The following is a 72089-nucleotide window of genomic DNA, read 5'->3' on the forward strand; positions in this document are numbered from 1 at the left end:
CATATTAGATATGTTTCACGAAGATTGATTAGTGTAATATTAATATATGAAATTTAGATTTAATCTTTTTTTTGCAATCAATTTTCAGATTATAATTTCAAGATGTTAAATAGAGGGAAAAGGTCAGACAGAGGCTCGGCTTTGGTGAAGAGGTGCTGGGTGATAAAGCAGATACTGCAGAAGTGATAAGGGAGACATCTAGGAAGGTACTTGGTGTGACATCTGGAAATAGAAAGGAAGTCAAAGAGACATGGTGGTGGAATGAGGAAGTACAGGAAAGTATAAGGAGAAAGAGGTTGGCAAAACAGAACTGGGATCGACTGAGAGATGAGAAAAGTAGGCAGGAGTACAAGGAGTTACGTCAGCAGGTGAAGAGGGATGTGACTAAAGCAAAGGAAAAGACATTTAAGGAGTTGTATGAGATAAGGATTTGTACCGACTGGCCAGGCAGATGAACTGAGCTGGGAAGGATGTGCTACAAAGTAAAGCAATAAAAGATGTAGATGGAAATGTGTTGACTAGTGAGAAGAGTGTGTTGAGAAGATGGAGGGAGTATTTTGAGCAGCTGATGAATAAGGAAAATGAGAGAGAGAAGGTTGGATGATGTTGAGATGGTGAAGCAAGAAGTGGATAGGATTAGTAAAGAGGAAGTAAGAGTAGCTATTAAGAGGATGAGGAGTTGAAGCATTGAGATGTTTAGGAGAGATGGCAGTGAAGCTTTTAACAAGAATGTTTACAAGATTTTTTTACAAGCATTTACAAATGCATTACAAGCATTTCACTGCATGTTGTACCCTGTATGTATGTGTATGTGACAAATAAAATTTAATTTGATTTGATTTGATTTTGGAAGATGAGAGGATGCCTCAGGAATGGAGAAGGAGTGTGCTGGTACCGATTTTTAAGAATAAGGGAGATGTGCACACCTGCAATAACTACAGTGGAATAAAGTTGATCAGTCACACCATGAAGTTATGGGAAAGAGTAGTGGAAGCCAGGCTGAGTGTTGACCATCTGTGAGCAACAGTATGGTTTTATGCCAAGAAGAGCACTACAGGTGCAATATTGGCTTTGAGAAAGTTACTGGAGAAGAATAGAGAAGGTCAGAAGGAGTTGCATTGTGTGTTTGTGAATTTAGAGAAAGCATACAACAAGGTGCAGAAAGGAGTTGTGGTATAGTATGAGGAAGTCTGGTGTTGCAGAGAAGTATGTGAGGGTGCTGAAGGACATGTATAAGGAGAGTGTAAAAGCAGTGATGTGTGCAGTACGAATGACTGACTGGTTAAGGTGGAGGTTGGATTGCATCAAGGATCAGCATTGAGCCCTTTCCTGTTTGCAGTGGTGATGGACAGGTTGACAGACAAGGTCAGACATTAGTCTCCATAGACTATGATGTTTGAGAATGATATTGTGATTTGTGTTGAGAGTAGGGATCAGGTTGAGAAGAGCCTGGAAAGTTGGAGGTACTGTAGGTGTGAATGAGAGTAAGGGCAGTGGAATGGTGCGGTTGCAAGGAAAAGAGGTGGTGAAGTTGGATGAGTTTAAGTACCTCCTGTCAACTGTGCAAAGTAATGGAAAGTGTGTTAGAGAAGTGAAGAAAAGAGTACAGGCAGGGTGGAGTGGGTGGAGAAGAGTGGAAGGAGTGATTTGTGATAGTAGGGTATCTACAAGAGCAAGGGAGTGAGAACGTGTTGACAAGAGTGAAAGGGAAAGTTTATAGGACTGTGGTGAGACCTGCTATGTTGTATGGTTTAGAGAAAGTGGCATTGAGTAAAAGACAGGAGGTGGAGCTGGAGGTAGCAGAGTTAAAGATGCTGAGATATCCATTGAGAGTTATGAGGATAAACAGGATTAGAAATTAGTTTATAATGTAGGATGTTTCGGAGACAAAGTGAGAGAGACCAGATTGAGATGGTTTGGAGGGACATGGGGTATATCAGTAGGAAAATGCTGAGGATGGACCCACCAGGAAGAAGGTAAAGATGAAGGCCAAGGAGGAGGTTTATGGATGTGATGAGGGAAGACATGCAGGTAGTCTGCTGTGGCGACTCCTAATGGGAGCAGTTGAAAGAAGAAGATTTCAAGATATTTTCTTGTACCAATAAAATTTGTTTTTAAATTATATGCATTATATGCATTTTTGTTGTTTGACAGTAGTGTAAAATGGCATATAGTAGTGGAATATTTTAGCAAATATGTAAACTTATAGCAAATACAAACAGTGGCAGCTTCCATTTCTTTTTTGTTAGAATTTTATATTCATTAGGAATAAACCTACAGGTACTAATTTCATTTAAAATGTATATTTGTAATCTTTTTATTTCTGAAAAGCTGCTTTGACACAAGACTTTGTTAAAAGAGATATATAAATAGTCTGACTAAATGAATATTGAATTGAATTGTATGTAAATTTTCGTTTTTATTATATATTTATTTAATGAATATTTATTAAATGAAATTCAAAACAATAGCTGCAGGAGTTTGTTGTTGTCAGTTCAAAAGCTTACGTTATTTTTATAACGTATATTATTTTATTTTAATTTCTTTAACTGTGACTCTTGTATTATGTGTTAAATAACTGCGCCTCGAGCCTTTTTTTTATTGTTTGAACCTTATAATACTTTTGTCCTTCTTGATTTTATATATCTTACTCAATACAATAAACATTCATATCGGTGTCCCTGAAACAATTATTTTCTGCATACTGGGAACAAGGCGGATGGGCGGAGATTACAAACCGGAAGTGAACCACTTGAGCAGGCGGAAGGCTCGCGTGCAGATCGTTTCGGGGCTCTGCAGGTAGTAGTTTATTTTGACAGCATGGGCCGAAAAGTGACATTGGCGACGTGCTCCCTGAATCAATGGGCTTTGGATTTTGATGGCAATTTACAAAGAATACTGAGGAGTAAGTTTTCTTTTGTTTTGTAACTTGTGCGTAGAAATGGAGGATTTATTGCAGAAGTTTTGTAGGCAAGAGAAGCGTTTTTGGATTTGGTTGATCTGTTTTGTTTGTATTTCACTCCATATAACAGGTATTGAAGTTGCCAAATCCAAAGGCGCCAAGTACAGACTGGGACCAGAGCTGGAAATCTGGTAAATACTACATTATCCCTCTATATTCTGCATTGTGAATCATCAGAAGGTGTAGATTAATCTTTTCTTCCTAACAACAGCTCCAAGATTTATATTAATGCAATTGCTCTAATATGTTGATCTTTATATAAATGTTTTGCATAAATTGTTTTAAATGCTGTTTAAAAGTATAGAAGGAGTCTCCAGTTCTAGAGTGATGTAACAGTCAGAGGTAAAGCTGTTTGTAAAGTTTATAACATGTCAAATTGCAAGTAATATGGACTGTCCATAGCTGTCTATATTGTCTATAATTCATAAAAGAAAGAAATGTATTACTCATATATGACAATCAGCTCAGGGTGGTAACAGTTATTACATTTTTCATCAAATGCCATTGTACCACTCTGTTGTTTATTATTGTTAGCTTTTTCATCACAGCACAGCCCATCGTTTGTGAGATCTGACTTAATCCACTTAATTTTTCCACCTTTGTCTGGATGAGAATTTCATTTATTTTTGAAAGCAACTTTTTTGTCACATTCATATCAGGGCTCAGACTGAATCAGTGGCTGTGTCCTGTTTTGCTTTTTTTGTTTATTGATATGTGTATGATTTATTTTGTTGATTAGTTTGAGTGCATGTAATTTTCTGGGAACATTATATTCTTTGTATTATGCAATTATTTAGCATTCAAGACCTAATAAAGCTACATACACACATGCATTGACTTGCAGTGACGAAGCAAACAGGTGCAAATAAGGATGAATACATTAGAACGAACGTGGCCTGTTTACCGGTGGTACTGAAGACGCATGTAAATCAGTATATTATGTTGCGTTCAAAAGTGGATTGCTAGTTGCACCACAAACTGATAATAGATACTAAGGAAACAAGTAGTAGGGATGCCTTCATAATGTATGAATTTATAATCTGTTTATTTTTATAAAGCTGCTTTGTTTTGTCTATTGTTAAAACTATACAGATAAAATTGTATGAAATTTCATTTAATGTAGAATAACTATTTGCTACAGATTTGCTGGGAGTTTCATGGGTTAAATTTGGGTTTTGGGTAGTCTTTACCAGTACAAGCCTTATGTGTAACTCCAGACTAAATGTAAAAATAAAAACTAAAAAAACTGTGCTTTTCTATTATAAGTGGGTACGGGTGCGCCGATCACTTCTATGAATCTGACACGCTTCTGCACTGCTTCCAAGTCCTTAAAGTGCTTCTGGAGTCCCCTGAGACACATGATATAATCTGCGATGTTGGCATGTGAGTGTTGAAATGATTAACATTAAATATGACCTTATTGTGTTTAGTTATAAATTTAAATAATTTGCTATTCATTTTAACTTGGTGTCCCTCCCCCTCCCCCACCCCATACAGGCCGGTTATGCATCACAACGTGCGTTATAACTGCAGAGTCCTGTTCCTGAACAAGTCAGTCTTTGGTATTGACAAATCAAATAAGTACAAGTCGTGATTGTGCCAGCACCTATTATACATAGTTTTGACTTGAACATGTGGAAACATGTCAGTACTGGCTTGGGTTAATGTGAAATTTACTTTTGCTTTTTGCTACAGGAAGATTTTACTGGTTCGGCCTAAAATGCTTTTAGCAAATTATGGCAACAATAGGGAATTCCGCTGGTTTTCTCCGTGGAGTAAGCCCAGGTACAGTATTGTGCACAAATCTTTCAGAATTACTACAGCATTTTGTGGAAGGAAAACTTCACCCTGAAACATATATAAATAAAAATGTTAATATGGAAAAGATTGGTGATGTGATGCCTAGTGATCTTATAGTTTGTGTTTGTCAACAAACTTAAACAATAAACCTGATTCTGTCTTCACAAGGGGGGGATTTTGTTCATTCTAATCAAAGTAATGTATAATAGGAATAAAATACTAATCTAAATCGAACGGAATAACGATCAAATTTGATGTTAGCGTTCAAAGAGCAAGCGCATCTTTTCTCAATCATTCACAGTTATCATTTTCAACTACATTTTTTTGTTGTTGCATTTTCGAGCAATGTTAAATTAGTGTAGATGTTTGTGCATATGATTTAAAATATCCAGAACTCAGTGCAGCATATGATTCTTGGCCTGGCTTGTAAGCAATCTCTAAAAGATGTAGATGATAAGGTAAAAGTTCTGTAGGTAGCGATAAATTGAGGGTTAAATCCCAATAAATTATGCATAATTATAATACTGTGGGTAATAATATAATAATATAACAAAGTATAACTTGGAAGATATTAAAGATGGTAATTATAAAGAGTAATATATAGATTGTTCTGGGTGGATTTTTCTTTTTTTTTCTTTTAATCGAACTTAAAAAAAAAAAAATGAACAATGATGCTGTGCTTTTTCTTTACAGATATGTTGAGGAATACTTTTTGCCAAGAATGATCCAGGATGTGACGGGACAGGTAAAACACTCCAGTCCACCCATGACATGTCTCAACAAAGAAACACTTTATAGGACGAGAAATCCTTACACAAATGTTTTTAAATCTCTGTTCGGGAACAAATTTGTCTCCACACCCTTACTTCAAGTATCAAATGAACACCAAAATTATGACTTTAAATTTACAGCTTCTTTTAAAGTAGTGGCTTCACATGTATCATTGCTTTTACTCCATTTTTAAATCGAATTGATTAGATTTGCTTCTAATAATCATTTTGTTTAGGTGACAGTTCCATTTGGTGATGCAGTCCTATCTACTAAGGACACGTGTATAGGGAGTGAAATCTGTGCTGAACTGTGGAACCCCAGAAGGTACTGCACTATAAATCCACTCAGTGGTTGAGATGGGCTACCCAAGACTGCTTTTCTGAATTTGAAGTCACAATTCATACAAAATAAATAAAATGATCCCCACTATGTTTTTCCCACTCAAATGTTTAGCTTAAATCAGACTTTTGCTTAAAATTTTAAAACAATCTTACATGAATTATTATTATAATCATTATTATTATTATTGTTATTATTTACATTACACACTCCTGCAATCTTAACAGGTGAACACATAATTAACTGTATAGCTCACAATTGGACACCAGCTTATTACAGTATGCATATTTTTATTGATTAATTTAACTGTATTTACAGTTTCAACTGATTCTTTAACTGACTTACTTAAAATATTGACTTGAGCTTTTAATTCTTTGTAACAATTTAGGAAATAATCTGGTGAAAGTAAATTTTTGTTGCTCATACCAATGCAATTTTAAACAAACAACTAAGTTTGTCTAGACCAAGGGTCTGCAACTTTTGCAACTACAAGAGCCATTTTGCTCCCTTTCTCTCCAAATAAAATTTGCCTGGAGCCACAAAACATTTTTGATCTTTAAATTAATACCACAATTTGATGTTTTATGATGTAAGGTAGTTGCCTAGTTGCACCACTAGGTGGCAATAGTGTGATTTCTATTGCATTTGGATGACAGAAATGTATATTTTTACCCTGGCAAGAAATAATAATTATAATAATTTAACCTTTATTCGTCCCACAGTGGGGAAATTTCTAGTTTTTTCGCATATCCCAACTCATCTGGAAGCTGGGGTCAGAGCGCAGGGTCAGCCATGGTACGGCGCCCCTGGAGCTGATAGGGTTAAGTGCCTTGCTCAAGGGCTCAACAGTGGTAGCTTGGCTGTGCTGGGGTTCGAACCGCTGACCTTGTGATCAGTAACCCAGAGCCTTAACCACTGGACTACCACTCGAGTAGGAGTATAGGAGTGAATAGGAGTGTTGCCTGGCTATGAGAGAGTGGCATAGCAGCATAGATGCCTTGATATCTTCATTAGCAATTCTTTCCTATATCCTATATGCCTTTCTGCGCTTTATTATCTTCTGAGTTGCCAAATAAACTAGCAACTGTTCTTTGGAGTCATTATCCACTGTATGCAACAAAGTTTCATTTAAATGTGCTATAAAAATAAATTGACATTGAAGTTAAAGTTGAAGTATGAAGCTAAATTTAATCTGCTCAGCTTTCTGCAGCAGAACTGCAGCATCTCCAGCTGGGTAGTTCTCTTGGTAGTTCTCCAACAAAATGCTTTGTTAGGAAATGTCGTGTGACGTTTGTTGTTTAGCCATTTCTCATCACATATCAAGCATGCAGACAGGACAGCATCGTTGGCAGTCAAAACTAATAAATATGTCCACACAGAATTAAACTTTGTTTTCATCTGAGATTGTTTTTTTTTTTAGATAGAGAGTAAGTGACATATGGTTTGATCGACAGAATATCAAATCTTAAATATCTGTTACCTTGAATGCCAAGATCAGGGTTGTTCTCTTTGAAACACTTTTCACTGTATAACAAAAAAGGAAATAAATATAAAAAATTTTTTTTCATTTACGCCATTTTGTAAAGTCTGCAGGGAGCCACAGCATGGGGCCTGAAGAGGCGTGAGCCCCGGTCTAGATTGTAATTATGCTGTGCGACTGCGTCACAACTCCACTTAAAATGAATTGACCAGTCCACATGAACATATTGATAAAGACCAATTCATTCAATATTCCCCAATAACAAACAGACTATGTTCAATGCACAATTTACCTTTTTGAACTCTTTTTATAATGACCTAATTTATGTGACCTTTTTTCAGTCCTCATGTGGACATGGGTTTGGACGGCATTGAGATCTTTACAAACTCGTCCGCCAGCTACCATGAGCTACGCAAGGCTGACCAGAGGGTGAACTTGGTCAAGTCAGCCACCACAAAGGTCAGTTACACACATTTACAAATATTCCTGTCACAGGATTGAGAAACTTTTGCCTGAGACAAAAATAGACACGCTTTTTTTCCCATTGACCATTAGTCGTCTCTGCCTCAACAAAAAATAGACATTCTCACAAAATGCTATTACACTGAACAATAGTCATCTCAGTAAGTGAAAACATCCAGAATATAGTAAGCCAACAGTAAACCAAATAAAAGCACGTTAAACCTTTTTTCGGTTATTATTATTGAATTTGAAGCTTGTAGTTTTCTTATTCTCTTGGTAGACAGTTTTGTCTTCTTAGAAATAAACGTTTAAAATGGGCAGAATTCTTTGCCAATAGAACAAGACTATTTTAAGCTTCAAAATTGATTTCATTTTATATTGGTAAATACCAGATGCATTGATCTATATTAAACATATTGCCACTTGCGTTTTCTGGAATGTAATTAAGCTATAAAAAGCCGTAGTATAAAATGTTCCATGCGATATGATTACTGCCATTAATAATAAAGATTTCCAGTGATGTTTTACAGCAGCCATTATGTAAGCACAAATCTATCCCTATATTCTATATATAATTTCTTTCTTTTTATTCTATTTTATGCCACAGCCAACTTGTTAGATACCATTTAATTTCACTGCATGTCATATGTGTATGGTTATGTATGTGACAAATAGAATTTGCATTTGAAAATTTTAAAAACATTATAATAAAGATGCCGTTAAATATCAGAATTAAAATGAAAGAAAATGCAATTAAGTAAAGATTTGATTTGTATACATTTCTAACAAATAAAATGTAATATATTGAAGGCATGCTAGTTCCTTTTATTGCTGTCATTACAGCAGCCATCTCTCTATATGTCTTTCTAAAAGGGGAAAAAAACGTAGAAATCACTACGCCTTCATGGAGGAAAACTTGACACTGACACTGGACACTCCTTAACATTAATGTATTATTATGTAAATATTGAATAAACATCTCCTTACAGAAAGGTTGCATGAGAGTGACAATTATTTTATTTTTTATTACTAACCTGTGATCGAGTTTTTATGTTAGAAACGACAACGCATTATAACAAGCTGCCGTTACTGAAAGCTATCAATCTACTGACCATTTAGATTTGCTTATTCAGCAGTACTGTAAATTTGATTTGGAAAATGTACTCTTCAAAGTGTGCTTTTTATCGTTGACTGTATTTGTTGCAGAGTGGAGGGATCTATCTGTTTGCGAATCAGAAAGGCTGCGATGGAGATCGTTTGTACTATGACGGCTGTGCTATGATTGCTATAAATGGAGACATTGTGGCCCAAGGGACACAGTTCTCTCTTGACGATGTGGTAACTTTTAAAAAAAAATCCTTTTATGTTTTTGTTTAAAGGATTAGTTTGTTCTTTAAAAAATTTTATATTTTCTCTTGGTCTATTGGTCTATTTTGGGAACACATCAGTGCACTAAACATTTACGCACAAATTTTGTAACCTCATTCTTTTTGCTTTTGGCTTTTTTGGTAAAGAAGTTAAATGTACTTCTAGTTTAAGGACATTTAAGGAAAGATGATACACCTGATACCAAATTATACATTTCAAGGTGCAGGTACAGCATGCCTTGCAACACTCATGGATTATGAAGCAGTTGAGGCAGATTTGGAAATTGTATGCTTTTTTAAAAAGAATAAAAAAAAAAGCAAAACATTCTTCAGCTTTCTCAAAATATGGCAGTAAGAGCATTTACTTTTGGCCTATAGCCCTCTATTTATTTTTTATTTATTCTTGCCCTTCATAGGAAATAGTTTGGGCACTTCTGGTCTATAAAGACCAAAAGTAAGGAATAAAAAACAGTTAGGGATGTGTTTTAATTAATAGAGTAAGCAATGACTAGATGATGATTTTACCCTATATCATGCTGAAGGTGAAAATGTTCTAATAAATATAGTAGTCAGCTAGTATGTCAAGTATTCTTTTGTTTCTTTTATATCATACTAATGTTTGTATTTATTAAAGAACAATGTTATATTTTTGTGAGAATTTTTAGTGTGTTTAATGCCGCATCTGTATTTTACGGAGCATCCACGCAACATCTGCATTTGTTCCTGTTATTATATCTCCTTACAGAAAGTGTCACCATATCTAAAGCTATATGATTAAATGCTTCTTTTCTTCAACAATAACATATTAGAACAAGTTTGTTATTGTTTAATTAGTTCCACTGATTCACACCCCATAAATGCTATTTTATGTATACAGTTCTGTACTGTAGGGACATTTTACTTCATTTTATAATTAATAATGATATTTAGCTTAATTTTGCGAGGGACCGGGAAAATCAGCGAAACAAATTAGTTATGTGGCAAATCCAATTCCGCGATAAACCGGGGGGCACGAGATTCGAACCGCGATGAACGGGGATTACTGTATTTGCTTATATTTTCATTCAAATTGAAGTTCTTAAACCAGACAACAGAGGGCATTACACATTACAAAATCCTCATTTAAGTGCTAATTATGAATATTGTTCATTATTAGACATATTACTACAACTGCTTAGTGTGTTTCAGCCCTAATGTTAATACAAAACATAAGCTATTAGATGTTTTCTTCATCTCTTTGTACTCATTACAGGAGGTACTCACAGCTACTCTTGACATCGAGGACGTGCGCAGCTATAGAGGAGAGAGATGTCACCCACACATGGTAAGACGCTGGTGGAGACATTGTTGAAAAGTTTGCACTTCACTAACAAATTCTTAGTTATAGCTGCTGTTGTATTCTTATTCTTTCCCCCCACTGCAGGACTACGAACACAAACCATACGAAAGGATCAAGGTCGATTTTTCATTGTCCGACTGCAAAGACACCTTCCTGCCCACGCACCAGGCAGTAGACTGGGTGTTCCACACTCCTCAGGAGGAGATTAGGTGTGTCACACCTTTAGAAAATGTAATGTTAAATCGTTCAAGTAAGGAGAAGACGTGATTACAGCACAGAATATATCCATAAACCATTTGGCATGCATAAACATGAATGTTCTTGTTCTGAGTTTCCTCAAGGTGCAAAACATATATGGACTAAAGTTTAGACATCCCAGAACACACAAAACTTGTTTAGATTTCACAAATGATCAGAAATAATTAATTTTTAATTTTGGAGCAGCTTTCAGATTAGGCCTGAAAACTGTAAGTGTCTTTGCAGATAATTAATGAACTTTTAGTTCTGTACAAACATTTTGTAGGTTTTTCTCATGTTTTTACAATTTTTTCTCGGTATAGAGTTATTAACTTCCTTTTATATATATATATATATATATATATATATATATATATATATATATATATATATATATATATATATATATTATAATTATTATTATTAATTCCCCTTCAGTCTTGGTCCTGCATGCTGGCTATGGGACTATTTGAGAAGAAGTGGTCAGGTGAGAAACCTTTGCTGTTTCTGTGTGTGAAAGAGAGAGAGAGAGAGAGAGAGAGAGAGAGAGAAAGCGAAAGAGAAAGGTGAGTCATTTATCATCTTATTTCCTGTCTGTGGGCTTTAGGCTGGCTTCCTGCTACCTCTCAGTGGTGGGGTTGACAGTGCTTCCTCAGCCTGCATTGTCTACTCCATGTGTGTACTCATCTGTCAGGCAGTAAAAGATGGCAGTAAGTCTTAAACACATGTTAAATGTTACACACATGCAGATTCTAACATAGACCAAATGAGTGCAGCTTAATTCTGCAGTGGAACTACTACTAAGATTTAATTGTTATTGTATTTAAAGCATTTTTTAAGCCATTATAGGTTTTTCAGTATCCTCTTTATCTTTGTTCAAAGGGATTCTTTCCTTGGAACACCAGGTTTAAAACAAGAATACATTCTAATATGACACCAGTCCATCACAAGGCAACATGTGAACACATGTAACATCTTCCTAGCACAAAAAGTTCATGGTGGAGGTGGAAGGAAACTAGAAAACCCGAAGTGAACCCACTATTATGTAAAGAACACTTGAAACTCCACACTGGAGTTCAGAATTAAAATTAACACACACACACACACACACACACACACACTGCTTTTTTTTTTTTTTGTGAAACAAAGACACTTGTACACGTGTATTTTATAATTTTACAATTTACAAGAAACTATTCAAGAAATAAAAATTTAAACCAGGGGGTATGCTGTAACAAGCCAACAATTTGAGACAAGCAAGCTAAAAGATATTGAGTTTTAAAAAGGGCTAAAAATATTGTATTATCTTAAGCATATAATGTGTGTAACCGTGGAAAGTTGTGTATATATAGCAATTAGAATGGGTAAAGATTAGGATTTACCATTTATACTCATTAAACCACAAAAAGGAGAAAGGGAGAAAGACTAACACACTTTCATTATTTATACTAACGATGCATAAGAAGTAGCTGAATTAGTCTTAGTCACATCATTCTTCCAGATGATCAGGTGTTGGAGGATGTTAAGCGTCTGGTGAGTGATTCCTCCTACAGGCCTGAAGATCCACGAGAGTTGTGTGGACGCCTTTTCACCACCTGCTACATGGGCAGTGAAAATTCTTCAGAGGACACTCAAAACCGAGCAAAAGAGTTGGCTGCTCAAATCGGCAGGTCAGACTTTGTTGTTTTACAGGCAACACAGTTGTAAAATTCTGTTCAAGAATTTGAAAGGGAGAAGACTATATATGAGTTTGTAGGGTTGCCAAAACTTTGCACAAATATTGCACTAAAATTCTAGCTCAAAAAATGTTTATAATAATGATGCTCTATTGACAGTATTTTAAGAGTTTTTAACAAATCATCTAATGTTCACTTCACTACTGTTACCTACTCTAGTACTCATTACATCATGATTTCCTTAGTTTCAAAAATGTAGACGGACTGTAATTTAAAACCCGCCATCGTGTTTATATATTTTATATATAATATTTTGTATATTTTATGTTATACTTTGTAAAATGTTGAATTTATTTTTTTTCTGGTAGCAATCATCTGAAAATCAACATTGACATGGCAGTGAAAGGCATGCTGGGAATCTTCTCTATGGTCACAGGCAAGTGGCCTACTTTTCGAGCAAATGGAGGAAGCAGTAGAGAGAATCTGGCACTGCAGAATGTACAGGTATGGACCTTTTTATGTGAATTCAAAATCATAATTTAAATATCTGTTTAAGTACATACCTATAAAGTCCTAAAGCTGTGTCATTACCTTTACATTCTGATTCTGATTAAATGTAGCATAAGGTTCTTGCGATGCCGGGGGGCTTTGTAAATGATCAACCACAAATGTTAAGATGGTCAATAGAGGATCTCCAGAATAGTTGCTGAGGGTTGAAGAGTTGCTAATTTAAATCCAACACAGCATGTTGGCATTTAATCATGAACTTATTGTTTTACTACATTAAATGCTTTGTGTGTTGTACTCCAAATTACTGGAATAATTTGACAAATCTCTGTCATTTGTCATTGATTGATTTTTGCTATAATATTACATCTGTCATGCTAGGTAAATATAATGATGGTTAAGGTGAAATATGGCCTGATATAGATGTTGCATAGCAGTTTATTAGCTGAATTAAAACAACAGTAAATGTAAAAAGTAAACTGTACCTCTTTTTCTTTGTTCACATATTATGCAATGTTTATATTAGCCTTAAAAAGTTTTAGTGCATCATTAAAGCTTGATCACATTGCATTTGTTCTTGCAAAACTGTGCTGATTGCTTTTTTTCTGATGAAAATGTTTGCATGCAGTGTAACACAACCTAACCACAGTGTTCACACTTAGGATGGACCGTTTGACACTATTTAGCTCAGTGATTTGGGTGGCCAAACTGAGTTTCTTCATTTGTGAAAACACAGCACATTTTGTGCAACAGTATGGCTAACATATGTCATCTGTCTTGTTCTCTTTGCTGTGAGAAAAAATGTAAGAGACAGTGCTTGCTTACTGTATGTGTTTCCATTTAATATTAATCATTGCTTAATGGCTACAGCGATGATGAAAATATCAATTACTGCTCAAATTTGATAAAACGTGATTAATGCAACGTGTATTTTTGTTTGACCATTTTTATTAAAAAAAATCAATTAATAAATATAAAAAAGGCTAAATTAAAATCTTCAATGCAACACACCTATTCACGACGTCTTTTCTTTACACAGATCTAAAAACATTTAATAAACTAAAATAAATATTTTTTTAAATCACTAAACATTTAGCAAGTTTCAAATCAAGCATCAAAAGCAGTCATGATGCACCCATATCCAGCAATTAAAACTATTTGTGTGGTTTGTTTATTTTATTTATATATATATATATATATATATATATATATATATATATATATATATATATATATATATATATATATATACACACACACACTGGAGATAAAAATTAGAGAACAATTTATAAACAATTGAACAATTCTCAAATAATGTCATCTTCACTGCTCAACAGTTGAAGGAGTTTTTGTCCTGTCTATACCATGCTACCAGAACACCTTTTCCACAAATTAACTAAGGCATTTAAAAAAAAACATCATTTTGCAGAAAACGCACTGATCAAAATTAGAGAACAAAAATGACTGTAGCATGGAAAAAGATTACAACAAAATTTTCTGAAGGTTACAACAGTCAGCAATTAGTAGGAAGTGTACAGGCCTCTGCTCTGAATGACTTCAGCACATCTGTGGCCACAGGACAGCACTAGTCTCTCACACTGCTCTGGTGTGATTTTGGTCCACTCTTCTGCCAGTCTCCTCCACAGTTCGGTGACTGTAGTGGGTTTCTTGGCCATAACTTTGTCACCAAGGATTTTCCAGAGGTCCTCTGTTGGGTTGAGATCAGGACTCTGAGCAGGCCATGTCATTATTTCAATGTTTTCAGTTTCAAGGAACTGCGTTACCCGTTTTGCTGTGTGACATGGAGCGTTGTCCTGCATGAACACTGCGGGCTGATTGGGTGATGAACGTAGGGAAGGAACCATATGTTGTTGAAAAAGGTTCTGATAAACATTTGCATTCACTCTGCCATGTAGCTGTATAAGAGGCCCAACTCCTGCTGCAGAAAACATGCCCCAAACCATGACACTTCCTCCTCCACTTTTCACTGACTTCTTTACACACTTTGGGTTCAGTCTTTCTCCAGTTTGTCGCCGAACATAATGTTTCCCCAAATAAATTAAACTTGCTTTCATCACTGAAGTGAACTTTGGAGCAGTTCTCCTCTGTCCACACAACATGCTCCTCAGCAAAGCTTAGTCTAACCTTTTGATTCTTTCTGCTAATGAGAGGTTTTGTCACTGCAGAGTGGGCTTTCAGTCCAAATGCTCTTAAACGTCGAGATACTGTATGACGAGACAGATCCTTACCATGTTCAGCGCTGAATTGGTGATCTCTGAGTAAAAGCTAGGTGAGATTTTGATACAGCATTAAACCGCGGCTCGAGTACATTCATCAGCTGACGAAATCCTTCACACTCATTCATGCTGCACGGTTGCGTATCTTTTGCTATAAAAATCCCCAGTGCTTTAGTTATGGCTATTGCCCTGTTGAACTTCTCACTGAGAGGTTGTTTAAATGCTGCGGACAGTAGAAGTTGTTTCCTAACCGGCTCTCTCCTGTTTGTGCTGTTTGTATCGACACAATGGCGTGATGTCTTCTCAAATGAACTGTCACATTAGAAGTGTTGCCATTAGCATATTAAATGCATTTTGCACAATGCTTGCACACAGTTGCAGTTCTATCTACTGTTTTATTTCCATCGTCATCGTAAGTAACATGAAATCCAAAATGTTCCCACACACCGGATTTGAAAGGCGCATCCGCCCAACTCCGGGCAGCCTTCATTATCTCCTCCACTTGCCATTTCTGCAGCACTCCTTACTCAACTTTTACTGTCTATATGTATGTTCACGCGAAACTGTCTGAGGCGAAACTGAGCCCGGGGCTACATTGCGCATGCGTCGAACCGTGCGATGCACACACGAACCGAACCGAGACGAGCGAACCGAACGGTTCGGGTGTTTTTCCATGTACCGTGCCACCCCTAATATATATATACACATACATACATACATACATACATATACTGGAGATCAAAATATAGAACAATTCATAAACAATTGAACAATTTTTAAAATAATGTCATCTTCACTGCTCAACAGTTGAAGGAGTTTTTGTCCTGTCTATACCATGCTACCAGAACACCTTTTCCACAAATTAACTAAGGCATTTAAAAGTCAAGTCAAGTCAAGTTTATTTGTATAGTGCTTTTTACAACAGACATTGTCTCAAAGCAGCTTTACAGAAATCAACCGTCAGGGTGAATGGTGTGCATTTATCCCTGATGAGCAGCCATGGCGCCTGTGGCAAGAAAAACTCCCTTAGATGTTATGAGGAAGAAACCTTGAGAGGAACCAGGCTCAAAAGGGGAACCCATCTTCATTTGGGTGACATTAAGAGTTTGATCATAAATCTTTCAACAATACAGAACACTGGAGAGTGAGAACTAACATGAGCACTGGAGTATAAGATTATAAGTAAATGTTCTTTCTACAGTCTTTGGTATAAAAGTAGGAGCTACTGAGCTCAACATTTGTGATCATCACAGATCCAGCATCAGCTTCTCCATGCCAGAGCCTTTAAACACTCCAGGCGGTCCAATGTCAAACTCCACACATGCAGTGGGATCCAATTGGCACTGGTACGTCTCTAGATGGTTCAGGATGTTTGCGCGTTTGGCATCTACTTCTTTAAAGTCCATAATCTTCATGAGGTGGGACGTGACTGGAGCTGGCCAAACCTCAGGAAGCCTCGGGATGGGTAGAGAAAGAGAAGCAGTGGAGAGGAAGTAGCGTAGCTGCTGTTCATGTTATTAACAGCACAAGTTGATTATGTGCATGTGATCAGATGTTCTGGAGCACAAGGTTATGATGTGATGTGTGTTATGTGTTTGCTAAAAAGATATGTTTTTTAATCTGCACTTAAACTGGGTGAGTGTGTCTGAGCCCCGAACACTGTCAGGAAGACTATTCCAGAGTTTAGGAGCTAAATGTGAAAATGCTCTACCACCTTTAGTGGACTTTGCTATTCTAGGATCTACTAGAAGCCCAGAGTTTTGAGATCTCAGGGAGCGTGACGGATTGTAGCGTGTTAAAAGACTGGAGAGATACATGGGAGCCAAACCATTTAGTGCTTTATAAGTGAGTAGCAGTAGTTTGTAGTCTATTCGAAACTTAACCAGAAGCCAATGTAGGGACGATAAGATTGGGGTTATGTGGTCATATTTTCTTGACTTAGCAAGAACTCTTGCTGCCGCATTCTGAACTAACTGAAGCTTGTTTATTAATGATGCAGGACATCCACCTAGTAATGCATTACAGTAGTTTATTCTGGAGGTCATGAAACCATGGACGAGCTTCTCTGCATCAGATATAGACAACATATTTCTTAGCTTAGAAATATTTCTAAGGTGAAAGAAGGCTGTTTTTGTAACTTGGTTGATATGATTTTTGAAAGACAAGTTGCTGTCTAAAATAACTCCCAGGTCTTTTACTGTTTTACTAGTGGTTACAGAACATCCGTCTAAATGCAGGTTGAGATGCTGGTGCTTCTGTATACTAGTTTTTGGGCCGATGAGCAAAATCTCCGTCTTATCAGAATTTAAAATTAGAAAGTTATGGGTCATCCAACCTCTTATTTCCTTAACACACTCAGTTATCTGAGTTAATTGAGCTATATCACCTGGTTTAGATGAGATATATATAGTTGGGTATCATCAGCATAACAATGGAAGCTAATTCCATGCCTTCTAATAATATTTCCTAAGGGAAGCATGTATATTGTGAAGAGCAGGGGTCCTAGAACTGAACCTTGTGGCACGCCATAGTTTACTTGCATTAGCCTGGATAGCTCTCCATTTAAATCTACGAAATGGTAACGATCGGACAGGTAGGATTTAAACCAGCTTAATGCCTGTCCCTGAATGCCAATGTAATTCTGTAAGCGATCTAGGAGAAGATCATGATCTATAATGTCGAACACAGCACTAAGATCTAGTAAAACTAACAGCGAGATGAAGCCTTGGTCTGAAGCTAAAAACAGGTCATTAGTGATTTTAACTAGGGCAGTTTCTGTGCTATGATGGGGCCTAAATGTAAAAAGGACAGAAAAATCTTGGTAAGAATATGTGTACCGTTACACCCCTTACATATTTATATAAATAGCTTGTACCAGAGCTTCCTACAATTTTTATAATGTATAGATAAAATTTGTTATTCATTACAGGAGGTTTATTTAGGATGTTAGGCTTTGTAACATGTCATGCTGCTTTTTTTTTTTTTTTTTTATATATATACCAGAAGTGATACCAGGAACTGACTTAACTAACATTAAAAGAAACTATAAACAGATATAATTCATGAGCTGTCAATCAAAGCTGTCATACGTCTCCACTAATTTAATGGTACCTTTGGTATCACACTAGAACACACCATCCTGGCTTTTTCTGTAATTCTTTTCATATTTGAGTGCACGTGTTTGTATTTCCCAGGCCCGTGTACGGATGATTTTGGCCTACCTTTTTGCCCAGCTATATCTGTGGGCTCGAGGGAAACCTGGAGGTCTGCTGGTGCTTGGCTCAGCCAATGTGGATGAGAGGTTTGACTCACAGAAGCTGCAAATTCACATTTTCAGCAATGAGTAATGAATCAGGACTAAATAAAACATTTTTTCCCTTTTGTAGTTTGACTGGCTACTTCACTAAATATGACTGTTCCAGTGCTGATATAAACCCCATCGGAGGTATTAGTAAGACCGATCTGAAGAGCTTCCTGCTTTACTGTGCTGACCACTTTAAGCTCTCAGCTCTTAAAAGGTGTGTGAATGTCCAGTGCATGTATACAGTTCCATATTTCCCCTTCCTGATTTCTTCTATTTTTGCATATTTCTTAGAGACAGTTGTTTCATATCCTTAACGAACATCAAAAGCAAAATCAGCCATGAAACTATATCTGTGTGCTGATTGGTTTTCTTGACGCAGGCAAGTTTATATTTGGACTAAACTTGCCAGGAGCCATCATGTATATTTCTCTTCCACTTTACACCGCCCAGCACCACCTTATAGATCTGCTACAGGGATTACTCATTCCATCTTTTGCAGCATGGTGCTTAACATCTCTGTTTGAAATAGCTTAAAAGAGCAGTCTTCAGACTCGCTCAATAGCAGCAGCGTAGCAGAAATAGTCCAACAAACCAATCTTCTTCTTTTGGCTGCTCCCATTAGGGGTCAACACCGAGGATTATGAATCTCCATACCCCCCTGTCCTCTACATCTGCCTCTTTCAAACCAACTACCTGCATGTCTTCCCTCACCACATTCATAAACCTCCTCGTTGGTCTTCTTCTTTTCCTCCTTCCTGGTGGCTCCATCCTCAGCATTCTTTTACCGATATACCCCATGTCCCTCCTCTGCACATGTCCAAACCATCTCAATCGTGGCTCCCTCACTTTGTCTCCAAAACATCCTACATTCACTGTCCCTCAAATAAACTCGTTTCTAATCCTGTCGATCCTCGTCACTCCCAACGAAAACCTTAACATCTTTTAGCTCTGCTACCTTCAGCTCCACCTCCTGTCTTTTACTCAATGCCACTGTCTCTAAACAATACAACATTGCAGGTCTCACCACAGTCCTATTAACTTTCACTTTTGCAGATACCCTTCTATCACAAATGACTCCTGCTATCACTCTTCTTCACCCACTCCACCCTGCCTGCACTCTTTTCTTCACTTCTCTAACACACTCTCCATTACTTTTCACTGTTGATCCCAGGTACCTAAACCCCTCCACCTTCTCCACCTCTCCTCCCTGCAACCTCACCACTCCACTGCCCTTCCTCTCATTCACACACATGTACTCTGTCTTACTCCTCCTGACTTTCATTCGCCTTCTCTTAACCTGCTCCCTACTCTCACCACAAATCACAATATCTTCCGCAGACATCATAATCCACGGAGACTCCTGTCTGACCTCGTCCATCAACCTGTCTATCACCATTGCAAACAGGAAAGGGCTCAGAGCCAATCCTTGATGCAATTCAACCTCCACCTTGAACCAGTCTGTCGTTCCTACTGCACACTTCAATTCTGTCTCACTGTCCTCATACATGTCCTGCACCACCTTCACATACTTCTCTGACACATCAGACTTCATCATACAATACCACAACTCCTCTCTTGGCACCCTGTCATACACTTTCTCTAAATCCACAAACACACAATGCAACTCCTTCTGACCTTCTCTATACTTCTCCATCAACATTCTCAAAGCAAATATTGCACCGGTAATTCTCTTCCTCAGCATGAAACCATAATGTTGCTCACAGATAGTCACCTCTTCTCTCAGCCTGGCTTCCACTACTCCTTCCCATAACTTCATGGTGTGACTGATCAACTTTATTCCCCTGTAGTTACTGCAGGTCTGCACATCTCCCTTATTTTCATTATTTTACACGATATGCATATCCTTTTACCTTCAGCATGTTTCCTTATGTTCTGCTTTTCCTGCAATACATTCTAAATGAAATACATTCTAAATGGAAAAACCATTTGGTAGGACAAATATGCAAAAGTAGAGGCATCAATTTTTCCCAGTACCTTACACAACAGCAAATGCATAATGATCTACAAGTTTTCATTGCGTATGAAATTCCAAGAAGTGCAAACTACCTCTAGCGATCACGTTTATGTGGCATTTCTTTGTTGTTTACCTGCTTAAACCAGTTGGACCAGGTGTGTTGCAGCAAATCAAGCTAAAAAAATATGCAGCGGGTGATCTGGATTTTGCATTATAAATGAAAGTGACATCATCTGCAGCAGCATTTTTATTATTTGTACTGTTCTTCTGTCCTGCAGCATTGTGGCTGCTCCTCCCACAGCAGAGCTCGAACCTTTGATCAATGGCCAGGTGTCTCAGACTGATGAGGTATGAATGAGTCACTCTGAGAAAGATTTTGAGAAAAATGGACATACACAAATACAACAGCCTTTGAGAAGAAAAGCGAGTGATTACCAAAATTATTGCCACCCTTCATGAAAATAAAGGACAATAAATGATACATTGAGCTTGGCCTCATGATTATGTATAAATAGTTTTATTTTAATGCAATCATTTCTCAAGGATTTGTTAAATAACAATTTAGGGGTCTAATGTTCAACCATTGTCCTGACAGATCCACACTTGAAGAACAATTATTGACCGAGTATTAATTTGTATATCATAACTAACTTGTTCATAGTGATGGAAGTTGCATGCATGCAACATTTATATTTATAGCATGGAGAAATAGGAAGCAGTCAAAAGCAATTATAAAGTTCATAGAGACTGTGAGCAAAAAAAAGAAATATTCACTTTAAATAAATTGAAGAGTGCCAATAATTGTACCATATATGTTTTCAGTGAATTATTTTTTTTCAAAAGGGGCTTGAGTAATTGGCAAATGAAAAAATATATATTGTGTGTATATATAGTGTTCATATTATGCACAAAATGTTTGCCTATTTGCCTTTGTTATTGGTTTAATTTGCATGTTTTTCCAATGGTTCACCAGTATCCAGACCTCAGTCTCTATCTGTAGGTCTTGTTTATCGTCTCCATATTAGCATTTTGGTGAGCTCAATTATATAGTGAAGTTTATTTCTATAGTGCTTTTCACAACAGACATTGTCTCAAAGCAGCTTTACAGAATTTTAAAAGTTAAGATAAAAGGTGTATTTATCCCTGATAAGCACACAGTCACAGTCGCCATGGCAAGGAAAAACTATATATATACCGTATTTTCCGGACTATTAAACGCACCCAAATATAAGCCGCACCCACTAAATTTGACAAAGATTTTTGTTTTGAACATAAATAAGCCGCACCTGTCTATAAGCCGAAACTAATGAACATGGCTTGTATCTAAACAGTAGCCTACCAAGAAAGTCATTGTTCACTGTCTTCCTTCTTACTTTTACAACAATTTCTCTCGGGAGTGTTTCTTTTGGCATCGTCATGCCAAAAGAAAAAGATTCATAAAAATCACTATTGGTGAAGCTTTTCTCCCGATGCCGTGCAGCTCAGAACACAGGTGAAGTGCGTTTTTTCATGCCCGGTTGTTTTCAGCGTGACTAATGATTTGCATTTCCTGTTGACAGTCCGAGTGAGCGGCAGGTCAAACGTCAGAGGAACCTCATCCATATTAATGATGTGGTGCGGCCCGATTCAGTGGGAGCGAATCTGATTTAATATAAAGAGTTTTATTGGTTCACCTGAACCCATTCGGCAATTTCATTGGTCTAATGTTATGGGGCTCAGTTTTTTGGCTTGAAGCTTGTGAAACCGGGAAAAACCCAGGAAAAAATCCATATATTAGCCGCTTGTTTAAGCCGCGGAGTTCAAAGCGTGGGAAAAAAGTAGTGGCTTATAGTCCGGAAAATACGGTAAACAGTTCCTCATATGGCTGAACACAATCTTTCTCTCTTTCTCAGGCCGATATGGGGTTGACCTATTCGGAGCTCTCAGTGATCGGGAAGCTTAGGAAGCTCTCAAAGTGTGGCCCGTACAGCATGTTCTGCAAGCTCATTCACTCCTGGAGAGAAAACTGTTCCCCTTTACAGGTCAGCTCTGCCCTCTACTTAATCGTTAGTAGGAGAGAACGACTTTTTTAATACTGAAACAATCAGAGACATTAGTGGGGCCACACACCAAAGTTGTTTAGGGCCCTTATTGTTCTGCCCTCTCTACTTGACTTCTTCTGGCAAGGGTCTGCATGGCAGTCCATTGAAGTGTCTTGTATAAAGTTGTGAACCAACATCAGGTCAAATTTAGGCCTGATTTAGAATTACTTTTATGGTCATAACCTTTTGAAAACCACACCATAGTGTCAAATGAATGGCTGAGAATATGACTTTCTTATAATAATCTTATATAGCTGTGACAAAGGTTTATTGATGAAAGCAGCATGTTCAGGGACCATCTAGTTTTACTTTTTCAAATAAACAGACTAATATAACAGCTTGTAAATTTGTGCAAAACAAACAAACAGTCAAAAAATAAAAGTTGGCTGACTTAGCTAACGATCTGCCAGACCAGTTCCAGTTACAATGAAATAAAACTTTGACATTACACATTACGTTATAATAACATGCCACTTATATTGGGTATTTTTGTCAGTGATGGTCCATTCTTATTTTCAAACTCTGGTTAATTAGGTGGCTACAAAAATAAAGCATTTCTTCAGGATGTACTCAGTCAACAGGCACAAGATGACTACCGTGACTCCGTCATACCACGCTGAGAGCTACGGCCCGGACGACAACCGCTTTGATCTCCGTCCCTTCCTCTACAACACACACTGGTCTTGGCAGTTCCGCTGCATTGACCATGAGGTTTGGCTTGCGAGCATTTTGTCTCCTGTACACTTTTTTGCTTTGTTTAAAGATTTTGTTATTTTTTTTATATTGATATTCTAAGCCACAATCTCTCTCTTATTTTTATTTTTTTTACAGATTTCTTTAATGGAGGCTGGCTATGCAGAATTCATATAAGATCTGTATCAAACGGTGTTCTTCACAATAATTGTTTAAAGATTCTGAACATACTTCTAATTCATTGTTGAAAAATATCCTGTTGAATGCATTATGGAGTAGATTTTGATTAGTGCTCATATACAGTATATTATTTACAGTATGCATATATATTACTCATATATATATATATATATATATATATATATATATATATATATATATATATATATATATATTATATACTCTTAACTTTTTATAATTTTTTTTAGCTGGCTTACGTTTTACAATTTATCTTAGTTTGGCAGTCGTATGCAGTGTTTTTTTTTTTTTTTTTTAAACAGTTAAGTTGGGCCGTCACTTTTTGCCTTTGTACTGTGAGAAGGGTTTAAATAAAAAAATTAAAATGTAGCACTGAAAAATTGCTTTGCTACAAAAGGTTCTATTAATAAAACAATAGAAATATTGCTCTCCAGCTTTGTGTAGTCACCCAGTTGACTTTTTCCATAACAGCATACCTTTAGTTTCACTTAATTAGTAAAGAAGTAATGATCTAATTAACTGCAGTTTAGAAATTAATGTATGATTTAAATATTTATCTTAATTTGAAGCAAGGATATGAACATTTGAATATGAACATGTACATTATGTTCAGTATGGAATAAATTCTTTCCTTAGCTACATTGTGTAGCTCCAGTGCATAATAACAATAATAAACTTCATAACCAAGTAACAAATTCATTAATGTTATAGCGTATAAAGCAGACAGACAACTTATTTATTTACTTTTATGACTGCTTTATCCTCTGGAGAAAAAGGCAGCTGACTGTAAAGGAAGCTTTTATTTCCAGATCTGAGTTGTCTTTCCCATATGACGAATTCATATTCATACAGAGATACTGACTCAGTACAAAGATGCTGAATCAGGAGCCTCATCTATGTGAAAGCCCATGCTTTGACATGAGTATCGTACATTAATATGGTAAAGAATTTTGTAGCTAAAGAAAGTTGTAGTGGAAAAATTACATATATTTGACTCAAATTTATCATTTTTGTAAATTGAACTATCTGACTCCAACTTATAAGTCTGTTTCCAAATGATCAACATTTAGTTTAAATGTAATGCACACCCAAATTTATAATACATATAAAATAAAGCTTATCACTAGAATGAAACAAAAATAGCATTCTCAGACACTTCTATTTATTTCTAAGAATGCACTTTATAAAAATGTTACTCGACAAGCTCAATGGTGTATGTTATACATTCAAGCCATAGACTTTATACTAGTTTCCAGGCAGACTTGGTGCTTAGGAGTCAGTTAAACACATTTATACAATGCAAGAAAACATGCAACAGGTTAAATGTTTAAGGATATCCCCCACAGAATCTATAAATTCTACCAGAACTTGTCAGTTAATGATAATAATAATAATAATAATAATAATATCTAAAAGAAATATAACAATAAACATCCCATTGTTAATATATAGTGTAATATCAGTATTGGGCATTTAAAATAATATCGGTATAGATTTTTAACTCATGAGATTACTTTAAGGTTCCTGTTCTGTTATTGATTAGTTAATCAAATGGGAACCAGGCCCATGCTGTGTAAGACTGGACAAGATTAAAAAAGAAACAATGGGTGACCACAGGTTCTAACATAACAGAACAAAAGAATGTGATAAGTTGTTAAGGAGAACAATGAAGCCAAAGATGATCAAAGGGGTCTCATCTGAGGGTGAGACCACAAATGACCCTAATATATGTCTGTGTGTGAGACAGTGAGCATGTCAACCACTTATACTTTGTCTGAAGGTTTCACAAATCAGAATATTTATGGTCATATTCTGTAAACGCCATGTACCATGTCTTTGTACTAGTGAAATCACTGCTCAACAACGGTCAGTTCAACAATGGCCCACAATAAACAATGACACCGAGCATGCACATGAATATACTGATAAGTGAGTATTAAATGTTTTATTTTTAAGTTTATAGTTTCTGCCATATTCTTCATAGCCTTTATGATGCAATTAAATTGCTTATCACTATTATTTGAATCTGTTTCCCCAAAAAAGGTATATGTTTCAATTTATGCTTTTAAAAGGAAATAAAAAGAATTATCCCAGACATGAATACTGAAGTGTAAAACTATATATGGTAATTAATTTAGACCCATTTGCTGTAAAATTAAGCTAGCTAAACTGGTCTAACATTGTGGACAAGCCTGTATAAATGGCTATGCTACTCTTATGTTTGCATTTCAAAGATGATATGTTGATTAATCTCCTTTAACAGTTTCTGTAAGTATTATTTAACAATGCTATTACTGATGTAACTTAGAGGAATGTGTATGGCAGATATTTCACATGAAAATGTGTAATAGATGATATTTATAAGTTTTCTTTGAGGAAAAGAGACATGTTTTTTTGTATTTCCAGTGTCAGCTTTGTAACAATAAAAGGAAAATTCCAACTCGGATCGGATGAGTTTTATATAGGAAGCTGGGGTAATAAAAATTAAAAAAAAGATCTGATCTGTGATATTAATCTTCTAATTTATTTAATAGGACTTGTGCAGAATAAAGCATATTTTAACTTCTATAAAATGGCATGTAAATATAACCCGAACTAATTCACCCAAATTGACTTTGTGAATTGTAGTTTGGGGACGTATTCAGGATGGGTGTGTTGTGTTTGCTCTATTTTTTATTTATAACTGCTGTAAAGTAAGTGGTACCAGGAATGCAAAACTCTAAACAAAAAAGGATAAAGCACATTTTGCTTAACTGATAAATAAATACAAATTTTGTATTTTATTTTGTCATATAGCCACGCCCTTGTCCTATGTATTCATTTGGTGTATTGGTGTTCATGTATTTAATGGTGTTCGACTAAATGTCTAAGGCCATATTGATTAGTTTGTGGTAGTGTCAGGGCTCACAGCTTATCCTCATAGCAGTCAGTCTTGTCCACAAATTTTGATTGGTAACAAATAAAGCTGAGATGAAATTAAATAAAATAAAAACTAACCATTAACATATAACGCTAGTATTCATTTTTGAATATTCATTCATTCATTCATCAATTTTAATATGATTTAAAAAAAAGAGGAACTTACATGGCAGATATTTCACATGAAAATATGTGTCATTGTTGATATGGAGAAGTTTTATGTGAGGTAAGAATATATGTATTTTGCATTACCAGTGTCAGGGCTTACTAACAGCTTTGTAACAAAAGTAAAATATAAATTCGGATTGGATTAGTTTTATGCAGGAATAAAAGTCGACAAATACCATTTGATCTGTGGTATTAATATTATCAGTTATTTTGCTGGACAGGTGTAGGTTACAAGGTATTTAATCATCTATATTATCCTCACCATATCCTCAGAATTGTTTTTAAAACGTACATCAGATTTATTTTATTCTCATTTGGGCTACCATGTGTATTTGTTGCTACTTTTAATGTTATTTTCTTATATAATAATAATATATAATAATATTATAAATTGATTGTTTTTAGAAAGACATTTACTTATTTAGCTGAATTAGGCATATATATATATATATATATATATATATAAAATAAACATACTATTTTTACACTACTAAACAGTCCGGGGCCAAATTGCTTTTAGTTTCAGGTCACGTTTTTTGTCGCGATATTGCTCTCGATAGCGCACGCGCTCGGGATGTTCGCTGTATAAAAAGCTGGCGCAGTTGATATTCAGTCAGAGGATGCTGAGGAGCGGCAATTTTCTAAAGAAAAGTAACAAGGTTTCCCCACTTGTTCGCGAAAACTTTTATTGCATTACGAGTTAAACAAAAGCAAAACCGAATCCAGTGACACGCGAGACTATATGAATATGGGCGGGGAAGCTTAAAAACACCCGCCTTCTTGTTGTCATGAGCGGAAAGCAGTCACCCGGTCAGAGTGGCGAAACTTCTGAGGTCTGTCCTGAGGAATCCTCGGACACTTTATTCACGGTATTACACTCTTAATGTATTTCTTAACACATACTGATATTTTTAGTCGACGTAAAGTAAAGAGATTTGTCCAACATTTTCAGCAAAACCGAATGGAGACGGAGCCACTGTTATCGGAAAGCAGAAAGCGGGACTCGGAAGCCGACTCACAGTCCGAGTCGAAGGGCAAGAGTCGTCTCTCTTATTCACACAGCAGGGACTCTGTCCATATCAAGGAACGTAAGTTAATTTGAAACAATCTATTACATTGGCACTAAAATTAAAGTGTACTTAGAATCTAAATATATAAAATCTCCAGAACGAATTAATTCTACACATTATTTTTCTTAGATTTACTACTGTGATGTATTATGGCTACTAATATGGTAGTGTATATAGAAAACACAGCAATCTGCTTTGGAGATATTCTTGTTTTAATTGTGAATGAATTCGTCTAGTAAAGTAACTATTATTAAATTGTTTGAATTTGTCCAATGAAATGCCCTCAAGATGGCAAGAGGGGTTGTCAGGGTGTTTTTGCCTCTGTGTGTTACCGAATGACATTTCCTTTCCCAACTATCCCCAAATGCAATTTGTGCTGATATAGAAACTCAATCAAACTACTAACCAAACAGAATGTGATACATTGGTCAAATGCACAGGTACTGATATTCTACTGATGCAATTTTTTTTTTTTTTGTTATTTTCAAATAAATCCTTATAGAAATGCATTCCTCCGCACTTTGTGTTAAATTTTTAACAACTTTTGGGATGAGCACACACAATAAGTGTCTCGTAAGACCTTCTTGATGTCTGTCAGTATTAACGCTTCCAGTTTGTAAGGAGTAAAATGGTAAAAATGGTGACTCATGTAGTTGAGGGTGTGTGTGTTAAAACCACAGTACATTGTTAACAGCGGTGTGTAAAGTGCTGGCAGAACGTACACATGCTTTTTGCATTGGTGACAGTTTTTTAATGAATCGTTAGGGACTATGCATGTAGTGACTGTAGAGATGTGCACTTATTTTTCTTAACGCTGTTAGTGTGTGCCTTTTTGTTAAAAAAATAAAATAAACAAAAAAAAGGATGTATTTTATTTTCTCTTTTTTTGCATTAGGGAATAGATGATATTGTGCCATTTTCTTACTCTAACTGCATTTAATACACTCTGGCTTCATCAGTTATTCATCAGGTTTTTTAAGTCAGTTTCTGCCACTTGAATCCTGAGAAAATTGATTTCTTTATATTTAAATTTGTAATAAATATCAATTTATTTTCTCAAAATCAGGAGCATTTTTATGCTTAATTTTCTCAGGTGACTGTTATTTGTTAAGAAATTGCCTTCAAAGTGCACTATTTTAAATAAATGCTCCTCACAAATGCCAAACCAATACTTAGGATTTAATTTTTTTAGATTGACATCAAAGTGAGTACAACAATCAAGTCACACTATTCATTCAATTAATTGCTTTATTACTTTTATTGATAATAAATAATGCAATTTGACGACTGTCCCTTATTTTTTTAAAAGGCAGAGTAGAAGTTCAAAACAAACATGAAAAGCATTTAGTGTGCGTGAGAATGATTCTGGTATCAGTAGCTCTGAGACTTGTCTGCAGCATTCTGAGAATATTCACAAGGTTCCATGACACAGAGAAAGATTTTTACTTTGACCCAGAGAGATACACACACTCTGCAGGTAATTCACTCTGACAGCATTTTTCTGCTATATCAAAATGCGAGACTGGTGTTCTCTTCTACTTAAATAGCTGATAAATAGTCCTTAGCTCTGTGTTACTAGTCCTTAGCTCTGTGTGTTCTGTTATGTAGCTTTATGTTGTTAAATGTAGCACTCATTTTGCTGCGTACTGCGTAAGCAATATATGGTTGAAATGACAATAAAAGCTTCTTGACTTGACTTGATGCAATATGTAGGTCTTTATAGTTGGCTTCGAACATTTTGGGACTTGAAACAACATGGTGTTAGTATAGGATATTTTTTTATTTTAGGGAGAATGCTGACAGGGTTATTTCCTGTTTTCTCTTATTCCTCTGAAAGCTATTTGAGTACAAAATAAATAAGAATTCATAAACAACTACTTATAGAAGGATCAGACAGCTGATGCATTAGATTGTGATGGAAGATATATAAATGAATATTGAATTCATTATTATTGTTTTCATATACAATGGCAGTAATGACTATTACTGGCGAATCTGGCTGGTCAGAAGGGGCTGCTTTTATGTACTATAACAGTGGGTCTAACATGCTCTTCCTGCAAGGTTTATATAAAAAATATTTTATCAAAGTGTTTTCATGGGAGGGTTGGGGATCAGCACCTTGTAATAGAGGAAAACAGTAATTTTAACTTTTCTACAATTGAAAAGATAAAAAAAAAAATGAAAATAAAATTGGAAAGTTTGGAATAGTTTTGCTGTTTTGTTTAAAAAGGAGTTGTAATTTACTGCAATTGGCTATTAGAGGAAGCTGGCAGAGCTGCATGACAATATATGTGTGTGTATGTGTATATATAATATAATATACTGTGTGTGTGTGTGTGTGTGTGTGTGTGTGTGTGTGTACTTATGGGGTTTATTTTAAACCATTTACTACCAATTTCCAGTGACTGGGTAGCATTGGGCACACTGCCTGATTTGTTTTGTAGGTAATCCTGGCAGTAAGCCAGACAGATTATAATTAATTATTATACATGCATAATTCATTCATGTATTCCTACATACCAGATACAAAATAGTTTCTCTCTTTTTTTTAAACTGCACCAGGACTAAAATTGCTAAAACTGAACTAATAAATAAATTTCTAATTGAAATTAAAATCTCCAAAATGTATATAATAAGTGGTATAATATGATAAGTTAGCTTAAAATTCCCCAAACCTTACATAACACATAATTTAATAAGTTAACTTTTTTGGTCCTGTTAAAACAATACTTCTGGACAAGACACAGCATGTTAAATCTATTGGGTAACACTCACTATTACACAGAAGTCTGTGCACCATGTAGTAAAACAGTCTCACAGGCATGTGATGTACTTGGATTTAGTGCACACTGAAGCAGGGAATATAAGAACGTTATATCTTCGCACACATTTTAGCCATGGCAATATATCTGAACAGGAACACAGGAGAAAGGTTAAAGATATCAGTGGTCATGCCTAGGAGTAAAAAGGACACATAACACCTGACTGTTACTAGGTGGTGGTAAAAAAGGTGAACAGAAAATGAACATATTCTCAAATGGAGGTTAGCTGTAAACATTTGTTATTATTTCTGAATGACATCCATGTATGTGCAAACACACAGACAAACATACATCCAGGGTTGAAATCTTGCTCATTACTCAACAGTCAGGACACCTGATCATGAAGTTACTGGATTACATGACGATCAGACAATACAGTGAAATCAAATGATGGCGAAAGATATGATATAATTTGCCAGTACACTGTTGCAAACGGAAATTTGCATCAATTTTTTCTCTGCAAACTTTACCTAATGAACCGTTTATAAGTACAAGACAATCATTACATTCAAATTGACTTGTAGGTGCCATGGTTCATCAAAACACAAGGGGAATCATATGTACACGTGAATGTGTGCCAATATTGCGTATCCATTGTAAAAGAGTGCACTGCGCAGAGAACACGGCACTGTTGCAGTTCCTTAAAGTCACATAAAACAAAAGTGAATACTAGCACAATAATGTTTTTTTCCTCAGCAACATAACTAAAGTTGCCTACATTTTAATTTCTTCATATTAGTTTTGGATTAAGAAAATTATTGAAGCATAATGGAATATATTGAGTGCTATTGTGTACCAGTGCATGGTGCATGCCATGTAGAAATTAAATTTTCATATACCTTCATTGGATGCCTTTCAATCATATTTACATTTTTGATTAGTACATTTAATGTAACCACAAATACCAAATGTGCCTGACACATAAGTCTCAACATAGTTTCAAACACACAGTTAAATAGAATATACAGGTTTATTCAAATAGAATGAACCAATATCATGACGCATTGGTTCAGTTCTCAAGCATCGTCATGGAAAGAGTCAGTGACCATTTGAAAGAGGAATTATCTAATTGTGACTTTGTGACTTGTGACTTGGCTGGAGTTCGTATTAGTTTTCCTTAATAAAATATTGCGTAATTAAATCGGTTCATTCTTTTTGGACCTTTTTGGATGTTCAAAAAAATACATATAAGTTCATAGTTCTGGCGATATGGTGTATGTATATGCATGTGGAAGTCTTGGTGCCAGTGTTATTGTTAATGACTATGAAACAAGAAATGACAAAGACTACCTTTTTATATTTCATATCATTTTTTCCTTTTTTATTTATAAAATTGTGGTGAATTGTAACTTTTCAATAATCACTTTGAATCTTTATAACCTAAATATAAAGCTGTTATTCGATTTTTAATAAGAGGCAAAAGGTTTGTGCTAGGTTAATGTTCTACAGAAACATTACCCACAGGAAAAGTAGGCTGCATGTATAAATCTTATTAATATGTGTCTTGACTTTTAGCTGGATTTGCCCTTTAGTGACTTCTCTACTGGTAGTATTGCATGTCAGATGTAAATCTTGTTCTTGTGATAATTTGTCTGCACGGTGATTTGATCAAATAGTGTGGTTATGGTTTTTCAGTTTGATATGAAACAAGCAATAAGAAAGTTATGCTGTCCATTCCTCAGCTGCATTTACTTACTTTATGTTTTAAATGTATTGTAATAGGGTTTGGAAATTGTCTGGGACATGAGAGTCATGCTATGATCAGTAGCGCAGTTATCTTTGTTACTTTTTTAATGTAGCTGACTCCTCAAATTGTATTCATTTTTATGTTATATTTTTTTATTTCTGTATTTTTTTTAATAATTATTCCTTTCATTGTAAAACAACATTTTTAAAAAAAGATGCCATGCTAGAGTTTTACTGGCATAAAAAAACATCTTTTGTGAAAATTTAATATTTTTGCATAATACCACTGCTCTTTTGAATTCTCAGATATGATTGGTCAGAAATTGCGTTTATTTTTTATTTTTTTCCTGATTCCAAGGGTAATTTTATATGTAAAGCAAATCACAATGCATATCGTATGCTATTTATAAAGTATACTGTATATTGCTTTGAGAATGTTGATGGAGAAGTATAGAGAAGGTCAGAAGGAGTTGCATTGTGTGTTTGTGGATTTAGGGAAAGCATATGACAGGGTTCCGAGAGAGGAGTTGTGGTATTGTATGAGGAAGTCTGGTGTGGCAGAGAAGTATGTGAGGGTGGTGCAGGACATGTATGGACAGTGTGACAGCAGTGAGGTGTGCAGTAGGAATGACAGACTAGTTCAAGGTGGAGGTTGGATTGGACCAAGGATCAGCTCTAAGCCCTTGAGAGTAGGAGCAGGTTGAGAAGATCATGGAGAGCTGGAGGTAGTACGTGCCGGAGAGAAGGGGAATGAAAGTCAATAGGAGTAAGACAGAGCACACGTGTGTGATTGAGAGGAAAGGCAGTGGAGTGGTGCAGTTGCAGAGAAGAGAGGTGGTGAAGGTGGATGAATTTAGGTACCTGGGGTCAACAGTGTAAAGTAATGGGGAGTGTGCAAAGTAATGGAGAGCAGGTAGTTGGTTTGAAAGAGGCAGATGTAGAGGACAGAGTAGTATGGAGACGGATGATGGAAGAAGCCGAAAGAAGAAGAAGAAGATACTGTATATTATACATTATATATGTTTTTTGCAGAGGTGGGAAGTAACGAAGTACAAAAAATTGTATTATTGTACTTAATTAGATTTTTCTGGTATCAATAGTTTACTTCCCTATTTATTTTTCACACAGCTTTTTACTTTCACTCATTACATTTTTTACACAAGGTTCTTTTCTTTAGTTTGAATCTATTTGGTGACATGATCAATATTTTTTCTTTTAATTGCTTGTAGTTTTCCTCAACCTATTTCTTTCATTGCGTGACTATTTCATCCTACCACTGGTGTATAATTTTTTGGCTATCACGCACCACAGACATAGGCTAGCCTACAAAGCTAACAAGCAAGGCAGAAGGCAACAAGAAGTATGGCTAACGTGGCTGGGACAGAGGGAGTCAGCGATTTAAACATGATTAAAAAAAGAGACATTCTCGGTCAGCTGACCATCATCTTTTTTTCTGCTTGTGTTCTATATGGTGGATGTTTAGCTTGGATACATACACAAAATCTGAACGACATTAAATATGAGGTGAGGTCCAGTTACCAGCGTGACACTAAAACAGTAATAATGGCTACTTTTTACTTACGTACATGTCAGAGCGCAAACTTTACTTTAACTTTTACCAGAGTCTGCTTGAACATGAGTATCTGTACTTCTACTAGAGTGAAGGATGTGTATACTTTTGCCATCTCTTGTTGAATGTATTATACACTGCCTGTCCAAAAAAAAAACCTTCCCATCCAAAGTTGCAGAAATTTTCACCAATATCTTGTATTGATGATGGCAGAGTCGGACCACTGAGTAACGTCTTCCCCAGCACATCCCAAAGATTCTCAATGTGGTTTCCATTCCATTCCATGCGTGAAAACAATGTCTCATGCTCCCTGAACCACTCTTTCACAATTTAAGCCTGATGAATCCTGGCATTGTCATTTTGGAATATGCCGTGCCATCAGGGAGGAAAAAAATCCATTGATGAAATAACCTGGTCATATTCAGGTAGTCAGCTTAATTGCATTCTTTGGGCACATAACGTTGCTAAACCGAGTCCTAACCAACTGCAGCAACCCCAGATCATAGCACTGCCCCCACAGGCTTGTACGTTAGGCACTAGGCATGATGGGTGCATCAGGTCATCCGCGGCTCCTCTTACCCTGATGCGCCCATCACTCTGGAACAGGGTAAATCTGCACTCATCAGACCACATGATCTTCTTCCATTGCTCCAAAGTGTAATTTTTATGCTCCTTAGCAAATTTAAGCATTTATTCTGATTAGCTTTAATGATAAGTGGTTTTCTTAAGGCCAGTTAAGGATGACTTCTTTTTGGACAGGCAGTGTATAATATTAATGCATTTGTTCATGTGTTAGTGCCCAGGGAAGGCTTGATTATCTGTTTAACTTTTTCCTCTGTTTAACATGAAATGAGTCTCTCTAGTAGTTTGTGAAAGATTCCATAAAGGTAGGATCTTCAAGACTGAGGCATTTTGTTTGTTTGTTTGTTTACTCAAAAACGCTAGTGTAATGTAAATGATATGATAAATAGATCACTTTATTCATACCTGAGAGAGTAACATTTCTCTTGCATGTTAAGCAACATTAAATGTAACTATAAACAGACAAAATGATGAATTTGGTGTTCTTTAGTAAGTGAAAGGTGTTACTGTTGGCAAATTGATATGGTTTAAGGAATAAAATGTTCAGGTTATTAAAAAATATTCCCCACACATCACATTAGTCCATTGGTTGAATGACATATTATGATGACTATACTGGGCTATTATATAATCATGTACTGGTCATGTCTGTTTTTTTCTTAAGGTGATGAAGATCTGTACATCCAGCAAGCAGTTGTATTTATTGAGGATGCCATTCAGGTAATGCATCTATCCCAAATGTGCCAAATGTTTTTATATTTATAAGTATTTACTGTCTCCTGCTTTCAGATTTTATTTTATTAAAAGTGCATTTTCCTCGACAGTATCGGTCCATTAATCACAAGGTTGACCCTGGATCTTTGAGAATATACAGATGGTACTACTCCAGGATATGCCAATGGTAAGTAAGCAAAAATAGGTTTATAGTCTTTAATTTCTTAATTAAGCTTGGATCAAGAGGTGTTACTGGTGTGTTATTGTGTCTTTTTTGTTGTCAGTGCTATAGGCACATTCATTTGCCTATTTGACCCAAGTTATTACACTATATATAAAAGATAGTATTATCTCTAGATTTAAGTCTTCTTCCCTCTCAGCAACAAGCCTGCACAGAGAAAAACCTAGGTGAATTACTAGTTAACTAATGTAGTGACCTATCTAATGTAGAATTAAGTCTTTTAAATTGTTTTGGATGTTAATGCTGCTTACAGGAATTCTAGGAACTGCGTCAACACTTCAGCATCAGCACTACACTTATTGATTAATATTAGTATTATTAATAATGACAGGTGCCTTGTTTTAATCTGAACATTTTTATCAGTTTTAAACTAGTTTTTGAAATGGTTTTCCACAATTAAATATCCCATGAATTTAGTTATATGTATGGTTATTAACATACTTATTACCCCTTTTGTGATGAAGGGGTCTTGGTTTTACCATTGCTGTGATTCTGGCTCTGGCTTTTGTGGAGAAACCTTCCTCAATCACGTACACATCAGACCCTCGCTTCAGGTCTGAGCCCTGGGAGGCACCATGTGGTGTCACTGAGGCCATAGAGATGGTCTGCCTCTGCATCTTCATCATGGATGTGGTGGTGAAGGTATGATATTGCATGAAATCATTCTATATAAAATGCTGAAAAGTGCAAGTGCGAGAGCATGTAGAATACAGTAGGTACTATGCATGCATTCATTGTCACTTTGGTTACATGAATTTCTGTTCCACAGGGGTATGTTATTGGATGGGAAGAGTTTCGTATGAACAAATGGCTGATTGGCTACGTGCTGGTTATAGCATTTTCAGTTATTGACTGCACAGTGTCTTTTGCCATGTTGTGTAGTACGGTGAGTTTTAAATTTTAAATCATCTAATAATTTTTTATATTCATTTTAAAACAGTTGAAATAGAATTTGAATTAGGAATATCTTTACTCCATATATTTTTAGCCACACCATATATATTTTTATCCACACCATACAGTTCTATTTATGCACAAAAGGTCAGCAGACGATATTTAGAATTATGCTTTAGAATTTTTTAGCAAACTTTCCTTTTTTTTAATCCCCATATGCAGACCATACGAGTTAGGAGACTGATTCGGCCATTCTTCCTCTTACAAAATTCCTCTTTAATGAAGAAAACTCTAAAATGTATCAAAAGGACAATTCCAGAAATAGCAAGGTAAGAACCTTTTTAATTTTATTATAACCTCTTGTTGTATGGCTTATGTCTGTGGAAGGTGAATTTAATAATCTTTTACTCTCACGTTACTGTAATGTGTAGTGTATACCTCAGAGCTTCACATCTAGGAACACTTTTAGCTGCTCTGGCCTCTCACAGTGGCTATGAGACTTCCCTTTTCCCTTTAGTTTGTCACCTGTATATTTTTTCTGGAATTATTTTACAGTAAATAGGATAGAATGAATAAGATAAAAGGAACATCTCTGTCATTTGTTCTATCTTTCTTTCTATAGAAAGTACCTTATCCACACCTCGCCATGTAAAACTAATTCTATAGTAATAAGACGTTAATAAAACTGTTAAACAATGTTTTGTACACATCAACACAGATGCACAGTCAACACTATCTTTTTGTCTTTTTCTCTCCCAGCGTGATCCTGCTTCTTGCTCTCCACCTGTGCTTATTCACTATGATTGGTATGCTGATCTTCCCCAGATCTGAGGTATCATCTGTTAATATATCCATATATTTACTCTTTATTCTGACACACGAGATGTGTGTTCTGAAGCAAAAAATGAATTGCTTAAATGATAGATTGTCATTATAATTGCTAGAACACTAGATGTTAGTATGACTTTTGAAGAATATCATTCACATATAAATCTGTTTTGTATTGTGTTAAAAGGACTCGTCGAAGAATGGGGAATGGGAGTCTTACTTTAAAAACCTTTCTACAGCCTTGTCCTCTCTGCTTGTGCTTCTGACGACTGCTAATAACCCAGACGGTACAGTGCTTCTTACTGTGTGTCATGATTTAAGCAAAGCTCATATGAATCATGTGTGGTGGCCTGGAAAAACCATCTATATTGTCAAATTGTAGACTTTTCGACTATCTATGGTTTTGCAAAAACAGTTTTTTCCGTTGTACACATCTTAATCACTAGTAAAGTTTAATAATGCAATTTGATGTTTAATCTACTGAAAGATTCTGTCGACTACATTTCTTATATGTAATGTAGATATTCACAAATTGTATGCGCTGTCATCTGTATAGTGTGTTCAACAGTGGCGGGCTGTGCATTTGGTACCTGGGCCTTCAATAGGGACTTACCTGACTTAATCCACCACTTAATGCCACCACTATCACGTTGCAATTATAGAAACCATCGATACAATACAAAAACACAATATAACAACGCGTGGCATTACAGAGAGAGAGACATTTCACATATGGAGGGTGAATACAATTTTACCAAAGCAAGAAACCCAGACAACTCTAAACGTCTACACTACAACTACAACTGTGCCACCTACATCATCTGGAGCAGTTCAGAATCAATATTTGTCTAATAACATTACAAAATTCACTGGTCTGGAAGTGGTAAACAAACCCTTTCCCGGGCTGAGACACGCTAGCTAGCTTTGGGTTCGGCCGACCTCCTCACGATGTCTAGCTTTTCTGGAAAATTTATTTTTAAGTATGTCCGAGACCAAAGCAATTACTCTTTCTCCGTAGGCATAAAAAAGTCTAACTCAGATGTATTAATGTGTGCAAAGCTACACACGTGTTTGCCAGTCGAACTTGGCTGTAACAGTTTCCCTCTGACCAACCAGTCAGAGGACAGAAAAATGCTGAATGCCGAATTTGAAATCTGATTGGTTAAAGAAACAGACCCATTGATAAGAGATTATTGTAAGAAAGGAAAATAATAGGCCAGCAGTACAGACTTTGCCGGCCCTGGGCAGATTAGATTGACATGGCAGCACATAAAGGCTGAAATCTGATTGGACAAAAAAATCTAATATCCAAATACACGTACTGGAAGCAGTGAGGCCAAGGGAAACGCTACAAAATGAAGAAAAAAAATACTGTTGTTAATATATTGATACAATTTTCTGGAACAAATATTAGACTTTAGGTTGTAAATGTAGGTCAGTGCTTCAGAGAAGGCTTTGCTGGCCCTGACTGCCCACCACTGGTGTTCAAACTCTCTTCTCTGTTTTGATAATGATGTGACAGGCAAAGGAACAATACAGACACACAAAATTTATTTATTTTGCTATGACACTTAGCTATTTAACAACTTAATCAAAACCTGACAATAGCACTTTGAAAATTTTAGATGTCTTTAAAGAGGCTGACTATAATTATTATTCCTTTTTATGACTATTTTTTTCTCTACCTAAACATGAAATTTGATGGGTTTCCCCAGACTAGCATTCATTCACTGCCATGGAAAATATATTGCCATTTCCCAGTGCCCAGTAGTTTATGTGATTAATGTATTGCTGTAATTTAAAGATAATAAAATAAACCTGGAAAATGTTTATACATTTTGCAGACAAGTACGTCTGAGGCAACTTTGTGCTGATGGCTTGATCGTAACATTTCCATTTGAATCTGATAATAATATGAAGCCCTTTATAGTTTTAGTAACCTGGGATTAAATAATAATAAATAAATGTTTGTGAAACCTCAGACCACTGCACAAGTCCATTCAGGGAATTACTTTATTTGTATTGTATTATAATACCCTGCTTGCTTGATTTCACTACATTAACTGCAACTATAAACGATTAAAAATAATGATGAGATGTTCTTTAATATATAAAAATGTCTTGGTATTGGAATTCCAGTTGTATAAATGAGATAAGAGTTTAGGATGGATTGATAGAGGGGAATAATCAAGTTGGAGGTGACTAGTATCTGTAGTAAAAACATACATGGTAAACAGCCCCTTTATGATTTTTCATTCATAATTGTTTTTATTTCTTTTTGACCACAGTGATGGTTCCTGCATACTCACTTAATCGAGGATATACCATATTTTTTATACTTTTCAGCGTATGTGGTAAGTTTCATAAAATCTGCACAATATTACTTATGTTAAGCGCTTCAGATGTATTTCATAAATATGTATTTGAATATTTATTACATCCCCCCCTTACAGGAACCTATATCTTGATGAATTTGCTCACTGCTATTATCTACAACCAGTTTCGAGGCTACTTACTGGTGAGTAACTGCGTTGTGTTGATTAAGTCTTTGGTGTCTGTTAGAGTGTTTTTGCATTTCTCAAGAATTACTGCCAATGGGCTTGACTTCTATTGCAGATGTCGATGCAGGCCTCCATTTTAAGGAGGCGCCTGGGAATCAGAGCTGCATTTGAAGTGCTGTGCTGTCCGGGTCAAAGCCATGACGACAAGTCTGAAGATCATGTGTAAGTTATAGCAGCATATTTTACCCGTTGGTTGGACAATCATTAGTTTGAACTGCAAAAATTATTTTGCCGCTAGTTCCATCTATTACTACAAATTAAAGGCACAGGTTTATATAGCTGTAACACTCCATGTAATTAAATCAGATTTAAAACCATTTCATTTAGGAAAGAAAAATGGAATCCTTTTGGATATTTTTAAGTTTTCTGTAAGGACATGCTTTTGAAATATTTAATTATGAATTATTTATAAAACGTTGTTTATAAACATGTTATAAACAACTGATATTTGCTTGTTAACTTCAAAGGGTGATGAGGTGAGGAATGTTTAGCTGTAATAGCATGTAAATCAAATTAAAGTTAACTTTTTTTGTTTGTACAAAGTATGCCACATTGTTCTTTAAGAAAAAGTTAAAAAATGTTTTGTTGCATAAGAAGAATACAATTCCTCTGTAGATTACATTACTTTAAAATTCATCATTGTTGATTCATCTATAGTTTCCTATAACTGCAAGTCCCTTGTTTTTTTTAATTATAATTATTTACGAAATTGTTTAGAAAGAGGGTTCGTGTGGGCACAGTGCTTCAGATAATGAGAAAAGTGCAGATGACCTCATACTACAGACAAGCTATCATTAAGGTGAGTTCAGAAATCAGGTTGAAAGAAGATTTCCAGGCTTTGTGTACAAGGTGCCCTGGGTTTAAAATTCGGAAAGCTTTAATTCTACTAATCATCTCATTCCTCAGGCTACAGAGGAATTCTCAGATGGTTTTATTGATAGTGAAGCATTTCAGAGACTGTTTGGTGAACTGGAGAAGGAACAGATCAAAGAGGTATCATTCTCTGCTATATGGAAATAATCTTTTGACTTTATTTTTATTTGTGTCGATGTAGCTCTTTAGTTACTTATTATACTGTTACATTTAGTAAATGATTTAATTATTTTAGTAAATAATGATATTCGCTCTTTGTTCACTAGCATCCACCAAAACCAGTGTACAGCTACTTGTTCTTACAGTACATTCAAAATGTGTGTAGTAACTACTATTTCACTGTGCTGGGAAACGTCATAGCCCTCGCCAACGTCATCTGTATTTGTGTAAGTAGACATTTTTGTTGATTTTATTAGATTTTTATAGCAAATAGTATTTTTTTTTAAATACTTGAAACATACATGATCATTTTAAGGTTTTACAAGAAGTATGCTTGAAACAAATAAGCGCACATTACGTTCAAGTGTTCCATGTTGCCATCTTGTGGTTATAATAAGAAACAACATGCTTTGGACAGCATGTTTTGTTGGTGGAGGATTTACGATTATAATATAAAATTATAATTATAATATAAAGTTGCTTGTCATGTCTTTTTTAAAGGACTGGAGTGTACTATTTTAATGTGTAGAGTCACAAATCAGAGAAAAAAAGTATATATTTATTTATGTTTATATACATATTTATAAATGAATATCGGCTCATATAGTCATGAAACACTTAAGTTTATATTATTTATATTAATTTTACAAAGCGAGGAAAGTTGATTTTGTATTGTACAACTTTTATTTATTTGTTTATCGCAAATAAAAAAATATTTTTAAAGAAAACTAAATTGTGTTTTGCAGACCATCTTGGTGCTGGATGCAGAGAAGACTGTATTCGAAAAGAATGATTTCTACATGGAGGTAACTTTCTTCTGATTGATGGTTCACAGTACATTAGGGGTATTTTCACACATGGCCCTTTGTAATGATATGAAAACCAGATCACTCGACATGCAAAATGTAAACACAACAAGGCTCTTGCCAGTCTATCAGTCAATTTGCACAGTTTGAAATCTATAAAAAAACGTTTAGTTTAACTGTGGCAATGAGGAGGCTGTTTGTCTTTGCTATAGCTTATTCTTTGCAAAATTTTTGATTAAACAATAAATCTTCATATACTTACTTACTAAGAATACTACTTCTGTCGTGAATACTCTGGCCTCTTTTTTATTTATTTTTTGTTTACTCCCCACCTTGTGACCTGATAGGTCAGGAGTTAAATAAAATACATAACATTTTTAATCATTTGAATCAGTTCTGTGACAGAACAAGGCACATGTGAAGCACCTTAAACAGTTCCATATGGCTGAGTGAAGGAAAAGCACTTCATGACTACTTGCAGGGCTTGTTTAGTGTAAAAATGTTTGACCTGTATAAGGTATTATGCATCCTCTGCATCAAATAGACTGATATAAAACTTTATAAACTGTAATTTTTGTATGTGCAGCTTGAAAACTTAAATCTTTACTGGTACATGTTGACCTTTAGTTTTTTTTGACACTTTTTTCTTGTGTATAATAATTTCATTTTTTTTTTGTACAGGTGATGAATTGGGTTTTTATCATCTACTACTTCATGGAGATGATACTGAAGATGATTTCCCTTAGTTGGAGAGGTTACCTCTCTTACAGAAATAATATCTTTGATGGGTTTTTTACCATCATTCTGCTGGTATATAAATACATTTATAAATACCTAAAAAAATCATTATTATAGTTTGTAAAAGGTCTGATCAGCAATTGTACTGATAAAGACAGATTTTGTGTTTTATGATTTACCCTGTTAAATGAAATCTAAAAATCTGTGTGGTTTCTTCTTTAAATAGATCCTCCAGATTACTATTTTTGTCATGTTCAAGATTACTGATCCAAAATCGTAAGTGTGAATTGACTGACTCACAGTTTAAAAAAGTGCTACAATAATGATAATAATGATAAGCTCATCTCTCTCTCTCTCTCTCTCTCTCTCTCTCTCTCTCTCTCTCTCTGTCTTCAATTTAAAGTGTGTTCATTGTGCTAATGGTGGCTGTGTTGTTGCTGTTGTTACCAGAATACATCCTTACTGTGGGGGCATATCTTTATGGGAAATGGTGCGACTGGTCAACATGCTGATTGTCTTCCGATTCCTCAGGATCATTCCAGAAATCAAGGTCAGCAGCACATGCCTTAGGAACAACTTTATGATCATGTATTTCTTTTCAGTCCACCTCATGCATATGCACATGCGACAGTCACATCGTAAGCCTGGCTCAAGTACTGTAATGCTTAAATATTTACTTGTTGATTTTTGCTGTTTACAGATGATTAAAGAGCCATATGTTGTACATGACATCCATTTGTTTCCATTATTGTTGTGGAACATCACAGAACAAGTTAGTTCCTGTTAACTTATGTCATAGCAGCTGCAAACAGTGGTTTTATCACCAGCCTCTCTGTCTCCCTCTTTCTCTGACAACACATCCTGTCACTTTATCTCCTCTTTCCTGAAGACTGTACTGGGGTGGAAAACTTACTGCCGATACAAAGTGGTCACACTGGAGACTCCCTCCATAAATGCTACATAAACTTATAACAGAAAACATGACCATATTATAATTATGCTTTTTTTTTTTTTTTAATGACTTTTTAATGTCTATTACTATTCTTGGATTATGTGAGGCATCTAAAAAGCATGTTTCTGTGATTTATCTGTTGCTATTACTTTAACTATTTTATAGAAACAATAACATATTAGAAAGACTACATTAATAAGTGCTTTGAATTCAGTTACAGCTGGCAGTACTGGCAGATCTGCTGTTCAATTTGAATTACACTCTTTCTGTAAACCTGCATCAAAGTTGTTTTTTAATGTTTTTGTTTTGTTAATATTATTAATATTGCGATTTAGCTTTTTCTCAGTGGCCATAGTCCTGGATTGTGCCTGTTTGATGGAGTTCTGTCTTCTAGTTAGTTTGTAATAAATTACCTCAAATGTGCAGCTTATTTGATGGCAATTTGCTCATCATTTTGAAAATGTGACAACCCCAACCATCCCCTAAGTGATGTTAACGGTGCAGGTTCTTGAGTCCATGGCATGTATATAATAAAATTTCCCCCTCTTTTTGTAGCTGATGGCTCTGGTGGCTAGCACTGTTGTGGACCTTGTGAAAAACTTGCGGGCCTTTGCCGGCATTCTGGTGGTGAGTTCAAACAGTGCTTTAAGGTTTTTTCAGTTTTCAAAGCATGATCAGTGATGATTTAAGGGTACAGGCTTTGTGTTTTCTGCTCTCTCATATAGTTGGTATACTATGTTTATGCTGTCATTGGTATGTGGCTTTTCCGAGGAGCTATTACACCTCCAGGCTCAAGGTACTGTATTTACATCAAATTTATATATATATATATATATATATATATATATATATATATATATATATATATATATATATATATATATATATATATATACACACACACACACACACACACACACACACACACACACACAGTATTTCACCAATGTGAGTGCATTCCTTACATTTCAGCCACCATTTTAGTACATCTTCTAAAGGGACAATACTATAAAAACTATAGAAATATATTTTAGAGAAGTCAGTGTGCAGCTTGTATAGCAGTACAGATTTACTCTCCTTTAAAAAACTCAACATACAGCCGTTATTGTCAAAATAGCTGGCAACAAAAATGAGTACATTCTAAGTAAACATGTAAAAACTGTCTAAATATCTTGTGTGTGAGCACGATTGTTATCTATCACAACCTTATTCGTCCTGGGCATGGAATTCACCAGAGCTACACAGGTTGTTGCTGGGATCTTCTTTCACTCCTCTATAATGACATCACGGAGCTGCTGGATGTTAGACACAAGGCGCTTCGCCACCTTCCAGCTTGAGGATGCCCTACAGGTGCTCAAAAGGGTTCAGGTCTGGAAACATATTTGGCCACTCCATTAGCTTCAGCTTCCTCAGCAAGGCAGTTGTCATTCTGGCAGGATGTTTGAGTCATGTCATGTTGGAAAACTGCTATTCGGCTCTGCTGACAAGAAGACCTACCTCTTCTGCAACCTCTAAAGCAATGCTAGCAGCACTTGACTTCTTTGATCGACCCTTGCAAAGCCTGTTCTGAGTGAAACCCATCTTACAAAACCTCTATATGACCCTGGCCACTGTTCTGTAACTCAATTTCAGCGTGTAACTGATCTTCTTATAGCCTGGGCCATTTTTGTGGAAAGCCACAATTCTAAGTTTTAAATCCTCAGAGACTTCTTTTTCATTAGGTGCCATGTTGAACATCCAGTGGTCAGTATGAGAGAATTGTACTCAAAGCACCAAATTTTAACCCCTCAAATACAAGACACACAAATTTGTATGGTCCTGTCAAGCAGACACAAACATAATGAATAGGACATGTGGCTTTGTATGGTTATATGATGTATAGCTGTTATCACTTAGGGTGTACTCACATTTGTTGGCAGCTATTTAGACAATAATGGCTGTATGTTGAGTTATTTTCAGAGGACCATAAATCTATACTGCTTTACAAACTGCACACTGACTACTCTATAATATATCCAAGTTTAGTATTGTCCAAGTTTAGTATTTTCCCTTGAGAAGATATACTAAAAAAGTTGAAATGTGAGTATTTTACACAAGAGTTAATTAAAGGGTTGATCACTGCTCGAACCTTAATGTAGTAAAAACACATTGTAACTGAGTTTTGTATGTTCTCCTTTTATATATATATATATATATATATATATATATATATATATATATATATATATATATATATATATATATATAATTTATAAATATATATAATTTTTTGTAGTTCAGCCAATTCAGCCAATGGTACATCCAACTTTACGATGGAGTGTGGTTCCTATGAACAGCTGGAATATTGGCCAAATAACTTTGACGACTTTGCTGTAAGTGTATACATCAGCACTATTTATATAACAGGTTGTATTTTGTTCATAATACTCAGTGTTGACTTATGGGTCTTTCAGTCTTCTCTGGTTCTGCTTTATGATGTGATGGTCGTGAATAACTGGCAGGTCTTTATGGATGCTTACACAAGATACACCTCTGAGTAAGCCAACAGCTCACAAAGTCATAACAATTTGTTTGTTTCAGCCATGTTTTACTCTCACTCACTCACTCTCTCTCTCACTCACTCACTTACTCTCTCTCTCTCTCTCTCTCTCTCTCTCTCTCTCTCTCTCTTTCTCTCTCTAGTGTGTGTGTGAATATATATATATATATATATATATATAATGTGTGTATGTGTGTGTGTGTGTGTGTGTGTGTGTGTGTGTGTGTGTGTGTGTGTGTGTATGTATGTATGTATATGTGTGTGTGTAAATGAATGACCATAATCCTGCTTGTCTTTAGGTGGTCGAAGGTGTATTTTGTATCCTGGTGGTTAACCTCGTCTGTCATGTGGGTCAATCTATTTGTGGCACTCATTTTGGAGGTATGACTGTTTTGTTGGTAACTAATTTTATTTTATGCCTGTGGTACCGTGGCTGAGAAGTGCAAAACACATTTAACAAAACGGAAACGGAAAACAAATTAACAAATTAGAAAACACTAACTAATCCGAAAACAAAATAAATGCAAAAACAAATTAACAAATCCAAAAACAAAAAACCAAATCCGGAAACACAACGACAATTCAGACAAACCGGATGTTTTCGGATTTGTTAATGTGTTTTTGGATTTGTTATTTTGTTTTTGGACTTGTTAATTTGTTTTTGCATTTGTTATTTTGTTTTCCAATTTGTTAATGTGTTTTGCACTTCTCGCTACCGTACTGTGGGTACTTATACCCAAACTTAAAGTCGGTTATGGCTCTCAGTATATTTACCCTAACTGTCAACTTATATTGATGTGCTTTCTGTAGTAGAAACAACATGAAAATGTATTTGAGGGATTCTTTTTTTTGCTGTTGTTGCTAAACATAGTTTCCTCGTTTTCTTTTCTTGTGTGTATTTAAGGGGTAGATAGTGATTTTTAAGTCACAACACAATATCTGTAGAGGTTTTGTCTCTGGTCTCAGTGGCAGCCCCAGTCTCTAAACAGGAAAAAAATCAATCAAGAAATTGTTAGCTGAAACCAGTTTCCACTTGCATCCGGTTAAAATGTCTTTACACATATAACATGTAAAGCTATTGTACATAAACAACGGAAATGCTTAATTATAGTACAGAACATGATGATGTAATATGGTACATAATGTCATTCATGCTTACTCTTCCAGAACTTTACATACAAATGGGACAAAAGTCATGCGTTGAGTGTATCGGATGTGGAGAGGACAAGCTATGAGACTACAGTGCACGGGATGTTCAGGTAAGCTCTTAGTTGTTTCATCTCTCGCCCACTGACTATAAATTTGTCTCTGTTTCAGCTTCTTGGACTCCAAACGGTTGTCCAGGAACTGACATGTTCTTTTGTTAAAATGTTGCCATACATTTATAATTCTATATAATATTATAATGCAGGCTATTTGCTCTGCAGTTAATGCAAAAAAGGCTTTGCTTGAGACTAATATGGATGCAAGGTTTTGCTTTAGTTCTTGAATTATTTGCGTAATATTTATTTCTCTTTCTATAGAAAATAAACACTTTGAGATCACCACTTAAACAAGCTGAGGTTCAGCGTGAATCTAAAAATGCATTTCTATTAAATAAATAAATATTTGTATATTTTAATAGTATGCTGTTTGGACCAAACAGTCCTAAAAATGATCCACAACCAAAAAAGACAAGAAACTACAAATTAGAGATGATTTGTGAAAATTACACATATCAGTTAACAACCAAAGCTCAAAGCAAGAATTTTAAGACTAATGGCAGTTCTAAATATGAATGATTCAAAACTACACATTACTTTCAAGTAGGGATACAATGACAAAAACAGAAAGAAATTGGCAATACAAATGGTAACTCTTCATGTTGATCTTGGTCAAATCACTTCATGTCACAAGTTGTATTAGATAACTATATACACTAGTTAAATAGCTAAACTAAAAACTAAACAGTGCGTTTTGTCCTCATTTACAATATATGCATATGTATGTTGTGTGTCAATGCTTTCGCATCACATTTGAAGGTGCAAGCAAAATGAATTGAGCATTCAAGTGTTTCTTTGAGAAAGATTAATTAGAACTGAACAGAGCAGTTTTGGAGATGTAGGTAAAACCCCTCTCCCAACAGGTAAGTTCTTGTTCCATTTAACTGTTGGTCACACTGCTTGTCTGTATCCTCAACATAAACATGTTATAACTCAAATGCCAGGACAAAGTGTTTGACTAATGTGAGTAATATTATAAGTTAAGTTAGTGACCTGTTATTGAATGAAAATACAACCAAATAATTAATTAAAAAATGTTGGTCCTTGAATATTATACTTGAACAATATATTCTAAGTAGTTTGGATTTCAGTAAGCAATGTCAAAGCCTCAGTGTTTCTAATTAAATTAGTTTATACATTCTTTACTAACAAGCTTTTTATCCCACCAATGATGTTCTTTTGTGAATAAATACCACTAACATCTGTTTGCACTTTAGCAACCCATCAAATATATTTCTTGAAGATGCACTGCTTTAAACCTACGGTAATATAATTTTATATTCTTCCACCTCCCACTTCCTCCTCAGAGATCACATCCAAGAACCAAGTCTGGAGGACGTAGAGAAACAACTCAAGTGTCTTCCACATCTCAATCTTCATTGCTGGTCTTTGCAATCGCACAGCACTTGACTACAGCAGCACACAGGCCTATGATCTACCATATGTTTACATTTACAATAATCCTAAATGGATTATGGAGTGTGGGCACAGACTGCCCCAGTCTTAAAGTAAAAGTAAAGAAAACAGTGCTATGTGCTGCTAAGTTTTCTGCAAACACATGCTAGTGACATAGCACTGTTTTCAAACAGTGCCCTTTTAATTATTTTTTTTATTAAATTTTTTAATTGGTTTAGTTTTAGAGTGTTTTAATCAGAAGACTTTTTGTTGTTCTGAATAAATGCTTAAGCAGATAATGAATTTCAAGGCAGAGAGATAATGTACGTGAAAACTCATTAGCTTAGGCTAATCTGAGTTTCTAAAAACAGGAAACAAATGTCTAGTGTTTGTATTCACCCATGTGCATTTTGAGATGAGTGAAAACATATGCAAGACACTGTATATTGTTTGAAGTGTCATTTGTAAATGCACCACAATCTATGCACAATCAGACAGCAGACGCAAGTGACATGGAAATGTGTGTTGAAATGACCCTGAAACACTGCCATGCAACCAGTTTGGGTTTTACTGTTGAGATGGTGCTGCTAAAATGCACAAATTTATAGAGGTGCTTTTAACCTTGATTCTGTTTCTTAATACACAAGTAAAGTTCTGAAATAGTGCTATTCTGGTAATGCGTGTTCGTGTGGCATTTGTTTTTCTTATGTATAAAGTTCTGAACGGTTTTGCATTGGTCTAAAGTAGAAGTTTTTAGAAGAAAATATTTTACTTTTAAAAGTGAGAAAAGGTAGAAATATGCAAATATTTGACTTTGAGGACAGTGGCATGTAGCTGACCGACAACTGGATCAAAATGTGACTTTCACTGCATGAAGGGAAATCTTATTTAGCATGGTTTTGATATCTTGATCTAGGCACATGCACCTTGTCCAAACATTTACAGATAACTTTGAAAAGTTCTGGAGACTGAAAATTTGAGACCTTGTTTCCACTACAGAATTTTTTTTTAATTTTTGAAAATCGCAGCACACCTCAGCACATACCCATTGTGGTTATTCCTGATTTTGCAAGATGAATTTAATTGATTGAATTCCATTTTGTTTTATTACTACACCCTCGTGCAGAGGCGCTAGATGTTAATACTGATTCATGCTGCTCCTAAATTGACCATCTGTACAAATGTAGATTTAATTTTAGAGGATTCAGTTGGATTTGGGAAACTATTTTAGTTCATATTAATCATTATGCAATATTTGTACCGTGATTTTTGTATTTAGAATGTTCGTTGTTTTTCCACAAATCACTTTCTTTGTCAATTTGAAGTTATTCTTGAGGCATTTTGACATGGTTTATGTGTTAAAGATTTGTGTTTAATGGTTTATAGTGTTTTGCAATGCTCCATGCTCATGTGAACTTTTTCAAATCGCTTTTATGCTTTTGTATGGATTAAGATTTTTTTAAACAGAAGGGTAAAAACATATGTTTTTAAAATAGCAGTAAACCTGTGGATGGGGCCTGACTGTGTTTGTAAAACTGGATTCTTCTTTATTTTTTGTCTAAGCAAGTCTAGCCTAGTCAAGAAATAAAAGGGAATAAAAACATTTCCACATGATTTCAGTGAAATATATGTAGACTTTTCAAAGTATGTATACTCACTTTTGGACAAATTTATTTTTTGGATTTAGTATGTAAATAGCACCATCAGCATTTTGTGATGGTTTGTAGGGTTGTTGGTTGAATTGATTCATTTCTCAAACACTATAGCAAACGTTTCGTGCTCTTTAGCCAAATTTTTTATCTGCCACATTAGTTTGAGTGATATCATGTTTAAATAATAACCATAAACCAGAATTTAAAATGGATTTAATAATGGAAATTTAAGAGCAATTATAAAGGAGATCAATGTTGATGCATTTTGTACAATTTATTTACAAATTAAGCTGTTTTTCCTTATGGTGTAGTTTTGAATTCCTGTTTATTACATGCCCTTTTCAGCATGCAACAAGTAATCCAGCAATTTCACACTCGCTACAAATGTGGTAGATATCAGATAAAAATGCTGAATTAATTTCTTTTCAAAGAGATATAGACGACAATATAGAAGGACTTCCAAAACTTATAGGATATACCAAATAAACATTTGTTTTAGTACACTGTAACTATTAGGTCATTTTAAACTAAATTAAATATTTAGATTAAACTTTTTTTTATTAATAAATTAATACTCAAAAAGGGAAATAATTACTGCAAAGGAGCCATTTATGTTACTCAGTATGTAATTAAGATTTTATTACAACTTTTATTGTCGTTATAGATATTAATATATTAAGCTATTACCAAAATTTGCAAGATTTGTACAATATTAACGCAGTATGCATTTCTGATATCATAGAATGAGCATTTTAGTGTTCTGAGATATATTTGAATAAAATAGGATATTGTCAAAAAGAAGAAATGTCCAGAATGATATTTTTTTCATGTACATCTTTATCTTTTTTTTGTTCATTGGGATTGTTGAATTCTTGATCCTTGAAGGTGTTGATAAATATTCTGTAACAGCAGCTCTGAAAGTGTTAATGTGTATTTTTTTAAATTATAAGTGTGGTTTTTCCTATAGTAAGAAATCCTATATTTAATATTGTAATGCCAAATCGTAGTGGTATAGTAAGAATAAAACTTCAGGACATGTGAAAACAAAGTAGTCACCTTGAAGGTGGTAACAAGGATTCCATTTATTATTTATTATTTTCTTATAACTGCAAAACATCGTGTTTTATTCATTACATAATGCACGTTTCTACAGTCTCACTCCAGCAGCAACATCATTTAGAATAAAGAAATTTGAGATTACTTTTAATCATCATGATAACTTTAAATTCTCACACCGTGGGAAACATATCGATCCTGCGCGTGTGTTTGCTTCTCTGTCTGTTTTTGTTCCTATTTGCCCACATTGAGCTAAAAACACAAACACGCCCTTCTGCATGGGGCATGTTTACCCAAAACAGTATGCGTTGACAACCCAAGCTTCTGGGAAAACACATCAAATTACACACTCCCTTACACCTAACACCTCTGAACCCCAACAAACAAACCCACATAGACATTGCCTCTAATACACATACTAAGTCATTTTTATGACACTGTATTCTTATCTCAGATTATTTATTTTTCCTGATTTGACAGAGAACATGGTTGTTTTAGTACCTACACCAATTAGCCATAACATTAAAAGCACTGGTAGGTGACATAAATAATTAATTATTGTGTTAAAATGGCAAAGGGGACAAAGTTTTGGGCTACACTGTATTATTCAACAGTCATTTGTCAAAGTTAATGTTAAAAAATGGGCAAGCGTAAAGCTCTGAGTGACTTTGACAAGGTCTAATTTTTGTGGCTAGTTTTATGGTGTGCCCACAAAAGTATGCAGTTGATGGTACCTACCAACCATGACCTGGCAAAAACAAATGGTGAACGTGGAGATGGTGGTGGCTGTCCAAGTTTCATTGATGCATGTGGTGAGAAAAGTCTGTCTTGTCTGATCCCACAGAGCTATTGCAGTGGTAACTACTGAAAAAAAATGATTGATGGCTATGATAGGTGACAGAACACAGCTTTCAGCATAGCTGAATAGGTCCCAAACATTTGGATTGCCCATGCTGACCCCTGTCCACCACCAAAAGCACCTACAAAGATCAAATGAAAATCAGCACTGGACCATAGAGTAATTAAAGAAGTAGCTAGAAATCACATTTTCTTTTACATCATGTGGATGACTGGGTGCAAGTGCTTCACTTTCCTGGCAAAGATATGGAACCAGATGTCTCTTTGGGAAGGTAAAATGTGGAGGCAGTGTGATGCTCCATAGTTTTTCTCTGAAAACGTAGGTCCTGCATTCGTGTGGATGTTATTTTGACATGTACCAACTAAGCATTGTTGCAAACCAAGTACACCCCTTCCTGACAATGTTATTCCCTATTGTCCGTAGCCTCTTTCACTGGGATAATGTTCTCTGCCACACTGCAAGAACTATTCAGGGATGGTTTGTTGAAAATGACAAAAGTTTTCAAGGTGTTGACACTGGTTTCGTACTCAACAGACCTCAATCCAAGCAAGCATCTGTGGACTGGTTCTGGCCAAACAAGTCCAACCAACTCACAGCTTACTTGACTTAAAGGATCTTCTGCTAATGTCCCTGTGCCAGATACCACAGCACATCTTCAGGGGTCTTGCGTCAGCAGGCCAGAGCTGTTTAGCTGTTCAGCTGCATAGGATGAACAATATTAGGCAGGTTGTTTTAATGTTAAGACGGATCATTAAGAGCCTTATCCCTTCAGACTGCATGCCAGTGAATTTTTTTCTAACATGGATCACCAGGTTTTTTTCACCAGCAAACGTATGTGGAGTATGTGTCAGCTCAAGTGCACACTGTCACTAAAGCAAAAAGCAAACACACCAAATGCTAGATTCTACTTTTCACTCAAGTTGTTGCTACCAATAATGAAAACCTTTGAATTCAAATGAAAACTTCTTCCAAACCAAAGCATTTCGACAAGCGCTCTTAAAACAGTACATCATATCAACTCACTGCAGTTCATCATATGTCCACAAGAGGGAACAGTTTCCGATTACTAGGCTGCCATTTTTGCTAATTAGACCCCGGAAATTCTCCTGTGTTACTCTGTGGGTGTTTTCCCTGTCAGTTTATATGATAAAGATCTTATAATAATAGATATGTGATTAAAGCTGATTCTGTTTTGCTTATGTTGTGGATTAAGGGCAGTTTAAAAACTCGAAATCTTCGAGAAAGAAACTCGGAATTTTCTAGAAAAAAAAACACAAATTGACGAGAAATAGACTTGAAGTTTTATTAAAAAAATAAATAAAAATCTTGTGTGTAAAACTTAAACATTTATGGTGTGTGTGTGTGTGTGTGTGTGTGTGTGTGTGTGTTCTATCAAGGAAGAAAACCGCATATAATACGACGGTTTATTTTCTTCATGTAAATTCGTGTTCATTTCTTATTCTGAGTTTTAAACTTAAAAATTTCGACCTACAACTTGAAAAGTCCAACTTTTAAACTCGGAAATTCCTTGCGCCTCCCCATTCCATTTCTTTTTTCAAATCTGATATTGGCCGTAACACACCGTCGTATTATATGCGGTTTTCTTCTTTGATAGAATAACTTTTGTTAAAAACTAAAATTACTTTTATAAAACTTCAAGTTTATTTTTTGTAAGTTTGTGTGCTTTTTCTTGTAATCTTCTTAGTTTTTTATTTCTCGAAAATTCGAGTTAAACTCGGAAATTCCCTGTTGATCCCCTTCCAGTTTTTTTTTTTTTTTTTTTTTTGTAATTCTTTAAAATGCACTTGTAATAATGAAAATAAACCAGAAAGAAAAATACCACAGATTAAAACTTATTTAAGGCAGATTTCTTCTGACCTTCTGTACTACATGTTAATACAACATTCGTTTGGAAATCCCACTTTCGGCCCTGTCTTCCTGTGACCGTTGACACATTGACGTTGGGATATTTACTGTTAGCTGATTTGGATGTGTTTGCTTTACATTTCTGTAAATAAACGCTCATAAATGGGTCCACACCCCGAGTGTGCTGTGCCATGAGAGCAATTGTAGCCTGTGTCTAATTACAGTGCAAACAATGCATGAACATTTAGCAAATGAAGAGTTTTGTGTGTAAAAAGCTTACACATTAATTATGTGGATGTACATTAATAGTGTGTTAATAGCGTTATAAATACACTTTATATAACCGGTAACCAGTAAAACAAATAAAAAATGGCGTTTAATCTGCATCAGTTGTCTTATGTACACCGTGGAGAGTGGAGACTTTCTTGAATTGTAAATTATCAAAGCAAAACAAAAACAAAAAATTGATTTTCAACTAGTTTGTTTAACCAGAATGATAATAATATACTGATAATATATGAAGTAGTAGTGCATTAGTGTAACAAGTACAATAACATAACATCAACTGTCTATTACTGTCAGAGCTGTTGTTGAAAATCAATCAACACCTCCAGTTGTAGTCTAGTTGTCATTAACAACATACAAACAATTCTCTGTATCCCTGTATTCTTTTTGGGTTTTTTTTCTTAGAAATTGAACGGGAATTAAAGATTGGCTCTTTTCTGCAAAGCTTACTTTCAAACATACAGAAGACTATACAATGACAGGACCTATATTTATATGGCCTATGTTTCATGCTAGATGTTACAGAAAATTATTACTTTGGGACTTATTCATTGAATCACCTATTGTCACCTGACTGCATCTGAGAAGATGACATTATCCAGTTCACAACTTTACACATGCCTCGTAATCCATTCTGTGGTCATGTTCGATCAATGTCAGTCATTTACTGGGTTATCCAAGTTTATTGGCATATTTGTCAGCGGTATCTATGTCACCCAACACTGTCCAACTCTTTCACAAACTGGAATGTACAGTTTGCTTGCAATGACAGAGGGGTAAGTGATGTGAGGCCCTGTATTATGTTAACTATTTGGATGGTGGTTAGCTTGTCTGTGCTTATCGTGTCTCTGTAAAGGGCTGTTTTGATGACTAAGGTGTTTCCCATCCCTACCTTTGCAGAGGTGTTCACTTGTGGAATTTGCAGCCTGTAAAGCATGGCCTCCCACTGCATTCCAAGTTGAATAGAAGTTCTTCTTTGGAACTGATTAATGGCTGATTTTTTCTCCACACGCAGCATTAACAGCTTACAGTTTTAAACATAACAGTTTTGAGAATGTGTTGATTTGCTAATGAGTAATTAAAAAGTGATTATAAGATATATTTACAGTTATAGAAAATCCGAGCTGACAGGTGGCTCAGATGACATTTTTTAACCTCGCCTGCTCTTTATCGCGCTTAACTGCCACTCCTTATACGGGCTTCCTTCCTTCCTCCTGCAGAAAAGGTTTCACCTTTCATTTCCTATATCTCAGATGTACACGTTGTACTATAGTATTATTAAAAAATATCCCCTACATACCTCCCTAGTATAGTAGTACCTAGTACATCATAGCACCTAGATTTTTCATACTTCTAAGTGCATATAGTTTGGGACATGGATTTGAATTCTCTCTGAATGTGTGTTGACTTCACAAGAATCCGTAAGATTAATTTGTGCAATAGATCTGTGCAAAAAGGAGAAACAACCCATGTTACAAAATATTATTTTGCAAGTTACTTGCACTGATATTTTTCTACTAGGGTGAAAATCCTGAATCTTTTACTTTGGACAACTCTGTAGTGACAGTAGCAAAACCTTTACCTTACTAGAATGATATGAACTTCTTACACCTTTAGGCCATCGATCCATCAGTTGTGTTTATAGAAACTGATCCATAAACAGCTGTTGCCATTTACTGCTGTCTTGTGTTTACTGGGGGCAGTATAGCTAACTGCCTCTTTAAGCACTAAAGATACATCCCAACTCTCACCTCCCTTTCTGCCCCAGCCCTTTGAAGACCATGCACCTGGCCCTAATTCTTAAGTCTTGTTTTTTGGACAGAGTAGGCTTGCATTTTCAGACTATAATTAAAGAAAGCAAAAACCAGGGCACCACAGTGCTAAAAAGGACGGCCATCCTTACCCTCTGGCAAGGGCTTTAGTGAAGAAAAGGAGGTTGTCCCTACAACCACACAATGCAGTTAGGCTAAGGATCAATTTTTGATGTGGGTAGAAAACTGAACAACTTATCTGTTTCTCTCACTCCCCTTCTATTATCCTGTACCTCCACCACTGCAATTCAAACTCCTATCCACATGCTTTCCCAACTGTAATTATGTGGCCGACTCTGCAGGTCCAGGGTTTTATGGACGTGTTTGTACCCCTGCTTGAGCAGATGCACCTGTCTGTTCAGGATCTGCCCTTTCCCCTTGCTCAGGTAAGTCAGGTGAGCAGAGCTGTTAATCCTGTGACCCTTGACAGCCCAAACACCTGTCAGCCAGGTGCCACTTTGTCACCTTGCCGTGCTCTGTTTCCCATCCCGACCGGCTTGGTGGATGAGGAAGGCGGTAAATAATGAAATACTGAGGAGAAAGTTCAGCTCAACCCACACCTTTCTCACACTGCATGGCCTTTTGTTAGAAGCAGCTGCTGAGGTGTGTTTCACTACTAGCATACTGATAAGGTGTTCTGTTGTGTTCTTTTTAATAAAGACAACTGGATTTTACAGCATTACCTTAGGGCCCTAAAATAACTCAAAATATTCACATTTAATACCCAAAATGACTGAAATGGTTTAAACCCAGTTTTATAAAGTTGATCATCCCAGTTGTTTCCTCAAAGTCTACACCAATGCAAAGTTTTTTCCATTTCAGGGCAATAGGATTGTTGTATCTAACACAAATGCTTTTATTTTACTGCTCGCTCACTTGCTCTTTCTCTCTCTGTCCTTCTTGCAAATACACACACACACACACACACACACACACACACACACACACACATTCATACTCCCCCTTGCTTAATCTTTCTCTTTCTTCAGAATTGTCCCTCTAGTTCTTCCCTCAGGTTTCCTGCACTCTCTGTGAATGGGCACTCTTTTGCAGGGGGATTTCAAAGCGCCGTACTCCGGCAGAGTGAATGCACTGAAAAGGATCTTTAACAAACATCCCCTGTGCGACTGGCCCTCCAAACCCTCCAGTAATAAATTAACTTGTGGCCAAAGTGCGGCGAACATTCTGCCACGGCGGAAGCAATCTGCTGCTATCTCGCCCTACCTCTCGCAGATTAATGAAACAGAATGCTGGGCCAATTTGCATACAGGTGAGCCAGAGAAAGACCCCAAAAGAAGCAGGCTTATAGAAAGGAAAGGAACTGGTGTGATGAGCTTTGAATGGGCAAAAGAGGGATAATTTCGAGCAGACGCAAAGGAAAGAAGAGTTCGAGAGATAAAGTGAATATCTCTCTTCTTCTTCCACCAAAAGCCGGGGGTCGGTGTTGGCATTTCATGGGCTGCCCAGCAGCTGTCCACATTGCTCCATCATTAGCTGCGAAAGAAGCCATTAGTCTATGTCAGAACTGCTTCGAGTATTCTTTTAGAACGCATAGCAGAGCTGTGATTGATTCTGCCACTAGATGTCAGTATGGGCCATTTTAATATTAGAATCAGGTTGGTGTAGTTGAAATTCTAGATCTGCTTTTGCTTTTGTTTGGTTGTTTTTTCCCATTGAAAAAGACATTGTTTAGTCATACCGTTCTGGCATGACAAGTTGCCATAATTGATAAAGATGCAAAGCCTGATTTTCTTGATCAGAGTCATTTTGATTCTCACAAGGCCGCATGTATTTGCTAATCAAATGAGCTTATCTACCTCCCCGTGGAGAGTGTACATAGACCATGCTGAGAGGTTGATTAAATCTTTACACCTTGCCTTTGCAATGGGTCAAGTGACCAAGTGATAAAGACCAGGTACCATCCTCATTTGTATTTGTGTGTGTGTGTGTGTGTGTGTGTGTGTGTGTGTGTGTGTGTGTGTTTATACTTGTGAGTGTATGTCATATGTCTATGAATGTAAGAGTTGGGGATAAGGAGTCTCATGCATGGATATGAGGCACTGGAAGATATGAGGGGGCAGATGTGTGTTCCTGAGGCAAATGTGAGAAGTGTCACTGATACGGAATATTAAGTTCCCTAGTAATCACCCTTGAAGGAAGTATTGTAAGTTTCCCACAGAGACTGGACAATGAACCCAGTCTTGAGTGGTGAAATGCAGCTACCTGCTCTCTCTCTTTGCCCAGCCGATCCTGGCTCTCAGAGTGTGTGGAATGCATATATCGGCTCAGATTCAGCAGGCACTCAACTGCTCTCACTGTCACATGAGGTGCATGAAACCTTTGAGCCAAATTTTCGTCGTGGGTGTAAATCTGTGCCAGCCAGCAGGAGGGCGGGGAAGCGGATTCTTTGCTATAACAGTTAATATCTTTTTGACAAACGTCCCAGTGATGGTGTTTTCTCAAACGGAACAAAGGCTTAGGTGTGATAACAGATCAATTATCTGAAGTTCCATTCCACAGCCAACGTCTAAGTACAGCCATGTGGGTAAATGGGCCATTTAAATTGCAATTTGTTGCCATTTTTATAGCATGGTGTAATGATTGCACACCCAGTTTTAGCAGACGTGTTATGTGTTACCTGGTCTGGAGTTACTTGAATTACTTAAGTTGAGTTCATATGTTGAAAAATTCTCAGAGCCCATTCTGTTTAAGAAAAGGGATTAAGCCCATGTCTGCACAGTTCATAGCAAATCTAAGCTCATTACAGCACTTTCAGGAGTAATGAACTGACTGGTGATCAAACATCATGACCCTAAAGGGTCAAGGTATATCATCTTCATGAAGATCCATGATGAGCATGAAGCATTGGAACATGACCAGCCTATTTGTCTTAACCCAGAGACAGCAGTTATTGAAGAACTTGGTACAAAGACTTGAGACCCACCCGTGGACCAATGCAATAGATAATATGCAACCTAAATACAGTATAATCTTTAAATCAAGGCAGAAACCCAATATGTGGGCTTATCAAGAAATACAGACAAAACTGTTTATGACTGGACATAATTACTCCAGAAGTATTTATTAGCACTCAACAGGAAAAGTATATACCACTCTATATGCATTTTAGGCATTTTTATTAATAAAAAAACTATTGGCACAGTTACAACTAATATTTAAAGAAGCATTTTCTGGAAAAAGTTACCCCTTTACTGTAATAACAAGGCTCAGCTTGGGCACTTCTCTATGTAGATCTTACGACACTTCATGCTAAAAACCTTTGTTCATGTGAACTGTTCACTAAATTCAGACTAAAGGTTTTCAATAATGTTCAAACCCCAAGATGACAGTATCCCAGCAATCATTTGAGTGTTGATAGAAATGTAGGTTTGAAGTCATTATCTAGTTGATAGATCTATCTACAGCTAAGTATGCTCATGCATCTATTTCCTGGCATATTCTTAACTGTTTCTAACTCTTTTTTAATGAAGGCCCTCATTGTGCTGATATTTCATAATCATGGATTTTTAGATCCATTTGCTGACTTGTACAAGTCAACAATCTGCCTCATTTGTGCTGAAAGCTCTGGTTTTCATCGTGGTGATGGACGATGCCTTGTTGGTGGTCAGAGGCAACGTAATGATCAGGAGACTAAGATAAGTTTGAGGGGGCAAATAAAAATCACAAGGACAATTAGTTTCAATTTATTCACTCACTTTCATTTTATCTATCTCAGAGCTATGGTGGATCCAGAGCCTATTCTGGGAACAAGATGAATTAGCTGGGAATACACCCTAGGTAGGACACTAATCCATTTGAAGGTACCATGCACACACACTATCACATGCTCTTTATATAATACCTATTAAAGGTATTTGTAAGGTGTAAACTATCAAATACTATCAAATAAATTTTAATTTAATGGGCATAAGAACAGGGTATGCATTAAGAAAATGCATGTCAATGATGGAAAATTATTGGCAGCTATTTTGTTTAATATGTCCTAAACACTATATCTGTGTAAGTATGTTTCAAGCAACATTACTGTACTCTAAGAAAACTAAGATCATACTTTAAAGTTACTGGCTAGCAATCAAACTCATAAGGAAATTATCATCCAAGTATTAATAATTAAAGGGTGATCACCCAGGGTTTCCTTTCATATTCCTTATTCTTGCGTGTGTTTATTCTGGCACAGATAAACAAATTCAGTACAAATTATTTTAATGGAACTTAATGAACTTGGCTGGTTGCTTGGATATTTGGGCGTCCTGCCCAAGTCTCACCTGTGTGGGGGTTCTTTTAAAGTCTATTACCTTTATAGCAAAAACTAGAAGAAATTTTGAGAAGTAATGCATGTGTGCTATTTTAACCCCTTTTCACTTGAATAACCTTTTTTCTTTCTCTGTCTTTCTTTCTCTCTCTCGCTCCAAAAAACAAAAAAAACAAACAAACAAAAAAAGATTTATTTTGAATTAGTTGTCCAATTTTATGAAAGGTCGCTATAGCTGTTGCCTTGATTCCCATAAACTCTTAATTGACAGCTTACACTAAACTATGAAATAAGTATGTTTAAAAAAAAAGGCAAAGTTTAGGTCAGAAAATGCCAAAGTATAAGTGAATCAAATATATATATATATATATATATATATATATATATATATATATATATATATATATATATATATATATATATGATTAAAAATAACTGGTAAAATGCAGATGCAAAACTTTGCACTACAACTTTACCTGTTCCTACTCTACACTGACACTGGGTATATTGTTAGATTAAGTTTGTTCAAATATCCTGATTTTATTGTTTAATTTGGCATAGGAGGATTATAGTGTATTATATATTGGGGTAATTCATAGTTTATTCAGTCTCCTCCTCTATTGCTTATTTGAAAATAAACATTTAATAAATCAAAATTCATAAATCAAACAACTGATGTTTTATTGGACATTCTGTCTTGTTCTGAAATCTAAAAATCTTAAATTGTTTAAAAAGTGTCTATTGACTTGTGTATTATGAAATATTACTTTAGATGTCTACTGTACTGAAGATAATTCTGATAAGTTTGCATTTTGCAATAATGGCAGTTTGGGAAATAAATACATAGTTGTAAATCAAAAAATGTGTGTCTATTGTTTTCATCTTACATTGATTCCTATTCTTTATCACCACTTACAGCTATTTATTCCCATCTTCATCATCCTGTCATTTGTTTGTACCGTTTGTCATTGATCGTGCACAGTAAGCATAATCTTGCTCGATGCCAATCTGTCCTTCGTGAACTCTGACCCAATTCGGCCTCTCAAAAACTTCCAGTATGCAAAGGCCACAGCGTCCCTGTATTGTACTTTGGCCTCTGCTCTCATTGGAGCGGAGATGGTTCGGGGATATGCAGATCAGGGTAAAGCCTTTGATAAAAGATGTGAGAGAGAGGAAAAAATGATGCTAATGAAACAAATGGGCAAAGCAAATAGAAAGAAGAAAAAGAAATAATCTCATAGAAAGCGGGAGCCCCTCGCTGAGCTTGCAGGGGGACAGCAGGGGCTGCTTCGTTTCCCGCTCACTTGCTCCATTAGCATGACCCCCCCACCAAACAACCCCCAATGCATACCTCACACAGTTGCCATCGTTAGCAGCGAGTGCGGCCTGTCAGGCGCTGCAGTGTTGGGCTGGGCTGTACAGGTCTGGGCTGGCCCCCTTTGTGCATAGTATGGATAGAGGAGGTGTGTGTGTGTGGGTAGAGGGGGGAGTGGGCAATGCCGGCAGGGCCTTGCAGCTGTCGTGAGGGTCGAGGCTCGGACGCCTGTGATCAGCCATCCGTGAAATCTGCCCTGAACAGCTCGGCATTCAGAGCCTGACCCTCTCACATACACTCCCAAACACACACGCACTCGCTCCGACACTCGGCTCTCTTTGGCGCTAAATCTTCCCCAGGCTTGTGGAGCTCGTCTGGCGCCAGCCATTCGTTGCGCCCTGCCTGTCGATAACCCTCGCTTCCCTCATCCACCGCCCCCTCCAATTCCCCCCAACCCCACCAACACCACTCCATTCCTGCCTTCTCTCACACAAACACACACCTCCTTTCCTAAATATTTACTTGGCACAATGCAGTAGATTTTAATAGCACAATGAAGACTATGGATGGGAATGCATTCCCTAAAGGAGTAAATTGACACGGTGGCCTAAAATATATAAATGGGGTTTTTCTAAATTATCTATTTGAACTTACTATATTATAAACACACTCAGACTTCATAAATGTGTATACTTATTAAGATTCTGGCTTCAGTTCTGTCCTTATTGCATCCATGTGGGTTTCCTTCAAGTTCCCTTTTTTTTACTCTGACCTTTAAAAACCTGTGATATGTCATGTTTGCTTTAATACCACTAGGTGTATATGAGTGGATGGGCTGGCGTTTTCCATATTCCATATTCCAATATTTCAGGGATAGTGTTCCTGGAATAAATTTCAGATCCATCATGACTTTGAATAGGACATTATTAGACATGATCATGTTTTGCTATAATTATCTGCTTTTTTAAAACATGCAGCTTTTAAAAGAAAAAAAAAAAGCTGTATTGATGTTAAAGAATTGATACTGAAGGACCTTAAAGGTGACTTTGTGTTGAATAAAGTCCCAAGCTTTTTGTTCCCACTCAGAGACAGCAATATTAGGAATTTACTGTCAACTTGCTAGCAAATTAATCATTTGCATAAAGCAACGACTTAGTGATAAACTTGCAAAACTTTGCCAGTTTGGGGAAATCCCACCTTGTTATGGTTTTATCTTCAGCAATGGATGCTTGTGGGATAAAATCCTCGAATATGAATATCAGTATTTTTCTAGCTCAACATAAATACCAACTGAGTTTCTGAATCCTAATGTAAATTTTATGTAAAACTTTGATTATGTAAGATTTGATTACTGTTTGGTCTTGTGCTGAATGGATGTGAAACTGTGAAAGTAAGATATAAGACTGATCTTTGAACAGAGCAGTTTTTGGGCAACTTCCTGGTTAACCGAGCTGGGCATTAGTGTTCTTCCAACCTTGTAATTTGGCCAATTCTTCTACATTTAAGAACATGCCTTTATATGTAAGACCGGCATTTGGCAGCCTCATTGACTGGCTGTGAGAAAATGACATGGTGCAGAATTTCACCACATGTTCCTCAATTTTCTTTGATGTATTCACGTTAATTAATTGGTGGCTATGATGTGGAATGTTTTGTCTGTGCTTTTTATATGATGAACACTATGAAACATTTGATACCATATCAAGGTTGTCTGACATTAACACCCTTTAGATGCACACTAAACCAATTGGCTTTTCTACGCTAAGAGTAATAAGGCATGAACCTTGGCATAAAGCAGTGGCAACAATTCATTTGAAGACCAGCTAACTAGCGAAGGCTCACAATGTGGGTTAAATAGGGATAGAAGAGGCACATCCCTTCATGCCCATTTTATCAACAGGGGCCAAGGCACAAAGGGAGGTGGGGTCAGCCCACCCACACTGCACAGTCTGCCCATATCCTGGGCCCTGTGTTCTCATCATTTGGCACTCAGCTTGGTTGGACCAAGACCAAAATGGCTGTTGCCTCCAGTGCAGTGCCCCTTTACACTCTTAACTTCTGCCAGTTGAACCCAGGGTTTTGTGTGATACTTCCTCCTCTTTTAACCCCTGTTCCTTTCTGAGAATGCTCTTTATCAGCATTCCTGTTTGTCTACTTTGTCACTTCAATATAATCAAGATGCAACATCAGTGTCATGGTATTTCGAGGAATTCATGATAAAGTGAGCAAGGCAAACGTGGACGGGCTATTAAACATATACTGCTGGGAGACCAGTATGTAAAGAATTTACATGCAGGATAAGACTTGAAAGAATGAGTAGTCTCTGAGCAAACAAAATGCTTTTAAGAAAAAAAATTATTAACCAGGACTTTACTTTTGATTGAATATGGATCATGTTGTAGATTATATTCAGGGCCAGATTTTGTCAGATAATTCTGTAATAATGACATAAGATTTTAATGGACATCCATTCAAGTAAAGAGTATTGGTTCGTGCTGTTATAGGAAACTATAATGATGCATTGTGATGCTGACCAACTTAAAGTCAAGTTACCTTTGCCAACCCTATGGTAATTATTCTCCAGTTACATGCTGAAGTGTCTTATTTTCTAAAAAAAAAAAGTGTTAATTACATGTATTAGTGTCATATCCATTTAGAGTTATATTAAATGGAATAATACATTTTGGAATATCCAGGAAACATTGTTTCTATTATTACTTATACTTGGCCTTTGCCATTCTAAAGAAAAAAAAATAAGTTTCAAAGTTCTATGCACTTTTTAAGTCTGGAAAATCTTTTCATGTTACAGAACTCTGAAGTCTCCTATCAGAAATGGAAAATAAACATCCATCTGTAGGTTGTTTCCATAGAAACGATAAGATACAGTTTACACAAGCAAATGAACAAAAAGCTTTGAGAGCTGCTCTTATAGAAACTTGATACCTTCTGAACAATCAGTTCTGAAGTATAAAAAATTTAGAAATTTGTTTTCACCTTTCTCATGTCTCATAACAAGCAGTTTTCAAATGTACTTCCATACTGATTAGATCTCTAGACCTGTTCCAGCTTCAAACCCTTGTCCTCCACCAGAGAAGTTGGCAGCTAAAAGAAGGTTTGAATGCACTGATCTTTAACACTGTTTATTTACCATCAACGTTCCCCTCTGCTAACACTGAACAGACCACTTCCTGCCCTGTGGCTGTACGGAGTCCTGTTTCCGACCCCTAGTGCCCTAACCTGTTCCTCCACTCGACAGCTTGTAGCTTTTGGCCTCTCTGGTTGCCATTACCAAGTGCTTGTTGAGAAACTCTGCATGCATTTGCCCCACCTCAAATTTCTCAGAGGTCAACTGGGGTAAAACAGAATGTCAAAACTCAAGGTATTTCCCAGATCCGAACAAGGATAGCATGGAACCCAATCAGAGAGTTTGTTGTTGTGAGTTTCCAGACGACAGCACACGTAAAGTTTGAAAACACGTTTCGTTACATGAATTGCTATTTGTAAAGGGATTTTTATTGTTTGGGTCTTGCGTAGGACACAGCATGCCACCCCTCTGCGCTCCTCTGTCTTCTGTGGCAAGGAGAAGGGATGGTATCGATCAAGGTTTTCTACACAGGATAACCCTCAGGGTTCCTTTCAAAAGCATGCAGCGGGGTCCACCACAAGTAAAAACAGAAAACACAAGGCTCACTAGTTCACCTTCAGAAGTTCACAGTCTGTTGTCTGTCCAATGTGATTTGAAAGATTTGCCCCCGCAATTCCTTATCACATCAAAGGGCGAACGCTATTGTGTCTCTATCTGAAAAGTTACACTTAAAATCTAAAAATCAAACACATGGTCTTTACTTTGGGATAAGGCTGTGGCTTAAGAACATTGACTAAAAGCTCCTGACAGCTGAACATCAGGTGAGCTTTTGCACACATTATATGCAACATTATATCATTTAATTCCTATGAAAACATCCTGATTTCATCATTCCTGTTATTTTTCTGCATGGACACGCACATCTGAAGCCGCATTCCCAAACTGTTGGAATTCTTTATTTTATTTGTCCTCGACCCAGACGTCGAAAGCTCTTCAAACAGGATACGGAGGTAGATGGCAAAGGAGATTTGAAGTGATAGCCCATTTTAGAGAAGAGAAAGACCCTAATTGTCTCCGCTCCCCACAACTCCCTCCCTGCGACAGCCTTGCATGCCACTGGAGAAAGAAAAGGAGAAGAAAGCGACTGAGAGAGATAGAGTTAGAGAAGAGAAAGAAAAACGAGCAAGGGAGAGAGAGAGAACTGGAGAGGACAGTTTCGCTGTGCAGCTGCTCCCGTGGATGTTTTTGGATTACATCAGTGCTGTGCCAAAGAAAGGAGCGAAGGACAGATAGACAAGGGATCAGAGGGAGAAGGGAGCGGGGCACACTCCACAAATCAGGGCTCTTAGTTCGGGAGGGGGGCCCCGGCTCGGTTCTTGGAGTTCTCTCGGACAGAGCTGTCATTGTTAGCAGGTTGAAGTGGATAAAGCCAGGGCTGAATAGTGCAGCAGGCCCCGCTCGTCACTGCTGCACCCCCCATTTACATCCTGACAACACAGCAACAGCAACTCAACCTTGCCCTGTCAGCTGCCTGCGCCTGAGCCCCGCACCTCTGCCCAGTGCCTGAGCTTGGCATGCAGCTGAGATTACATTGCTCTCGGCACACACTCCTGCTTCGTCTTTGGAATTAATACTTACACATCTCTGTTTGAGCAGCAGGCACAGGGCAGTGAGGCTGTCAAAGAGAATGTGAGAAAAGGGGGAAAGCAAGAAATATATAGAAGAGTGTAAAAGGTGTTTTATCACTTCAGATCATCATTTGGTATCGCTTTGTAGTGTAGTTTCAAAATGTTTTCAGGTGTTCTGGTGGTAGTTTTGGTTATATTACTGCTGTTTCGCAGGGTTTTATGGCATGTTATCTGCCTTTTCATTGGTGATAAACTGCTCAGAAAAAAGCCAAGAGCCAGGGAACAGAGAAAATCATCAGAATAGAAGTCATTTTTGAATAAGTGCAATTTGGATTTTTTTTTGTAGTGTATTTGTATTTGTATTTGTAGTATATTTTAATGGATACTACTATTACTACAACAACTACTACTACTAATAATAATAATAATCATCAATTTAGGTCTTGCCACTAAATAATTTGTAGAATCATGTAGAAAAGCAATTAAGCTGATTAAATTGAAAAAAAAAAAACAATGTTATTAAAACATGATTCACAGAAACATTGCATCCTTAATTTATTTTATTTTAGTGATGGCCATAATAGGTAAATAAATTAAAAAAGAAAGCAGGAAAATGTTTTTTTTTTATTTGCAAAACTCTTTTGTTTGACACATATAAGATAACTATTTTACTAGCAGTTAAATGGTCTTTAATTTAAAAGGTGGATAATTTATTAGGTTGTTTATATTTGGGGAATACATAATTTTACACAGAATAATGCATTTCGAAAATTCTATAATCATTTATATTGTACTGGATATTTGAAATGCATCTGTTATCTCTTGAAGTTCACACTGCCACAATTCCAAAGACCTGTATAATATGCTATAAATTTAAATCATTGTGATTTGTTGTTGATACTAAGCAAATAATAATAATAAAAAATAAATTTTTAATCCTTGTAATCGCTGAATTTTTCTAAGAAGAAATATTTATTTTTAAATCTGAAAATATAAATATCCTTCTAAGCCAAAGTAGCTATTGCATATGTGTTAACAGGAATTAAATTGATGTTCTGCAATAATAAAGGTTCCTAAAATGATTTACCTAAATATTTCCCCACCTTAAGCTCTCCTTAATTTTTTAGTGGTACAAAATGTAATTGTTTTGTCAAGTCTTGTCACAGATTCCCAATCAGATTGAGATCTGAATTTTCACTGAGCTGCACTTGGTAGTGGTAAGTTTGTGCTTTGGGCTGCTGTTTTGTTGGAAGATTGACTTCCGAGGAATTCTTAAGTCTTAGAATAAGACAGGACTGGGTCATTTTTATTGCCACTTTAATTGCCTCCATCTATCTTGACCACAATAGTGATCAGTTTTCCAATCCTCCTGATCATGTGTCCTATATATCCTACAATATGTTACTACAAACATCAAAATAAATACAGGTTGCATTGTAACAAATTCATCTCTCAATATAATAATTTGACATATATTTAAAACCAGCCATGAGCTGCTTTATCATGAATGTTTATACCATACCCCTTATCTTATGAGATGTTATTAAACACTGATTGCCCCATAACAACCCCTCCTTCATTTTTATGGAAGAAATTAAGTTGTATTTTTCTCTAAAGTGTTTACTGAAGACTGCAAATTAACACAAAGTCTTCCAGTATTTTTTAAGCCCCTTAAATGGTGTATTCAGATAATGCTGTTTTCATCAGTCCTACAGTTGTTTCTGTTAAATTATAATGGACTGTTGGTTCTGTCATGGGAGAGAGCTCTGGAATCCACTGCTTTGCGTCTGACTGGTCGCACTGATTGACTGGTGTTGAATGCATGGTCTAGTGGACTCTAAAAGTTGAGAAAAAACTTCAGACACTCTAGTTTTTAAAATACCATTCTACAAATCAAACTTAAGAAAAGCCACTCTTGAGCTACCATTTTGATTTTTCCGTATCGACATTTATGCATTCTTGTTTAATCGTTACGCATGATTGTTCAGTCATCGTGTCCATGCTTAGCAGGCCCTGGACTTGACTGACTAACAGCCAGATGCTGTAATTCACACAAAAAGGAGGAACACATTTACGAGGGAATGTTAAGAAACAAGAATGTGCTTATTTTGTTACGGGAAAGTTCCTCTCCTTCATATGACTGTTTGGGGTCATTTATATCTCATTTGAGCTTAAGAATAGGACCATTGTGAGACTGGATAGGTTTCTTTCTTTGCTTTTTTCTTTTTTTTTCTTTTTTCTTTTTTTTTTTACTTTTTACAAATGCCCTTTTTTGTTTTCTTATTTTAATATGGTGACAGCCAACAATGCAAACTTAGTGGTCAGTCGTGGGGCTCCCAGCATTGTGACATGCTTGGTGTGACCGCAACCCTCCCACAGATCCTAGCTGGCAGGATTTACTGTGCTTTTATTGTTTTATGGGACCCCCAAAGTCAAGGACCTGTTCTGGTGTTCATCCTGTTTCTTAACAACACTAAGTGTAATATGTTATCATGTGTGATCACATAATGTGCTTTATCGTGAAAGAGATAGATAGGCAGCTCTTAGCTTTGCTTTGTTTACCAATGGGTGATTACTGATTAGTCGACTTAGTACATTTTAATTGTGCACACATTACATACCAATGGTTTGTCGTGGATTTAAAGGTTGTATCGCTTAACCTCTATTCCTGTCCTCACCAGGGTGCCACATTAGAGCATGGTGAGACTTCAGGACTGGAATGAAGTTATGAAAAACAAAATAGAAGTTCAATTACTAACTACATAAAAATTTTTTATATATAAATTTCAATAGAAATACAAGGAGAACATCAGATACAGTAACAGAGTATTATATTCCTCTATATTATATTCCTCTTATAACACTAACAATGCCTTATTTAGTACGTCATACAATATATCAATTTATAAGTAGGATCAATTTTTTTGCATGCATGCAAACCAGATTAATTACTGTGATTGCTAATGGTGTTTATGTTGTATAATTATTAGTTCACATATTAGCTGCCATCGCAGCAGACTCATAAATCCCTTCAACCTAAAGCATTTCTTGTGTTGCAAAGCTTTAAACTTTATATAACCTAAAATGTATATATTTTTTTAAACATTTGAGGAATTGCCCAAGCATATAGACATACTGACTGATGAATTCTTTATCCCGTGATTAGTGACCTTTGTATCTTTTCTTATACAAATAAAGTCTATTTAACCTCTGGGCCCAACTCAGTTTCTTTACAGGTAATACAATTTACCGAACTAAAAAAGCATAGGGATGAACTTGACCATCAGCGACATGATAAACCCTGGTAATTTTTTTATCATCTATCATCTGGTCACTTTCTCTTTGGCAAATGTTTTCATAATGTCTTTGTCACCTCACCCTGTTCCACATGAGCCTAAAAAGGATTCTTCGGATGCCAAACCTGAGCCATGTCAAAACGGAAGCTTCCCAGTGCTTTGATGAAGCAGGGCCCATGTCCGTTCCCGAAGGAATGTTTCTCCAGCCGCGTTTATCAGAGGCGCTGGTGGTGCTGTTGTCCAGCCTGGAGTTAAGCTATGGGTCAGCCTGGATGCCAAAGCCTTAAAAATATGTCAGTAAAACTAATGGCCCTTAATGGGACCACCAGAGGCGGTTGTTGCCATGTAAACTTGCCCTTTACTTCCCCCTTTCCTCTATCGGCAAGAAAATTTGACCTATCCTAACAATGGCATAATGAATGATTTTAAAAGCATGGGCTCAACAAGGATTCACACCTCTCCAAGAGGGCTCTTATGTTTAGAGCGTCTTTAAGCTTTACAATTACAATTTACACCTTACCAAAAAAAACACCTCCGGTACTTTCCCCAATTTCACGGCCCTCTGTTGTCTCCCAATTTCATGGTGTATGTTGCTATTCAGCACTTAAAGGGCTTAAACTCTTCTTCTCCAGGCCATCATTTTCTGAATGCAGCAGACAGTGTGGTCTCGCAGTCATTTCACTCCAGGGTGAACCATTTATACCCAAGACATCTGTGTGACTTCAGAGTCACCTTGTCATTCCGCAACTCAAATGACCTAATGGTTGAGCCGTAACCACTTAAAAAGGTCTTCATACTTAAGAGCATGCTATCTATCAGATATTGACTTACACAAGAGAACCACATGAGATGATGCTCAGATTCTGAATTAGTTGCAGAAAGTCTTTTAAGAACTTCTGGAAGGTTGGGTATATTCAAGCATTCATTATTATTAATCTTGTTTTTAGTAATACAAGAGAAAAACAAACACAAGTGTTTTAAGCATTCTTTATACCACAACACTCTTGAATCCGGTTGATTAGAATGTGTTGATTCTATAAAAACAGCTCTAACAATGGTTTTTTTTTTCCTCTACTCAGGTGACAAGTTTAAATAAATGAGCTTGTTCTACTACATTATTGTTTAACAAGTTAAACAAGATTAATAAGTAACACCTCATTCACAGGCAGAACCTCAACATAATCTAAGCCTACTAAGAATCTTAGATTTTTTTTTTAACCTGGTGCTACTTAGCAAAGAAAAATTGTGTAAATGTTAATACAGTGGTACTCCGCTGATCGACCGGCTCGGACGTCGACCTTTTCGCTTAGCGAACAGTTTTTCGACTGAAATTTGCGCCCACTAAACGACCAAATGCCCGCTTATTGACCTTTTTTTACCCCGACCTACGTGGAGCGAGGGAAAGGATCTTCCCAGTCTCGCCTCAGCCTTCATGGAGAGAGCATCTATCGTAAATTAAACTTCGGTTTGTGAACAATATAGTGTTATTTAGCGGTCAATGTAACAATGTAACCTTTTCGCATTTCGCCCGGTTTTAAGGAACGGATTAAGGTGGATAAGCGGGGTACCACTGTATGATAAAGATGTGTGTATAATTTTTACGTCTCCACTGTCACAATAAAGTGTTCCAGAAGTTATGTTTGTGGTTTCATTAATACATGACAATCTGTACTTTTTGTCTTATTTGATTTTAATAGATGAAATTTAAGCGTGGGAAATAAACGTTTTCACAGACTTTCCAAATTATTACTTCTGTCGATGCCTTTCAAAGGTTTGGAAACATCTAGTCTTTTATCATTTTGAGACACATGCATATTGCTTATTTATATGCAACATTTACATAGGTAAAAGAAAAAACACAAGAATTGGACAGTGACTGACTGAAAGAAAATTCTGTGGATAGATGAGTCCAAATTTGACTCATTTTTTCCTCAGAATTTTGAGAAAATTATTAAAGACCAGGAACAGGAAAGATGTTACCAGACTGCCTTACACCCACAGTCAAACATGGAGGTGGAAGCTTAATGGTTTGGTGTTATTTTAGAGCAAGAAATGTTGGAGACTTATCCCGAGGGCAAGAATACTGAACCAACATGGCTATAACATAAACTTAATTCAATTCTGTCATACTTCATCCTATATGACAATGACCCAAAGCATATGTCCAAGCTCTAAAAGTACTAATTAGAGCAAAGAGTTGGCTAGAGGCATTATCTATCATGGAATGGCCTGTCCAGTCACTGTACCTAAATCCTATTGAACTGCTCTTGGATGCACCAGATTGTCAGAAAGAAATATTAATCTAGTCAAGAACACCTTTGGCAAGTTTTACAAAAGACATGGCAAAGTATTTTAGCTGATTGTTTTTTAAAAAACAAACTGTCCAGGTGCCAAGAGTATGTAAAGCTGTTATTCATGCTAAAAGAGGATTTTTCACTGAAAAATAAAGTTTAACTTCTGTACATTTATATATTTGTTTGGTCAGAGTAATTCTTTCTCATTCTTATTGATTAGAATACCTTGTCTGGTGCATATAAAGAAATGTCACATGCATGTGTCTCAAAATGATAAAAGACTAGGTGTTTCCAAACTTTTGATGGTTAAAAAAAGAGATTCTTCTTAAAAGCCAAAGAACCTGAGTGCTGGAAACATTAACAAATTTCTCCAAAATGAAAGCACGGACAGGACATGCCATTTTACCTCTTACTTTTTTCTTTTAAACCTAACAAAGTGAATCCCACCAGACATTTATAAAT

General features: G+C 36.1%; 2 protein-coding genes across 5 annotated transcripts; both read left to right on the top strand.

Moving 5' to 3' along the window:
* Positions 1–2742: 2742 nt before the first annotated feature.
* Positions 2743–23861, top strand: nadsyn1 (NAD synthetase 1). Of its 2 annotated transcripts, XM_046857358.1 has the most exons (21): positions 2743–2905; positions 3033–3093; positions 4229–4345; positions 4460–4513; positions 4658–4747; positions 5456–5507; positions 5769–5857; positions 7694–7811; positions 9021–9152; positions 10434–10505; positions 10605–10729; positions 11196–11244; positions 11365–11467; positions 12259–12427; positions 12802–12937; positions 18372–18478; positions 18564–18695; positions 20735–20804; positions 22349–22477; positions 23072–23248; positions 23369–23861. In XM_046857358.1, the coding sequence occupies exons 1-21, from the start codon at positions 2821–2823 to the stop codon at positions 23405–23407; spliced, it is 2106 nt and encodes a 701-aa protein (XP_046713314.1). In that variant the 5' UTR covers positions 2743–2820; the 3' UTR covers positions 23408–23861. The 2 variants fall into 2 exon arrangements, with proteins under 2 accessions (XP_046713314.1, XP_046713315.1); XM_046857359.1 differs by lacking the exons at positions 2743–2905; positions 3033–3093 and having other exon boundaries at positions 4269–4345; positions 4460–4524.
* Positions 23862–27097: 3236 nt separating this feature from the next.
* tpcn2 (two pore segment channel 2) lies at positions 27098–48884 on the top strand. 3 transcript variants are annotated; one of them, XM_046857989.1, is made up of 26 exons: positions 27100–27384; positions 27471–27603; positions 34910–34965; positions 35070–35146; positions 35665–35842; positions 35970–36086; positions 36317–36423; positions 36854–36926; positions 37110–37209; positions 39211–39276; positions 39376–39440; positions 39539–39645; positions 40201–40282; positions 40390–40476; positions 40623–40742; positions 41262–41321; positions 42003–42131; positions 42286–42335; positions 42510–42609; positions 43567–43638; positions 43737–43807; positions 45287–45383; positions 45465–45547; positions 45850–45931; positions 46718–46809; positions 48120–48884. In XM_046857989.1, the coding sequence occupies exons 1-26, from the start codon at positions 27304–27306 to the stop codon at positions 48220–48222; spliced, it is 2388 nt and encodes a 795-aa protein (XP_046713945.1). In that variant the 5' UTR covers positions 27100–27303; the 3' UTR covers positions 48223–48884. The 3 variants fall into 3 exon arrangements, 2 of the variants coding, with proteins under 2 accessions (XP_046713945.1, XP_046713944.1); XM_046857988.1 differs by having other exon boundaries at positions 27101–27384; positions 27468–27603; XR_006926973.1 differs by lacking the exons at positions 46718–46809; positions 48120–48884 and having other exon boundaries at positions 27098–27384; positions 27468–27603; positions 45292–45383; positions 45850–45908.
* Positions 48885–72089: the final 23205 nt, after the last annotated feature.

The sequence above is a fragment of the Silurus meridionalis genome, chromosome 9, assembly GCF_014805685.1.
Source record: "Silurus meridionalis isolate SWU-2019-XX chromosome 9, ASM1480568v1, whole genome shotgun sequence".
NCBI lineage: Eukaryota > Metazoa > Chordata > Actinopteri > Siluriformes > Siluridae > Silurus > Silurus meridionalis.

What these genes read in the sequence shown, in the direction of transcription:
- nadsyn1 (XM_046857358.1), top strand. Translation starts at nt 2,821, where the DNA reads ATGGGCCGAAAAGTGACATTGGCGACGTGCTCCCTGAATCAATGGGCT. An exon ending in AGAGTCCTGTTCCTGAACAA is followed by an intron (nt 4,514 to 4,657) that starts GTCAGTCTTTGG and finishes TTTTTGCTACAG; the next exon opens with GAAGATTTTACTGGTTCGGC. An exon ending in TTGGCTGCTCAAATCGGCAG is followed by an intron (nt 12,428 to 12,801) that starts GTCAGACTTTGT and finishes TTTTTCTGGTAG; the next exon opens with CAATCATCTGAAAATCAACA.
- tpcn2 (XM_046857988.1), top strand. Translation starts at nt 27,304, where the DNA reads ATGAGCGGAAAGCAGTCACCCGGTCAGAGTGGCGAAACTTCTGAGGTC. An exon ending in ATAACTTTGACGACTTTGCT is followed by an intron (nt 45,384 to 45,464) that starts GTAAGTGTATAC and finishes TGGGTCTTTCAG; the next exon opens with TCTTCTCTGGTTCTGCTTTA. An exon ending in TACACAAGATACACCTCTGA is followed by an intron (nt 45,548 to 45,849) that starts GTAAGCCAACAG and finishes GCTTGTCTTTAG; the next exon opens with GTGGTCGAAGGTGTATTTTG.